Raw genomic sequence first — 60948 nt, 5'->3', positions numbered from 1 at the left:
GAGGCAGGTAACTTTTGGGGTGCTGGGTGTTTATGGTCACCATCTTCAGTGTGCTGACGTTTTCACAGGTGTACACACGCCACTTACACCTCTATGTAAGAGAGATGAGGAAGCCCTGACTTCCCAGCCTGGGTGTGTCCCGTGCTGTGAAGTCACAGAGTTGTGTCGGAGGCAACCAGTGGGCAACGCCACGGCAAATGCCCGAGAATGTCAGCTGTGGCTGCTTGCAGCAGACCGTCATGGCTCCGCACGTAATGGACATCAGAACCGTCTGGCTGATGACGGTGTTATAATGTATGTGAACTTCCCCTCCTCCATCTGAGAATAATTCTTTCATGCTAACAAAAACTTGCTCCTCATCAGGAACCAGAGATCAAACTTCTCCATCCAGCATCCCAGGCTTTCCTGCGTTGTGCTCCCAGGGACCCCACAACCATCCTGTAGGAACCCCTCTGCTCTTCCAGGGCTCCTGACCACACGCGGGCTCCCCCTCCTTCCCTCCGTTCTGCCCGAAGTCCCTTGACCTCTACCACCCTGATACTCACCCCTGCTCTGGCCTCAGGACCCCAGTCGTCACCTCTGCTACCTAGCAAGACACATAGTCAGCACCCCGGCGGAGGGCCGGCTGTGTCCCTCAGGCTGGGCAAAGGCGTGAAGGTCCTGAGCCGTTCCTGGGGAGTCGGAGAGTCGTCTGTGGCGGAGGCAATCCTGCCGCGCCTGTGATGCCCGAGCGCCAGCCAGAAGGGTGAAGGCAGAGCCGTCTTGTGTCCAGACCCACGCGGGGCTGCACGGGCCCACACCGGAGGGCGTGGGGGTGCTGCCATGTTGCCCCAAGATACAAAAGCAACTGGAGGGAAGACACAGCTGTGTTTCTCATGGTGCTGCTGTGCCTCTCTGCCCTTCCCGGTCTCCGAGTCACGGTGTCCCACCGGTCTCGGATGGCTTCCCTTGATTCCCAGGTGTGTTGCCCTCCAAGGTTTCTGCCTTACCCTCATGCAAACATAGTCTCTCGGCTCGCCCCCGAGTTCCACACTCAGAGTCTTTCCTGGTACCTTTAACCCAACTGCTATCTGCTCACTTTAAAGCACGAGAGGGCTCTGTTCAAGGCTAGCACCTTAGAGCCTCCTTATTTGTTTGCCCCTAAAGTAAATGAATTCAGTCAGGACATGTAACTCCCAGTTACATGGGGGCGGAGCCATGGCCTTTAAACAGCTCTTGCAAAGGGTCCAAGGTGTCAGAGAGCAAGTGGTCTGGCTTTTATTCCACACAGGAGAGAAAGTGACACTCATAATCACACTGCAGTGGAAATGTCATGAAGACAAGCAAAATTAGAGGACTGACAAAAAGATGCACTGCTATTTTAAATGTCATTTATCTGGGTAAGTGTTTGGGGACCCTGGAACCTTTCGGGTGCTCCAAAATCAGAGCACAAATGTCCAGCACCCTCTGCTGAAAACACCTGTACATCACCCCCTGTAGCCAGTCACCTTTAGGTATGGGTCCCACGAGAAAAGGAGTTCACGGGAGAAGTGAAGTTGGCTTGTCCGGCGGGGCAGATGGGAGGACACGACATGCTGTTCACTTATGAGAGCGATGGAGACGGACACGGGAGCCCATGGATCTGGTCTCTGTCTGGTTCCCCTCACGTGGTGGCTTTCGTCCCCATCTTGGCCAGGCCACGGTTGAACCGAATGAGAGTGGAGTCCACGTGCGTGGCCTCCTGCCTCTGTTCCTTGCTCTGCACGGGGACTGGTTTGCTAACTCCTTGCCTGCCTTCAAAGATCGTCTGTGCCTCAGGGAGACACATGCTTCCCAATGACCTGCCCATGGACTTCAAAGGCACTGTTGCTGATACTTCTTTTTCCCTTGGAGAACCTCAAGATGCAGATCCATTTGACCCCCTCAGATGGGGCTGGAGGTAAAGTGCTAAGGGGCCATATTCATTTCCCATGTTTCTGAAGTGCTAGCACACATGAATGTGACACAAAGACAACAAAGGACAAGGGGACACAGACCCAGTGAAGGGCTATGAGATAAAAGCAAGATATAAGAACTCTAGAACTTTCCATAAATAGTATCAAACTCTTTTTGATATAGCTAGATCAAACTTCTCTATGTCTTTGTTTCTGTCTACCTGTATCTCTCTTTTTTGGGGTCATCCTAGTGATCAGAGCTCCAAGATGCCTGCTCGGAAGGAATTCTGCATCTCCAGGTTTTTCCTCACTGTCCTGATGTCCAGTCGAACCTCTCCTGTGTGGCAGGGTAGGCGCCCAGGCTCCTCGGAGGCCCAGTGGGGACCTACCACTTGCCTGCCGGAGAGCCTGGCAGTGAAGAGGGCTGGAAGGAGGTGGCCAGCCAGTGAGGACACTGCCAGCCGCCCTGTCTCCGTGGGGCTGAGGAGGAGGGGGTGAGGAGGGGCCGGGTTTTCTCTCCCCTGAGGTGGGGGAGTCTTATTTAAGGAGTGATTTTCTAACTCTCTCATGAGGCAAATATCTCTATCTTTAACTTACATCACTCCTGAATGCGAAAATATTTAAAGCAGCTGAATCTCCAATATTATAAGAAATGTCATATGAAAGGCAGATCCAACGAGAGAGCCACTGCCGGCCGCTCTGTGCGAATCCGTAGCTTGTTGCCTTCCCGCAGGACCTTGCCTTGCCAGAGCGCAGCGCTGCGGGAAGCTCTAGGCACTGAGGGTGGGGAGGAGGGGCGGAGAGCCCAGGGTGGTCTTCGCTGGTGGGGTCTGGGGGAGCAGAAGGCAGTGAGCAGGGTGAGCCTGGTGGGCAGGGAAGACACGCCTTGCCTGGAGCCCCATCCCCTGAGAGATCAGAGTGTCTCCCAGACGCAGCCCCGCCCCAGGCCTCCGGGAAGATGCCAGCTGGACGCTGCGGCTCCTCGGAGAAGCAGCCGGCGGCACCCGTGGGCAGCTGTGGCTCTCAGGCACAAGGACAAGTGGCCCGGGAAAGAAAGGGGTCCCTGCTCAGCGTGCTAGCGGGGTGTCCTGTTCCTTCTCTCGAGCGGCAGGCTCAGAGACATCACTTCCTGTGGCGGGACAGGCCGGCTGGGGCAGGCCACGAACGTCTTTGCCCAAATCCATTTCCAGACAATTTCTGAACTGATGAGTCTGCGGTGACGTCACACAGTCCAGCCACAGTCCAGTCGCAGAGTTCCCTCAAGTCCCCTCCGCTGACAGGCGCTTAAACGATGAAAGTGCTCGGAGTGCTTCTACCCGGAAACACTAAGCAGTCTGGGGCTGAAGCCCACCGTCTCGCAATTGGAACCCAGGGCGCGGGGGCGGGCGGCGGGGACAGGGGCTCTCGTCACAGGGTGGCCCCCGCCCCCCCCCCCCCGCCGCCACAGGGGTCCTGAGGCCCGCGGGCCTGGGAGCACGCGTTGCAGCGCCCGCAGGCACCGTCGTCGGGCTGAGAGGAGCACCCGGCGCCCCGTTTCGAAGCCCGGCCGTGTCACACCGCGCGGGGGGCCGCCGCACAGCCCGCGTCGCCCGGGGCCGCCTCGCCCTCCGCCCCGCCGTCGCTCCTCCCCGCGGGCCTCCTCCCGCCGCGGGGCTTCTGGGGCCGGCCCGGCCGCCGCGGGGCCCGGAGGGCTTGGCCGCACTCGGCGCAACGGCCGTTCCCGGCGCGAGGCCGCCGCGGCTCGGCCCCCTGCGCGGCCCGGGGCTCCGGGGGGCGCCGCCCGCAGCGCGGACACGCGTAGGGCCGGTCGCGGCGGTGCAGCGCGCGGTGCTTGCCGAGGTTGGCTCGGCGGCTGAAGGCGCGGCCGCAGTCGGGGCACGCGTAGGGCCGCTCTCCGCTGTGCGCGCGCTGGTGCTGGCTGAGCCCCGAGCAGCCGCGGAAGGCCTTGCCGCACTGCTGGCACGTGAAAGGCCTGTCGCCGCTGTGGCTGCGCTGGTGGTGGATGAGCTGCGACACGCCCTTGAAGGCCTTGGCGCACTGGCCGCACGCGTACGGCTTGTCGCCGCGGTGCGTGCGCTGGTGCTCGATGAGGTTGGAGCTGCGGCGGAAGGCCTTGCCGCAGTCCCCGCACGCGTACGGCCGCTCGCCGCTGTGCGTGCGCCGGTGCTCCAGCAGCGCGAAGCGGCGCCGGAAGGGCTTCCCGCACTCGGGGCACGCGTACGGCTTCTCGCCGCTGTGGATGACCTGGTGCTTGATGAGGTTGGAGCTGCGCGTGAAAGCCTTGCCGCAGTCCCCGCACGCGTACGGCCGCTCGCCGCTGTGCGTGCGCCGGTGCTCCAGCAGCGCGAAGCTCCGCCGGAAGAGCTTCCCGCACTCGCCGCACGCGTACGGCTTCTCGCCGCTGTGGATGACCCGGTGCTTGATGAGGTTGGAGCTGCGGCTGAACGCGCGGCCGCACTGCTGGCACACGTAGCGCTTCTCGGCGCCGCGCGCTCCCTGCCGCCCGGGAACCCTCTCCTGCCCGACGCGGGGGCTGCTCCTCAGCCGCGTCTCTCCCGCCGCCCCAGACGGGCTGCTGGGACCTTTCTCCCGGGGAGGGTCACGCCTGCTGGACCCCGTCTGCGGAGAGGGAGCCCGTCTCACTCCCTGCTCCGGCGCGTCGCCTGGCGGCCAGGCCACCGGACGATAGTCACCAGCCCGACGATCGGGACCCGGGAGTTCTTCTGGATCACGCTTCTGTGCGGAAACCGACGTCGCAGTCTGTATCCCGCCTTCTGTAACGACACAGAGCGCCCACCAGGATCGCTCGCCCCGCAGCTCTATTTAGGGTTCGTTCTCCCGCCTCAGGCCCACACCAGAGCTGAGAAGGAACAGATCAGGACAGGAGGACGGGGCGCGGGAGGGAGCTGGAAGCAGTGGAGGGACAAGGCAAGAGGTGCTGTCTTCACCCAGGGTCTCAACGGGGACTCCCTGGGCGATTTAAGTGGGCCACAAAAGGGAATTTCCCACCCAAAGTGGTCACAATACCCTGCTTGGGCGGCTGCTCCCTGCGACTGGCTCAGGGCAGCCAGCCCGGCGCCCCACAATCACCTGTCTGCGTCTTTGCGGTGGCCGGTGTTCTCCAGATGTCTGTTGTCCAGGGCCCCTCCCCTTGTTCCAGCCAGGAGACCAGGTGAGGCTTGGTGGATAAAAATCCTGTCCATGGAAATGAAGCAGATCAGTGACATTCCTGTACTCAGCCCAGCCTTCCTATCGTCCGGAACAGAGAACAGAGAAGCCTCTAAGAGAGTGCCACTGCAAAGGTCCAGAGCAAGGACAGATTCTCTTGATGGAAGCAAAGGAATTTGAACGTATGGGAGCCCGCAGTGGCCATGGGCAGTCCAAAGTCCATGGGACTGGGGTCAAGAGCATAACCATGTTACTATTTGGCCCCAGAGGAGGGCAGCCGGCATGTGGGAAATGGGGGAATCTGTTTGAAGATCCCCCGGGGCTAAGGGCAGGGGTTTGTGGGAGGCCCTGGGGACGGTCAGGAATGGACACAGCTGAGGCACGCCTGCGCCTTGAGCGCTGAAGCCCCATTTCCATCATTGAACAGAACAGATGGCTCAGTCCCTTTATGCCGAACTCAACAGACGAATCCTGAACTCCCCTTTGAGCCCTGGATCTGCATGGTGAGGGTCAGAAAGAACCAAGGGGAAGAAACTAGTCTCCCTCTGTGTGGTTAGATTAGGGAGATGAAATCTGTAGGAAAGAAATGGAGCAAACAGACCCCTGCAAGCCGGCGGCAGTGGTGTGTGTGTGTGTGTGTGCGGGGGGTCCTGCCCAGCTCCTTTCCGGATTTCTATAGGCTGGAGAGCCGAGTGCACGTCTTAGCCTTGATACAAGGAAAAAGAGCAGCTGAACTCCATAATATGAAATGAATGTACAATTCCACCTTGATAATGAAAAAAGTCTATAGGAGCATATAAATATTCAAGGATAATGTGCATCTATCTTTTACTTAACATGTGATTTTAGATGCAAAATAAGTTCGATGGGGGCCCATGCATTTACCACTTGCAGGTCAAAACCATTAGCTAAAAACTGTCCTACTGAGACAAAAGCCGGGCTCCAGGAGATTACTGCCCTGATGGGAAAAGGCATTTATTCTTGGGCTCACAGTAACCAACAAACAAAGAAACTTAAAAATAAACAGAAACAGAGTAGGGGAATTAGATATGTGTATCCAATCCTTACCCAGAGACACCAAATGATGATAGTTTTCCAGCATCACTGTCTTGTAGAGGATCCTTTGTTGGACATCCAGAAGCTTCCATTCTGTCTTGGTGAAGTACACGGACACATCTTCAAAAGACACTGGCACCTAAAACAAGTCATTCCTGTGGCTGCAGGGGACTTCATCCCCATGAATCCCAGAATGGGCGGGCAGCAACTAAACCGGAGGCAGGGAGACCCAGAGAACTCATCAGTTAAGGGGAGACACGAAGAGGTGGCAAATGGGGAAAGTCAGGGAGCTCCACTCACCTTGGGTCTGGCCTTCAAGAGAACGGCTGCCATCGCAGGGGTGCGAAGGAGCTAATGGGGTTGGAAAAAGCCAAGTATGAGATGAGGTCCACCCTACTCCAACATGACCTCAGCCCAGTGAGGTCCCGTTCACAGCCACTGGGGGGCAGGACTTCCGCACGTCTCTGTGGGCTCCTCTCCTCTCTCCTCATCGGGGTGGTGGGCCGCCAGACAGGGCGTAGGAAACCTTCCTCCCATGGAAGCAGCGCCCCTTCCCCAACTTCCCAGCCGTTCCTGGAAGCTCCAGTGCCAACTCCTTTTCCTCTCAGCTTGGGGTCCTTACAGAAAAACTCCAGAACACACACACACACACACACACACACACACACACACACACCACTCCGCCTGAAGCAGTCCTACTCTCGAAGAATAGAGAAAGATCAGAATAGTGAGATGCCCTTTGGAGGGACCCACATTAGCTGGGAGAGGGGTGCTCTCTGAAGGAGGGACCTTCAGGCCGAGAGCTGAAGGCTGGGGGTGAGTGGAGAGAGCAGCAGGCTAAGGGCATGGCCCATATCCGGCCCTCAGATGGGACCGAGCTCAGCGGTCATGGTGTTGAAACGGGGGGCGGAGAGGGGTGTCCAGAAGGTGAGGCCGTGTGGGCACTCTGGGGACAGACAGGAGCTGGGGCTCACCCTAAGGGCAGGAAGAGCATGTCATTGCCAAAGCGGACAGAATCAGATTTCGCCACATCAACTTTCAATACCGGAAAACAGGGCGGCAAAGGAAGGTTTGCTCCAAGGCTGTTGTCCCCACCAACGGGAGGCCACAAGGTGGAGTGCCCCATGGGGAAGCAGAGGAACCAGGTGGTGGCTGGCCAGGGAGTGGGCTGCGAATGCTTATGCTGTCTGGGCGACTGCAGCTTATTTCTGCTACAGGAGAGAGGTGGCGCAGCATTTAAAGTGCAGCCGAGTCCCTTATCACCAGTGATGAGCTTCAATCGGCACTGGCTGAGAATAAACTCATGTATCTGGTGAAGATGGAAAGAATCCCTTAAAGCAGAATGAACACTAAAACCACTGGGTGAAAGACCTAGGGAAAGCAGATGGCCACGTGATGTCAAAATGTCTTCCCCTGTTTGCTGCTGGTCACAAGGCAGAAAGCTAACCTGGGCAGAGCTGGGACATGCCTGCTGTGGGGATGGCACCGTGGGGAGTGCACAAGGCTCTTCCAAAGCTTGGCTGGATTCTAATGCAGCTTTGAGAACCCACACCCAGTTTATAAAGGATCCTGGGGACAGAGGGAAGACCACAAGGAAGCAACAAGCCTGGTGTAGACGGTGGACTATACTCGGTCTCCTCTTCATACCAGTGTCATGGAGAAAAGAGGAGGCTGGCAAGAGAGACTGTTCTAGAGGAAAAGAGATGTACATGGCCAACAGTCAAGTGCAATGGGAGTCCTTGGTGAGATGCTGGTGTGCAGGACAGAGGACTCAAAGGCACTGGGGGCCTGGAGGGGTGACTGTGGGGCCAGTGCTGCTCATGTGTTGGCTGGATAATGGCAGCAGGTCATGGAATGAAATGTCCTTTGTGAAGCACTTACGGAGAAAATGGCATGTAAACTTACTTTAAAATATTTCTGTAAAAACAAAGGCAAGAGAGACGGGGAGAGAGAGAGAGACCCAGAGAAGGAGGGAGGGGCAGGGGAAAGGAGGAACAGAAAGAAAGAGAAACATGCCAAGAAGGCAAGCTGGAGGCCTCCGGCAACCCCGGGGAGGTGGGCGCCTGCGCTCTGTTTGTCCATCTCCTAGGCGGCGCACGCGATTAAAAGGGAGAATCGTCCCGTGGTCCCTCTATCACGTGACCGAGCAATTGCCCTCCCGAGGACTGACCACAGGTGTTCACATCAAAACAAACGCGCAGGGTTTAACTGCAGCCTGACCGGCAGCAGCCAGAGGGCGGAAGAACCCAAGACAGGGACCCAGCAAACCGGAGTCTGTGCCCATGGTGGGATGCTGTTTGGCTATAAAAAGGAGGGAAGTACTGCTCCGTGCTGCGGTGTAGATGAACCCTGGAGACCTCATGCTCCATGGAAGAAGCCAGGCATGGACATGAGAGGCCACATGCTGCGCAATTCCGCCTATGTGATGTCATCTAGTAGTTCACAAGAGCCGTCTTGACCTAGTTTCCAAGTTACGTCAAAAAGTTCTCTTTTCTCGGCCTTTCTTGGCCAGTTGGCTAAGCCCCCACCCTAAGTATCTCCCCCATTGGGGCTCCTCTCTCTGGGACCACTAAACACACTCCCTCAACCCTCCCCCACTTTATCAGGCTCCCACGCTCTGGGGCTAGGCACCCGACAACTAAGGAGCCCCCATGCCCCAGTGCCTGAGAAATCATCTAGATTAGCCAACGCACAGGGACCCTGCAGAAACTACCTACCCCTCCTCCAGTACTCACCCCCTGTCCCCGCCCCATTAAGGCCCCATGTGGCTGCCTCCTCTCCTTCAGAGCTGTAACAAAGAGGTCTGCCTTTGATCACTCCGAATGTCACTGACCTGTGATTTCCCATCAAAAAAGCTTGAAGTCTTACAAACTGTGTGACATCTCCAGCACAGGTAAATCCGGAGGGTCAGAGAGCAGATCAGTGAGGGCCAGCGGTTGAGGGGGAGAGCGCTGGGAGCAATGGCTTCCTGGAAAGGGTTTCTCTCTGGGGGATAAAAAGGTTCTAGAACTGAGGCGCTTGGGTGGCTCAATGGGTTAAAGCCTCTGCCTTCAGCTCAGGTTATGATCCCAGGGTCTTGGGATCGAGCCCCATATCCAGCTCTCTGCTCAGCGGGGAGCCTGCTTCCTCCTCTCTCTCTGCCTGCCTCTCTGCCCACTTGTGATCTCTCTGTCAAATGAATAAATAAAATCTTAAAAAAATGTTCTGGAACTAGAAAGAGGGGATGGTTGCTTCATGTGCTTCATGCCGCTGATCACTGGCTCTAAAGTGGCTAGTTTTATGTTATGTGAATCCCATCTCAACAAAAAAAGGGGGGAGTGGCAAAAGGTGTCACTGTCAAATAATCTTGATGTCCACAGGTCACGTGTGTCTCATGATGACACACTGTCAGCCACCAGGGGACTGGCACAAGCTATAGGTGTGTGTGCGGGCGAAGAACACTGATAGCAGCAAGGCTTCTCAGGCCACTAGCAGAACGTTCTGAAGGACAGCATCAACTTCTTTTTTCCTTACCATGACTGTCCTGCTGGGTCATGAGCCATTTTGGAAAATACGCAAATCGAAAGCCACCTCCCACAACTTGCTGGGGTCCCTTCGAAGCTCCCAAGAGAGAAGAGATTGTTGAGCTGTGACTTCCTGAGGAAAACACACTATGGACAGGGTTAGCCTGCAGACAGAGCCTGACACTGAAATTCGACGCCACAAGGTGCATCCAGGGGGCCAGTCATGTGCAGTGGTCACACCCAAGTGTCCATCCGTGAGACCTAGTCTCCCATACCCTCAAGCCTGCAAAGAGAGATATGGCAAGTTCTTCTCACAGACCCTGATCCTGAGTAACGCCCAGGCAGGAATAGGGCATATGCCTAAGGAAGAATCGGAGACTGTGGAACTGGAGAGGGGCCTCTCCTAAGACCCAGGTGGGCGACCGGGGCAAAGGAGAGGCTGAAGGATGATTCCAGGCCCCGAAGCTCAGGTGTCCCGGCAACCGGACACTAGGCAGACAGGTGACGGTCCATCAGACAGCAGTGCCCCGACGCCAGGAAGGCCCAGTCAGCCTGGGTTAGGAGGGTAGCAGAATCCCACCGTGCTTGCTGACTGGGCCAAGTAAAGCCGAGGATGTGGGGCTGACCCCCTGGGGGAGGAAAGGCTCTGGGCTGCCAACTGAAACGCATCATGGCTCAGAAAGGGGAGAGGCGGCCAGTGGACTTCAGTGCTGATGCTTACAGAAGACCACGAGATGGGGCTGTTTCCCCAGAAAAAGAAAACAGCAAACAAACAAACAACGGGAAAGGCGGTCAGCAATCCCATGCAGGCAGGGTCAAGAATTGGGGCTGTTTCACCGGCAAGGAGTGACGCAGAGTCTCTGCAGTCAGGCTTCTCCCTCCCCGCCCCCGCCGCCCCGGTGAAACTTCCTCTGAGGTCTGGCAATTTAAGACCCCAACCGCCGCCTCCGTGCTCCAGCGGTCTTCCCCTGGGACTGCATCATTTGCCACCCACCTGGTGGAAAGGCCTGAGGACCCGGGGCCCTAGGGAGGCCACAGGTCAGCCCAGGGCCTCCACGGTGCCTGACCCAGCAAAGCCCTCTGAGCCTCACCCTCGCAACGGATGTCTCCCTTGCCCTGGGGTGTGGGGGACATAGGCTGAACTGGTCCTAGGGATGGCTACCTCCTAGTGGGATTCTGTCCTTCTCTGCTCACGGCCCTCCCTGGGGTGTCCGTTTTACCCACATGGCTCTTTCTGACCTGGCCTTCCCCTCCTCCCACCCGTTTGCTCCCTACTCCTGCCACACTGTCTTCTGAGCGGTCCCTCCCACACACCATGCCGCCACTCATACCTCAGGGCCTTTGCACTGGTTGTTTCCTCTCTGTGGAATACTCTGTCATTTCCTTCAAGTTTTTCAGAAACCTCACCACCTAACTACATAAACTCGCAACCCAACTCCTCACCTTCTTTCCTCTGCTCTGTTTTCCCCATGGCACTTACCACCATTTAACACACTCTATACTTCCGAATTTAAAATGTTTGCTGTTTATTGTTGGTGTGGTGCCACTAGAACTGGACCCATCGTGGGGGGAGTTTGGCTGTTTTGTTCCCTAACAGACCTGCAGCACCCTGGCCGACACTGGTGGCTCAGTGAGGAGCTGGTGGACTGGCGGACCCCTCGAGCTAGTTCCCCTGCTCAGCTCAGCCCACTCCCTCTCCTGCTCTTGGGGGCCTTCCATGCCACCGCGGGCTTCCTCTCCTTAGGCCTTTTTGCTGCTGTGCACCTCACTACCAAGGGTTCACACCACCGAGGGGGCACAAACCCCCACCCTTTATAGCCACGGGAATACGTCTGGGACGCTCCAGGCCTGTGCCTGCTGAGGTCGCCAGGTGCCCCTAGGCGGGAGCGCCGCGACCTCACAGCGCCAGCCTGCCCAGCGCTCCCAAACACAGAGCGCAAAAACCCAAACTTACCGCCGGGTGGCCGGTGCTCTCTGGCCAGCTCCAGGGGCAGAGGCGAACCGCAGTCAAAGGCGTGAAACTAGGAAACACTGGCTGCCTTTCCCGGGACCCTCTCCCTCGCCCCCTCGCCCCCTGCCCAAACGGAGCCCCGCTCTGGGCTGCCACAGTCCTGCCAGGCCGGCGTACTGGGGCTCCGCGGGCCGCTGCGCTGCTCGCTCCTCTTCGCCGCCCCCCCCCCCACCCCACCCCCCGCCCCACCGCCCCGGCCCCCTCCCCCACACCCGGCCTCTGGCAGGCCCGAGGCCAAGGCTGCCGCCTCCGAGAAGCCCTCCGGGACAGCGGCCCCAGGAGATGGCGGGATTCCCTGCCGGGTTTCGACCTGGTCCGTGGGCGCTGCTCTCGGGGGGCGCGTTCTGCGAGGCCGTCCGTCGTCTGTCCTGAGCCGACGAGCTGGACCAGGACGCGGGCGGGGAGCGGGCGGGGCCGGGGCGGCGGCGGCGTGGGAACCCGGCGCGGGGGGTGGGGGGCATGGAGCATGCGCGTCGCAGCGGGAGGGCGGTGGGGCCCCGCGCGGGTCCCCGCGCGTCCCACTGGGGTTCTGGGCTGACTCCCCGAGCGCCCTAGGGCACTTCTGCTTCCCATCTGGGCTGCTTCCAGGACTTGGGTGGCGGTGGTCAGCGCGCCGCCGTCCGCCGCTGGGACGGGGAGGGGCAGCTTTGGCCGAGCGCCTCCCGTGGGTCAGACCCCGGGGCTTTACGTCCGTCCCGTCCTCTGTTCAGCCATTTGGGATCCATGGGACGCTGCAGGGCACCCAGTAAGCCAACAGGACGAAGATGAGAAAATGGGGTGCGCCGAGGGGGGCCTTAGGAAGGGCCATGTGCAGATGGAGGGAAAGAGAATAGCAAGAAGGGAAAAAGCCAAGAGCCCTGATGTCCTGATGATTGCGGTTCTTGCTCTGGCCCCTGGATTTCCCAGAGGGGAGCCACCACTGTCCCTTTGCTGTCCCTCCTCAGTGTGGCCACCACTGTCCTTCAACTCTCCCTTCCAGTGTGGCCACCCTCTCCCTTCACTGGCCCTCCCGGTGTGGATGCTCCCTCCACCATGTGTCCCCGTGGGCCACGCTGCCCCAAGACCCAGCCTCTTTCTAGTGTCAAGTCTTGGCTGTGGCATCAGGCTGCTCTGTGCGTGCTGGGGAAGGTCCCTCAGCAGCAATCGGGACCACAGGCTTCCCTGATCCTGCCCAAAGACAGAGAGGCCCTCCTCAGAACGTGAAGCCTTCCCTTCCACCCTGCTGGGCCATTTGGGGGATGGTCTGCCCAGGTCGCTAACAGTTGCCCTAGGAATGCCACGCACAGCTGGCCTTAGACCAATCAGATCTGCCTCTGGGCTTGAGGACGGGGGCGGGGGGTGGTGGTGGCTACCATGCCTTGAGCTGCACAGGGGAGGGACAGACACTTAATCCAAAAGGGGGTCCTCCCGGAAAAAGAAGAAAGGGGAAATGGCTGCGGGGAGGGCGGCCAGCTGTGTCCAGTCTCTAGGCATTCCTTTAGGTGACAGGAATTGTGGCCAGAAGGATCACCGGCTTTTCTGAGACGGGGGAGGGGGAGGGTCAACTTCCAGCAGCCCAGGACAGCAGCTCAGCCTCAGGTTGGCCTGCAGCCAGCTGCACCCCGCTGCACCCTGCTGCCCAGGGTCTGTTCCTCCCAGTGGCCCATCCCCTGGCCCATGCCCACACTTGGGAGGGGGAGCAGGTGAGGTATAGCTATATGCGGGTTCATCCATGATGCCCCACTTCTGTCCCTAGTCCAGACCTCTCCTCCCTACCCCTTATGTCCAGGTGGATTCTAGACCTTTCCACTTGGGTGCTTCCAACTCATATGCCCTAAACGGAACTTAGGATTTTCTACCCAGTCCCCAGTCACAGTGAGTAGAATCCCCACACACCCATGTTAAAGGCCAGAATTCGAGGATGTGTCCCTTGTTCACCTTCCTCTTCCGGTTATTCCTGGTGTTTGATTAGTTCTCCGCGTGTTTTAGGTCTGTTAAATCTCTGCCCTATCAGTTCCATGACACTGCCACTACTATGGTTCAGACCACCATCATCTCTCATGGGACAGCCCCAGCTGCTGCTCAGTAGGCTTTCTGCATCCACTTTGTCCCCTCCCCTCCTAATTCTTGCAAAAGAAAGCCAGAAAAAGCATCTGGAAATACAATGTGAACGTGTCATACACACATGTGAGTGCACTTGCACCTCTGACTTCGAACCTTTCAATGTTCCCAGCTCTTTTAGGTAAAGACCAACCATAAAGACCACATGGTATTTTCTCTCCAGCCTTAGTGCGTGGTGCTCACCTCACCCTGCATCTCTCTGTTTGTCTCTGCTCCAGCCACACTGGTCTGCTCTCAGTCCGATACTCACCATGTTTCTTTCAACCCCAGCACCTTTACGCATGCAGTTCCCCCAACTGATGTGAACCCCACCTCCCTCCCAGAAGAAGAGTGGAAAATGCCAGGTCCCCATTCTCTCAGCTTCCCTTGCAGCTAGTGCGTGGGCTCGTGACCTGGTCCCACCAATCAGATGCACCTGCTGCCAACTAACTCTGGGGCCAGAGATAGGAAGAAGCAGGGGCCACACATACTCCATAAGGGTGGGTGGGCAGCAGCAGAGGCAGTACGACCCGCTTCCCAAGGAGCAGGGGTGTCTGTGGTTCTCGCGACAACACGTGCATCTTTCATTGCTGCGAACCAGTGCAAACCAGTGTCTGCGCCCAGCCGGGGGAGGCAGCCTTGGAGATGCCTTCACTAGCCCAGCCCTGAAGTGTGATTGAGACCCTTGCTCCACTCTGCAAAGCCTCCAAACCTGGCTCAGCAGTCATCCTCAAATGCCTGCGGGACATCCATCATCCTTCAGCTAATTCCATTTGCACTTCCAACAGCCAGTCTGCTTCTGTTGTGTGCAGCTAAGAACTACAACGGACTGGTTTTCTGCAGAGGCTGCGTGATCTCCCACTGCGTTAGGTACTCCCTGCCCTGGGTTCAGGGTCAGCACGTGCTCTTAGAGCTTTGCAGGTCTTTACTCAATCCATTATTGACTCTTCTTTCTCCATCCTTCTTTTAACATTAGTGTTTGTTAATAGTTATGAGTATCTAGAAGCTTCATATTACTTGTTGGAAAACAGATTGAAAAAAATGAGCCATTTTGAGAAACTGAGAAGAAAAAATATTTTAAAAAAGAAAGAAAACAACAGAACAGAACCTCAGTGATCTGTGGAACAACATGATAAGGTTTAACATGTGTATTTGGGATCTGAGGAGAAAAGAGAGAGAAGGGGGAAGAGAAACTACTTAAAGAAAAAGTGACTGACATTTTCAGTTTGGAAATAGACACAATATTCAGATTCAAGAAGTTCTGTGGAGCCCAAGGAGGACAAACACAAAGAAAAGACATATGTCGGAGTACTGAAAACAGGGACGCCTGGATGGCTCAGTGGGTTAAAGCTTCTCCCAGGGTCCTGGGATCGAGTCCCTCATCAGGCTGCCTGCTCAGCAGGGAGCCTGCTTCCTCCTCTCTCTCTGCCTGCCTCCCTGCCTACTTGTGATCTCTATCTGTCACATGAATAAATAAATATCTTAAAAAAATACTGAAAACAAAGGATAAAAAGAAAATCTTGAAAGCAGTCAGAATTAGCTGAAGCACTACCTTCAGGAGATTCTCCACCGAGTTCTCATCAGAACATCAGGAGGCAGTGGGACAACATTTTAAAGTGCTGAACAACAACAAAAAACAACTTTCAACTCAGAACTCTCTATCTCTGGGGAAAAGATTCTTCAAATATAAAGGTGAAATAAGGACTTTTTCAGATAAATGAAAGCCAGGAGAAGTTATCAGTAGACCTGGGCTGACAGAAATGATAAAGGAGGTCTTTCAATCTAAAGAAACACAATAGTAGAGGGAAAATGTGATTTTTGGGTAGAGCTGAAGAACACCAGAAATGGTAAACATGTAGGCAAACATTAAAGAGTACTTGTTTGCTCTTGATTTCTTTATAACAGATATGAATATATAAAGTAAAAATTATAATAGCCTATTGTAGAGTTTATAATATATGTAGATGTAATACATATGGCAACTACATCATAAGGGAAGAGATAGAGGGCGAATGAATCTATCTGGTGGAAATCTTTTCAAATTTATGTGAAGTAGTACAGTATTTACTGCAAGCAGACAAGTGAACAGTTAAGGTTATATATTATGGTCTCTAGAACAACCACAGCGAACCAATGCAAAATGATAATTACTTAAAAAAGTATTAGACAAGGGGTGCGTGGGTGGCTCAGTCAGTGAGACATCTGCTTCAGTTCAGGTCATGATCTTGGGGTCCTGGGATCAAGCTCCACATTGGGGGTTCCCGCTCAGCGGGGAACCTGCTTCTCCCTTTCACTCCGCTGCTCTCCCTCTCTTTCAAATAAATAAATAAATAAATAAATAAGATCTTAAAAAAGGCAACAGACAAGTTAAAATGGAATTTAAAATAATTGATTATCTCTGTCAGGAAAAAGGGAGCATAGTGCTACAGACTGAGAGTTTGTGTCCTTTCCAAAATTAACATGCTGGACCTTCATGCCCAATATTTTAGGAGGTAGAGACTTTGGGAGGTGATTAGGTCATGGGGAGGAGTCTATGAATGGGATTAATGCCCTTATAAGGGAGACTTCACAAAGGTTCCTCACCCCCTTCTGCCATGTGAGGACATGATGAGAAGGTGGCTGTCTGTTAACTGGGAAGTGGGTTCTCACCAGATGTAAAATGTGACAGTACCTTCACCTTGGACTTCCTAGCCTCCAGAACTGTGAGGAATAAACGTTTGTTGTTCATAAGCACCCCAGTCTATGGTATTTTGTTAAGGGGCCTGATGAGCCCCTTAAGACAGATAGTAAAAGCATACACTTAAATCCTACCATTCAAAAATTATACTCAATGTTAATGGGTTAAACACTCCGATTGAAAGGCAGAGATTTGTCAGAATGAAGAAAGAGCAAGGATTTTGTTGTCTACAAAAGACACAATTTAAAAAAATAATGACTCAGATATGCTAATAGTAAGAGAATCCCAAATTATATACCATGCAAAGAGTAAGCCTGAGAGAGTGGGAAGGGCTATATTAATATTAGACATAATATATTTAAGGCCTAAACATATTACCTGACCTGAAAGGTAATTATGATATCAGGGTCAATTAGTCAGGAACAAATAGAATTTATAAATGTACTAGTATCCAATCACAGGGCTTCAAAATGTATAAAACAAAAATTGACAGAATGAAGAGAGAAACAGACTTTCTCATAATTATAGGTAGATATTTTAACACTTCTGCCTTAGGGACTGATACAGCTAGATAAGAAATCAATAAAAATATAGAATGCCTGCATGACATTACCAAGAATAGAAAATAAACTTTCCGAAAAAAATTCGAGCATTTTTGCGCAAAGAGCTGTCTCCATCTGCAAGTTTCCGCCATCCCCGCTGCCTTGTTGGTAAGGCGTGTCATTGGCGGAAGGTCGTTCGGCGCCGGCTCGGCTTTTGCTTCGGGAGGCTCGAGAGCCTCGGAGCATCGGTCTCGGAACACGGATCTCGGAACATCAGTCTCGTGAGACTCTGAGGCAGGTCGCTTCAGTAACATGGTGCCTCGTCACGTGCCCTCCTCAGCCAATCGTTTGCCTGGTCGAGAGACGCCCCGAGAACATTCTGCCTCCAGCGCCTGGGGGCTTCTGGGAGTGGCCGGAAGCGCTTGCGGGCTTCACGCCGCGTGCTCGGAAGGCTGCGCCACTCGGCTCCTGGCTGTGCGGCTGGCGAGAGCGCTTCAGGCCTTTCGGAGTGGGCGTGTGGAGCTGTTCTGAGTGGGACGAAGTAAGTAGATGGGCCCGGGCTCGGCAGTTACCGGGAAGGAGGGATGTGGGCCGAGGGGCTGTCCGCGGTCAGGGAGCTGAGGTGGAAGAGAGGGCGCCTGTTGGGGGGCGGGGGGGGGGTTGCCCGAATGGTTCCTAGCGATGGGGTCTGGCGGGGAGGGCTCCGGGGTGAGGGGAGGTGGGGGGCAGGGTAATGTCGCCGCGTGTGGCGCTGTGGGAGCGGGGTGGGGGGGGGGCGGTTCTGGGCCGAAGGAGCGGCCGCTGAGGGCATCCCAGTGTTGGGGGCCCGACGGGGGGACTGCTGGCTGTGAGGGGAACGGTCGCGGGGGGGGCCGCTCTGGTGGGGGCGGGCTTCAGGAGTCCTGATGGCTGAGCCTGTGTGAGGCGTGGGAAGGGGGGGCTCAGGGCGGCTGGAGGCGACGGCGGTGTCGGCTCCCTGGCGGGGTGCTGAGAGGGCAGGGATACGTCCCCATCGCGGGTGGGGGGGCTCGGCTGCGGGTGCGGAGCGTGGGAGGCGAGGGCCTCGCGGGGCTCGGGTTGCCGCGGGAGGGCTAACGGCTGCTCTGTGGGGGAGGGGGAGCCCCCCTCGCGGAGAGTGGGCGTGCCGGAGAGTCCGGAGGGAGCGACGGGGCTGGGGGGAGCCGGGAGGCGAGCACGCCAACTGCCCCTGACAGGAACCGGGCGGCGGGGGGGGGGGGGGTACTGGGAAGGCGCCCCCACCGCTGCCGGCGCTGCTGGGGGAGGGAACTGCGTCGTGTGCGGGGAGGCCAGAGGCTAGCGGGCGGGCCGCTGCCGGCGCGGATGCGCCCCTCGGGAGGGCGCTTCGCTTGGGTGGGAGCCCAGGAACGGTGACGGGCTGTGGCTGTGGAGAGTGTGGGAGGGGAGTCTTCCTAGGAGAAGGCAGAGCTCGCGGGCGTGGCGAGGTCGTGGAGCCGGAGGCTGCCGTCTCAGCCCGTGCGGGCGCCCTGCTTGCCTTAGGCTCTGCGGGCTCTACCAGTCGGTTCGGGCGTGGCCCCGAGGACGCTCTGCGCCTGCGCAAACAGCACGGCGCGCCTCGCCGAGGGGAGGTGGATGCGCGGGCACGTGGGGCCGGCAGCTGAGCACGTGCGGGGCTCAGGAAGAGGCTTTGCCCGCTTCTGCGCGAAATGGCGGACGGATTCCAGCAGGGGGAGTTGCAAAACCTTGTCCTCCACAGAACGTAAAGTCTCGTTCCCTTCCACCCACATACAGTGTATGCTGGGCCATAAAAAAGTCTCCAGAAATTTTAAAGGATTGTGCTTTTGCATAATAAGTTCTTTGGTCTTACGGAATTTTATTTAAAATTAAGAATTATAGGGGCGCCTGGGTGGCTCGGTTGGCTAAGCGTGCACCCTGTGCTGGGAGTTGGCTTCTCTCTCTGCCCTCCCCCTCTTGCTGCTCACTCGTGCGCGTGCTGCCTCTCTCAGATAGAATCTTTTATAAAATAACATTAATAATAATAACAACAAATATTTGGAAACCCATGGCTCAAAGAAGGAAACCGAAGAAACTTAGAAAATATTTCAAACTGATTAATTTAAAAAATACAACTTACCCAAGTTAGTGAGGCAGCTAAAGAAACAATCAGCAGAAAATGTTTTACTCCTAAGTAGGTGCATTAGAAAAGAAAGGCATAAAATCAGTGACCCAATGGTCCATTTAAAGAAACTTAAAAAAAAAAAAAGAGTGAACTAAATGCAAAATGAATTGGCTGAAAAAATGTTACAGCTAAAAGAAGAAATCAGTAGTAGAAAGCAAATTGTAGATATTTAACAGAGCCATACATTTTTTTAAAGGAGAAACAAAACTGATAAAGCCTTAGTGAGACTAATCAAGAAAAAAGGGAAGGAATACTTATTACCAACATCAGGAATGGAAGAGTGTTATTGCTACAGATGAGACAGACATTAAAAAGAGAATGCAAGGGGGCGCCTGGGTGGCTCAGTGGGTTAAAGCCTCTGCCTTTGGCTCAGGTCGTGATCCCAGGGTCCTGGGATCGAGCCCCGCATCGGGCTCTCTGCTCGGCGGGGAACCTGCTTCCTTCTCTCTCTGCCTGCCTTTCTGCCTGGTTGTGATTTCTCTCTGTCAAATAAATAAAATATATATATTAAAAAAAAAAGAGAATGCAGGGATTATTTTGGAAAAAATAATGCCAAAAATTTGAATACTTGACTTATTTCTGGGGGAGAGGAACTTCCTTATTTTTTTAAGATTTTATTTATTTGTGATGCACGCATGCACACACACACAAGTAGGGAGAGGGGACAGCAGAGGGAGAAGCAGCCTCCCTGTTGAGCAAGGAGCACGATGCGGGACTTGATCCCAGCACTGTGGGATCATGACCTGAGCCGAACGCAAACCCTTCACTGACTGAGGCCCCCAGGCGTCCTTAAAAACCAACTTTCTTAAAGTGATATCAGAAAGAATAGAAAATTGGACTAGGCCTATGTCTGGTAAATAAACTAATGTATCATCACAAAAATTTTCTAAACTCAAACAAAATGCGGAGTGGAAGCACTCGAGGGCACCACTGCAAAGGACGTGAGGCTTTGACTATGTAGTAGGGTAGCCTATGGTATGGTAGGTATGAACATATCTCTCACCCCTTGAAACCCACGGCTGAGGCTCACATTGTGACCGTCTGTGTGCCCCTATCTAGTCATTTCTCTCCACCCTCAGGTTCTCAGCAATGGCGATGCCACTGGCAATGCTGCTTGACTGGTGCAGGTGGATGGGTGTGAACGCACACCGTTCCCTGCTCATCCTGGGCATCCCTGATGACTGCGGGGACCAGGAATTCCAGGAGGCCGTGCATGCTGCCCTGTGGCCCCTGGGCAGGTACCGACTGCTGGGCAAAGTGTTCAGAAAGGAGCTTGGATGCAAGGTCGCCTTGGTCGAGTTTCCTCAGTATTTAAACCGAAGTTTGATCCCTCGACAGATACCAGGCGAAGGAGGACCCTGGCCTGTGGTCTTTCTGCCCCAGGCCCCTGATTCAGAGTCACAGGATAGACCAGATTTCCCTGCACAGCCCCAGAGTCAAGCAGTGGCTTGCCAGGCAGGTGGCGCAGGAGCTGCAGGGGAGGAAGCTGCGAGTGAGGCAGGAGCTGCAGGGGAGGAAGCTGCGAGTGAGGCAGGAGCTGCAGGGGAGGAAGCTGCGAGTGAGGCAGGAGCTGCAGGGGAGGAAGCTGCGAGTGAGGCAGGAGCTGCAGGGGAGGAAGCTGCGAGTGAGGCAGGAGCTGCAGGGGAGGAAGCTGCGAGTGAGGCAGGAGCTGCAGGGGAGGAAGCTGCGAGTGAGGCAGGAGCTGCAGGGGAGGAAGCTGCGAGTGAGGCAGGAGCTGCAGGGGAGGAAGCTGCGAGTGAGGCAGGAGCTGCAGGGGAGGAAGCTGCGAGTGAGGCAGGAGCTGCAGGGGAGGAAGCTGCGAGTGAGGCAGGACCTGCAGGGGAGGAAGTTGCAGGTGTGGCAGGAGCTGCAGGGGAGGCAGGAGCTGAAGATGGAGGAGAGTCATATGAAGAAGAAGCTGCAGGGGAGGCAGGAGTTGCAGATGAGGAAGAAGCTGTGAGTGAGGCAGGAGCTGTAGGGGAGGCAGGAGCTGAAGATGGAGGAGAGTCAGATGAGGCACGAGCTGCAGGGGAGGCAGGAGCAGAAGATGAAGGAGGAGTGTCCCATGAGGGAGCCGCAGGTGCAGCAGCAGCTGGGGGTGTGGCAGAAGTAGCAGGTGAGGAAGGAGCTGCCGGTGTGGCAGGAGTGGCAGGAGCTGCACGGGAGGCAGGAGCCCAAGATGAAGGGGGGGTGTCCGATGAGGAAGGAGCGGCAGGTGACACAGGAATTGCTGGCATGGCAGGATCTGTGAGCATGGCAGGAGCTGCTGGGGAGGCAGGCACTGCCGGGGAGGAAGGAGCTGTGGGGGTTTCAGGAGTCATAGATGCGGGAGGATCCTGGACCCAGCAGTGGAACCAGGCCCAGCAGCTTGTGCTGGAAAATATAGCCTTTGGGGAATTGAGAGCCTTTTCTGGGTTGGAAGAGCCAGACCAAGAGCAAGAGTCCTTTGAGAGTTGGCTGGACCATGCCAATGACATGCTGTACACGTGGCGCTACGTGTCGGAAAGGGAGAGGAGGCGACGGCTGCTGGAAAGCTTGGGTGGCCCCGCACTGGAGCTCCTGGGCAGCCTCCTGGCAGAAGATCCCGACATGCCTGCTCAGGATTGCCTAGCTGCGTTGGTACAGGTGTTTGGGGACAAGGACTCCTGCGTGACAGCCCGGCTCAAGTTCCTCACTTGTGCTCAGCGGCCTCAGGAGACTTTGTTTGCCTATGTGATGCGCCTGGAGGGCCTGCTGCAGTCGGCTGTGGAGAAGGGGGCCTTCCACCCTGTCGTCGCAGACCAGGTTCGCGCCAGGCAGGTGCTGATGCGGGCCCGGCCGAACGAGCTGCTCCAAAACAAGCTGAGGAGGATGCGACTGGAGAGGAGACCACCTGGCTTCCTGGGGATGTTGCGGCTGATTCGGGAGACTGAAGCATGGGAGGCCATCCCAGTTAGCGGTGAGCAGTTCCAACCGGAAGTAGGGGCCTGTGTGGATAGTGGAGGGCTGGCCACTGCCCAGGCTGCCCCTGCCTGTGAAGAGGTTGCTGAAGCCTCTGCAGCCAACAGAGGTGCTTTCCGGGCTGATCCGGCTCTTGAAGTCATGACCGAGGGCACCCCTGCGGGTGCAGATGAAACTGGGGTCCTCCCAGCTAACGAAGATGCTTTCTGGGCTGCCCTGGTTCTTGAAGTCGTCACCGAGGGCACCCCTGCGGGTGCAGATGAAACCGGAGATCCCCCAGCTAACGAAGATGCTTTCCGGGCTGACCTGGCTCTCCAAGTCGTCACCAAGGACACCCCTGTGGGTGCAGATGAAACCAGGGATCCCTCAGCCAACGAAGATGCTTTGCGGGCTGACCCGACTCTCGAAGTCGTCACCGAGGGCACCCCTGCGGGTGCAGATGAAACCGGGGCCCGCCCAGCCAACGAAGATGCTTTATGGGCTGCACTGGTTCTTGAGGTCGTCACTGAGGGCACCCCTGTGGGTACAGATGAAACCGGGGATCCCCCAGCCAACGAAGATGCTTTCCGGGTTGACCCAGCTCTTGAGGTCATCACCGAGGGCACCCCTGCGGGTGCAGATGAAACCGAGGCCCCCACAGGCAACGAAGATATTTTCTGGGCTGACCGAGCTCTTGAAGTCATCACCAAGGGCACCCCTGCGAGTGCAGATGAAACTGGGCCCCCCCCAGCTAACGAAGATGCTTTCCAGGCTGACCCAGCTCTTGAGGTCGTCACTGAGGGCACCCCCGTGAGTGCAGATGAAACTGGGCCCCCCCCAGCCAACGAAGATGCTTTCCAGGCTGACCCGGCTCTTGAGGTCGTCACTGAGGGCACCCCCGTGGGTGCAGATGAAACTGGGGCCCCCCCAGCCAACGAAGATGCTTTCCGGGCTGACCCGGCTCTTGAGGTGGTCACCGAGGGCACCCCTGCGGGTGCAGATGAAACTGGGGATCCCCCAGCCAACAAAGATGCTTTCCGGGCTGACCTGGCTCTTGAGGTCGTCACCGAGGGCACCCCTGCGGGTGCAGATGAAACCGAGGCCCCCCCAGGCAACAAAGATATTTTCTGGGTTGACCCGGCTCTTGAAGTCGTCCCTGAGGGCACCCCCGCGGGTGCAGATGAAACTGGGGCCCCCCCAACCAACGAAGATGCTTTCCAGGCTGACCCGGCTCTTGAGGTCGTCACTGAGGGCACCCCCGTGGGTGCAGATGAAACCGGGGATCCCCCAGCCAACGAAGATGCTTTCCGGGCTGACCCAGCTCTTGAGGTCATCACCGAGGGCACCCCTGCGGGTGCAGATGAAACCGAGGCCCCCCCAGGCAACGAAGATATTTTCTGGGCTGACCCAGCTCTTGAAGTCATCACCAAGGGCACCCCTGCGGGTGCAGATGAAACTGGGGCCCCCCCAGCCAACGAAGATGCTTTCCGGGCTGACCCGGCTCTTGAGGTGGTCACCGAGGGCACCCCTGCGGGTGCAGATGAAACTGGGGATCCCCCAGCCAACAAAGATGCTTTCCGGGCTGACCCGGCTCTTGAGGTCGTCACCGAGGGCACCCCTGCGGGTGCAGATGAAACCGAGGCCCCCCCAGGCAACAAAGATATTTTCTGGGTTGACCCGGCTCTTGAAGTCGTCCCTGAGGGCACCCCCGCGGGTGCAGATGAAACTGGGGCCCCCCCAACCAACGAAGATGCTTTCCAGGCTGACCCGGCTCTTGAGGTCGTCACTGAGGGCACCCCCGTGGGTGCAGATGAAACCGGGGATCCCCCAGCCAACGAAGATGCTTTCCGGGCTGACCCAGCTCTTGAGGTCATCACCGAGGGCACCCCTGCGGGTGCAGATGAAACCGAGGCCCCCCCAGGCAACGAAGATATTTTCTGGGCTGACCCAGCTCTTGAAGTCATCACCAAGGGCACCCCTGCGGGTGCAGATGAAACTGGGGCCCCCCCAGCCAACGAAGATGCTTTCCGGGCTGACCCGGCTCTTGAGGTGGTCACCGAGGGCACCCCTGCGGGTGCAGATGAAACTGGGGATCCCCCAGCCAACAAAGATGCTTTCCGGGCTGACCCGGCTCTTGAGGTCGTCACCGAGGGCACCCCTGCGGGTGCAGATGAAACCGAGGCCCCCCCAGGCAACAAAGATATTTTCTGGGTTGACCCGGCTCTTGAAGTCGTCCCTGAGGGCACCCCCGCGGGTGCAGATGAAACTGGGGCCCCCCCAACCAACGAAGATGCTTTCCAGGCTGACCCGGCTCTTGAGGTCGTCACTGAGGGCACCCCCGTGGGTGCAGATGAAACCGGGGATCCCCCAGCCAACGAAGATGCTTTCCGGGCTGACCCAGCTCTTGAGGTCATCACCGAGGGCACCCCTGCGGGTGCAGATGAAACCGAGGCCCCCCCAGGCAACGAAGATATTTTCTGGGCTGACCCAGCTCTTGAAGTCATCACCAAGGGCACCCCTGCGGGTGCAGATGAAACTGGGGCCCCCCCAGCCAACGAAGATGCTTTCCGGGCTGACCCGGCTCTTGAGGTGGTCACCGAGGGCACCCCTGCGGGTGCAGATGAAACTGGGGATCCCCCAGCCAACAAAGATGCTTTCCGGGCTGACCCGGCTCTTGAGGTCGTCACCGAGGGCACCCCTGCGGGTGCAGATGAAACCGAGGCCCCCCCAGGCAACAAAGATATTTTCTGGGTTGACCCGGCTCTTGAAGTCGTCCCTGAGGGCACCCCCGCGGGTGCAGATGAAACTGGGGCCCCCCCAACCAACGAAGATGCTTTCCAGGCTGACCCGGCTCTTGAGGTCGTCACTGAGGGCACCCCCGTGGGTGCAGATGAAACCGGGGATCCCCCAGCCAACGAAGATGCTTTCCGGGCTGACCCAGCTCTTGAGGTCATCACCGAGGGCACCCCTGCGGGTGCAGATGAAACCGAGGCCCCCCCAGGCAACGAAGATATTTTCTGGGCTGACCCAGCTCTTGAAGTCATCACCAAGGGCACCCCTGCGGGTGCAGATGAAACTGGGGCCCCCCCAGCTAACGAAGATGCTTTCCAGGCTGACCCGGCTCTTGAGGTTGTCACTGAGGGCACCCCCGTGGGTGCAGATGAAACTGGGGCCCCCCAAGCCAACGAAGATGCTTTCCGGGCTGACCCGGCTCTTGAGGTCGTCACTGAGGGCACCCCCGTGGGTGCAGATGAAACTGGGGCCCCCCCAGCCAACGAAGATGCTTTCCGGGCTGACCCGGCTCTTGAGGTGGTCACCGAGGGCACCCCTGCGGGTGCAGATGAAACTGGGGATCCCCCAGCCAACAAAGATGCTTTCCGGGCTGACCTGGCTCTTGAGGTCGTCACCGAGGGCACCCCTGTGGGTGCAGATGAAACCGAGGCCCCCCCAGGCAACAAAGATATTTTCTGGGTTGACCCGGCTCTTGAAGTCATCACTGAGGGCACCCCCGCGGGTGCAGATGAAACTGGGGCCCCCCGAACCAACGAAGATGCTTTCCAGGCTGACCCGGCTCTTGAGGTCGTCACTGAGGGCACCCCCGTGGGTGCAGATGAAACCGGGGATCCCCCAGCCAACGAAGATGCTTTCCGGGCTGACCCAGCTCTTGAGGTCATCACCGAGGGCACCCCTGCGGGTGCAGATGAAACCGAGGCCCCCCCAGGCAACGAAGATATTTTCTGGGCTGACCCAGCTCTTGAAGTCATCACCAAGGGCACCCCTGCGGGTGCAGATGAAACTGGGGCCCCCCCAGCTAACGAAGATGCTTTCCAGGCTGACCCGGTTCTTGAGGTTGTCACTGAGGGCACCCCCGTGGGTGCAGATGAAACTGGGGCCCCCCCAGCCAACGAAGATGCTTTCCAGGCTGACCTGGCTCTTGAGGTCGTCACCGAGGGCACCCCTGTGGGTGCAGATGAAACCGAGGCCCCCCCAGGCAACAAAGATATTTTCTGGGTTGACCCGGCTCTTGAAGTCGTCACCGAGGGCACCCCCGCGGGTGCAGATGAAACTGGGGCCCCCCCAGCCAACGAAGATGCTTTCCGGGCTGACCCGGCTCTTGAGGTCATCACTGAGGGCACCCCCGTGGGTGCAGATGAAACTGGGCCCCCCCCAGCCAACGAATATGCTTTCCGGGCTGACCCGGCTCTTGAGGTGGTCACCGAGGGCACCCCTGCGGGTGCAGATGAAACTGGGGATCCCCCAGCCAAGGAAGATGCTTTCCGGGCTGACCTGGCTCTTGAGGTCGTCACCGAGGGCACCCCTGTGGGTGCAGATGAAACCGAGGCCCCCCCAGGCAACAAAGATATTTTCTGGGTTGACCCGGCTCTTGAAGTCGTCACCGAGGGCACCCCCGCGGGTGCAGATGAAACTGGGGCCCCCCCAGCCAACGAAGATGCTTTCCAGGCTGACCCGGCTCTTGAGGTCGTCACTGAGGGCACCCCTGTGGGTGCAGATGAAACCGGGGATCCCCCAGCCAACGAAGATGCTTTCCGGGCTGACCTGGCACTTGAGGTTGTCACCGAGGGCACCCCTGCGGGTGCAGATGAAACCGGGGATCCCCCAGCCAACGAAGATGCTTTCCGGGCTGACCCGGCTCTTGAGGTCGTAACCGAGGGCATCTCTGTGGGTGTAGGTCAAACCCAGGCCTTCCCAGCCAATGAAGATCCTGCTGAATCTGTCCCAGCCAACATGGAGGCCAGTGAGGCAGTTCCTGGCACTGTGGAAGCTGATAGGGCTGCTCTTGAAGCCCATGATGCTGCCAGGGCTGCCCCTGACCCCCAGGAGAGCTCCAAGTTCTTCCCTGCCACTCAGGAAGATAAAAATGCTCCCATCTCTGTGAGCCTAGGTCAGGCAAGACCCTCAGAGGCCCCTGGGGGTCCCATTCCTCCCCAGATGGGTGGAGTTCCCAGGGTGGGCCCAAGAGGTCCTGGCTATGAGCCAGAGGGCCTAGCCCAGGCCGGAGACCAGGAGGCCAGAGGGTCCCCTGAGGAGGGGCTGGAGCCTATCCCAGAGGAGTCAGGAAATGAGGATGGAGCTTGGGAGACGATCCCCCCCAAGTCCTCCTCAGGCAAATAGGCTCAGAAGGCCCAGAGTCCCCCTCTCCTCTCAGGTATCAGAGCTCTGGAGGCAGAGGGAGGCCATGCCGGGGCAGAAGCCTCACCCTATGTTGGGGGGCAGGGCCGAGGGAGCAGCCCACTCAGCCCAAACAAATTCCTTGGACCCCACCTCCCCAAGGCACCCTAGCCACCCACCACCATGAGCCCTTCCAAGTGACCAGGATGACCACACTTGACACCACATGGGGCGGGGAAAGGTGCCCCCCCCGCAACCCATGGCAGCACCCTACCTGGCCCCTGCCCCAGTCCCAATCCATGCCAACTCAGGCAGCCAGTCTGGGAAGCACCCCTGAGTGGCTGACCCTAGCCTAGGTGATGGGCACCCGGAGCCATCTGCCACCTACACTAGACTGGGAGATGTTAGGGGCCGCCTCAAGGGTGCCAGCCTCTTGGGTCTCCCAAGAGGGAGATCCTCATGCGCATCCCCCAGGGCACGTCACTCCATGTTCTGGGAAACCTGCTTGTGTCTCTGTGGGGCCCTTATGACCCACGTGTCACGTTACTCCTCCACCCCACTAGGTCCCGTTCCTGTGCAGAGCCTTGAGGTGTGCAAGAGCCCGTGGTGGGTGACCTGGCCTACTGGGGCAGCCACCCCCCAGCCCAGGGACCTGCCGTGAGCCTCAGTGGCGACCGGGGCTCCGCTCGCTCTCTCTCCCAGTGTTGTGAGCTCCACCGCTGCTTTCTCGGTGTAGATTTAAGCCGGCCGCTGCTTGTTCTCGTGGAGATGTGTGTGTGTTTCTCTGAGCAGCTGTTTCCAGCCCCATCTCCGAGATCCCCAGCCCAGTTCCAGGAGACGGCGGGAAGGATGCCCGAGGGCACGGCTGCTGCTCGCCCAGTGACCTCGGGAAGGAGGAACCAACCAAGGACCGAGGTGGCCAGCGGGAGTCTCCACGGGAACCGTGCTCTGATGTGCCACGTTGTTTCTTGTGACTCCGTGTCCCCGGCTTGGCCGAGTGTCCCCTGCTGCGTTTTCCACCTTCCTGGGACTGTCCTGTGCAGGCCTTAGGGTGGTACCAGGCCCCAGCATGTCAGCCAGAGGGGAGGGTGCCCTGGGGTGAGGGGATGTGGCCAGTTTCTATCATCCTGGCCAGAGGTTGATGGTGGGGCCGCCAGGGAGCAGGAGGGCCACAGTGTTGGAGGAAGCAGAGACACCTCATTTGGGACCCGGTGTGGGGGGCATAACCTATGGGCTCTAGTGGCTGTTAGATGTTCCTTTCTCTGTTGTCATTCCTTCTTTGATGGTTTCAGTAAATGTTTTCTTCAATAAAGTTCATTGCATGTTTCAGCTGAGTCTTGCCTCTGCTGTGGGCCGATATAAGGAAGGGTTTGCTGGTTTGCTGGGGTTGGGGGAGGGAGCCAGGGAGACGATTTTTATCCAGTACATATGGGAGACTTTTCCAGGGAGAGGTTATATGAGGCACTTGGACGGGAAGACTAGGATATGATCAGGAGCTTTCTTCTATTTTATAGGTGGATTGTAAAATTTTGGGGTTCCATTGGCCCTTGTCTTGGGATGGCCCTGTCCTCTTTCCCTTTTGAAACTAAGTGGGAGTAATGATGGTTTTCTCCTTTACTAAGTTAAAGGGATCTCTGACATCCAGTTCCTGGGATTGTACATTGCTTAAGGTGTGCAGTGAATGGAGTGAGGCCATGCATCAAAGAGCTGTCATAGCTCCAACGCCCTTAGCATCCTCGTTGAGAAAGTCAGTATTAAAAAAGTGATAGGTTTTTGAAGAACCCCGAATGTATTTTATTATTCTAAGCATGAAACTCATCATGGAACAACATTAACACTTACTGAGCAACTGAAAAAATCTAGACACTTGGGTTTCTGGGAGAATGGGCGTATTTTCCTATCGCTTCCACTTGCTAACAGGCTTGGTGTCAAGGAAAAAAAAGACGAGGCTACTTAATGGACAATGAAAGGGGGATGCACGATAGCTGGGGGAGGGGAGGGGTCTGCTCTCCGAAGGGGTCATGTTTTGGGATGGGGGTAGTGGGGTTCACACTAAGGGAAATAAGCAGTTGCACCACTTAGGTGGGTCCAGTGGACACTGCTCATTTCCTCTGTCCTGGGAAGCTGCCACTTGAGGCTGAGGCTGGAAGGAGCAGAAAATGCCTGGTTGGCATTTTCCCAGCTTCCCCTGAAGCTTCCCTAAGCTAGGGCCTGGGCACATGACCAGCACCCATCGGTCAGATGAATCTGGGGCCAGAGATGGGAACTAGCAGGGGCCACATAGATTGCACTTGGGTGTGCTGGTGACAGCAGGGACATCGAGACTTGTTTCCTGAGGAGCAGTGGGGCTGTGGTTCTCATGGCAACACCTGTGTCCTGTATTACTGCTGTAAGTCAGAGCGTCTGTGCCTAGTTGTGGGAGAGAGTTGTAGGAGCTCTTGGCACCTGCCCAGGGCAGTGTGATTCAGACCCTTGCTCCTCTCTGCAAGGCCTCCAAGCCTGGCTCTCCAGCCCTCCCCAAATACCCATGAGACACCTGTCACTCTTCAGGTAATTTCCTTTGAGCTTCCATCGGTGGTGGGATGTGATTGTTAAGGACACGTGGTGCAGGAGCCTGCAAATGACACTTGCTGAAAGAGCTCCCACCCTCTGCACAGGAGAGGACATTGCTGCTGCTGCTCCTGCTGGGCGGCTGGGAGTTGGGAAGGCCATGTCCGTGCCCTCCAGGGCAGGTTGGGGGAAAGCAGACCAGGGGAGCTTAAGGTTTTGGCCCCGGGGTATGTGGCACTGTAGGTGGGCCTTTGCCTCTTGTATCTTGGAACTGGGTGCTATAGCTGAAGTCTGAGGGGGCATCAGTCTGGTGGAGAGAGGGGAGCCCCCAATCTGGGGTCGGCAGCAGGGCGCATGCCTGAGAACCCTTCCCAGGCCCAAGTGAAGTCTGCGTGTGAATTGGAAGAACACACTGGTTCACTCCATCCAGCCAAGTGAGCAGGCTCCTGGGGGAGCCCTTGTTCCCAGTTCCCCAGAGCTTCCGGTCTTTACTCGTGTCTCAGATGGGGTGGGTCAGAGACACCCTCGCAGGCAGACCTCCATAACACTGTTCACATTTCCTTCTTAGTCTTCTTCCTGTGCCCTCTGCCTGGCCACGGTGCAAGTCCACGTACATCCAGCCCCTTTCTGTCCTTGCCTGTACCCGGGGGCAGCTGGTGGACCCCTGAGGAGTGGAGAGCTGCTCCACCCCAGCAGTCACACGGTTTCCAGTGCATGGGGTCGGATCCAGGCCTGATGGCTAAGGGGTGGAGGTTGAGAGTGAGGACCGCCTTCCCCGAAGCCCAGTGCAGATGCGACTGCTACCCACATCTGGCCCCATGCCTATCTCGGTCCCAGCCTGTCTCCTATCTGTAGAGGAGGTGACCGTATTCAACAAAAGACAACTAGTACCCCAGTATGGAGTGCCCTGAACGATGAAAAAGAGAGAAGCCTGCTGGCTGCCTGGGGGGGGGGCACTTTTTGCCTGCCCCTTGGAGGGCACTCAGGAACTGGCCTTGAGCGGCTCACCAATAGGGGCTTCATGTGGGGGCCCGAGTCTTGCTCTGCCAACACATTCTGATGGCCTCATAGGGCTTCAGGGGACAAGTCCCCTGGAGAAGGGCTCCAGAGACTCTTCTAGAAGCTAGGTCCCCAAGGAGCCAACTTACTTCTTCTGGGTAAGAGGGCATCCAGGCTCAGGTGGCCTCGAGGGAGCGTTTGGTGAACCCATGCCCCAGTGACCACCTTCTAGGACCCAGAACTCGATCTTCTCCAAGGTTTAGGGCTGGGGAGGCAGTGCAAGTCTGTTCCCATTAGGACCCACTTCCGTCATCTGGAGCATTCTGGTGCATTCCAAATGTGCTGGGATGGTGGTGGACTGGGGAAACTGGCCAAGGGGGTCGCATCAGGAACTTGTGCTTGAGCGGGCTCCAGCACTGCTGCAGGGGCAGCACTTCCGGGAAGTTCCCTCCACGTGGCTGGGCCCCGGGGCTGTTTCCCCTCGGTGATCCTCTCTTCCAGTCCTGCCCACCAGCACGCACAGAGACAAGTGCCCACAGGGCTATGGGGGGCTGAGTGAGCCAAAGGCATGTGTGTTTCTGAAACACAAAGTGGATGACCCCCCCACCATGTAGACAGGTGGTGGAGAGGGGTGGAGGAAGCAGGGAGACACCCCCAGATGTGGGTTAAGCTACAACTAGTTCTTCCAGAATTCCTTGCCCTTTATGGTCCCAAGTTAGGATTGGCTACAGGAGGAATTTGCACAAAAATTGGAAGAGAGAAATGAAGCAAGGGTCATTTACAAACATGCTCAGAACGTCAGGCTAGCACGGTGGTGTTGACCTGCTGCTGCCTCCGGATCGCCTCCTACCACTTCTCCAAGTGCTGGGCCAGGTGTGAGGGTGGCGCCATGGGGCGCGGCACTCACCTTCTGCAGGTCATCTGCCTAGTTCGGGTGTGACGTGGTGGGACACAGATGCGGCTTCCACTTCGATCTTACACCACCCCCACCCCGCTTCTCACCATCTTCACTTCCTTTGTGCCAGCTCTGCTGAGATCAGGCCCCAAAGGAACAGATCCCCTCACTGAGGGGGGTGTTGTACCCCACGGAACAACATCTGTATCTCTTAGGAAGTGAGTTCTGATTTCGAAGGCACCTTAGCCGGCAGGCACACCACAGCCTGGGCTCCCACCAGGCCCTCCTCCACCCTGCCGCAGAGATCTCCCTGCCTGGAGCTGTCCTGCCCTAGCTGCCACCCCCCACCCCCTGCCCATGGCCGCAGGCTCCTTGTTGCTCTTTGCTCCAGTCTGCGAGCGGCTGGCAGCCAGGGCCCCCTGCCATGCAGTCCCTATTGCTGTTGCCTCTCCGGGGTTACTTCAGGCCACATTCTCTTTAGCTTCTTCCCAAGTGAGTGAGAAGTTCTACGAACTAAGGCCCTGCTGGGTTACGGTTTAAGAACAGCTCAGACTCGGGACTGCCCAAGAAGCCTTATCTTGCCCATCAAAGGGGCCAGAGCCAGTCCAGGACTCCCTCGTGACTTGCTCAGCCAGAGGGCGGGTGGAGCTCTGTGCTCAGGCTGGAGTCTCCGCTGCCTCTAAAAGAGGCCGACTCAAGAAAGGAAATTCCTTCAAGGCCTTGGGCTCCTTTCCTCTGTAGTCTTACAGAGGAATGAGGGGCTGGCTTTCCTTCAAAGGCAGCTTCAAAGAAACGGCATTGGGAACTGCAACACCCCCTAGCCACACATTAGGACACTCTCCAGCCAAACACTGTCTGGACGAGGTTGGGGAGCCGACTGGGTCCGCGATGGCCCCGCGTGGATGGAACAAGAGTCAGACTGCTCCAAGGTCAAGGATCACAGGCAGGCAAGTCGTAGCCAAATAGAAAACAAATCTCTGGTTAGACTAATGAAACTTAGGGACAGGCCACAGGAGCAGTGGCACATCAGTGTGCAGACGCGGTCAGACCACGCGGAAGCCGGAGACAATGTGGACATGTTGGCAAAATCGTGCACATTCCCAGTGCATCATGGGTCCTACACGCAAACTGGCAACGGCAACAATTACACAAATAGTAAGAGGAGGAAAGGAATGGAAGCAAACAGACGAAAGCACATCACAAGGGAAAATTACACAAAAACTACAGGGAGACTCGAAAAAACAAAAAGCAAAACAACCAACCAACCAAACAAACAAAAACAAAGCCAAAAAACCCTCCAGTGATGTAAAGCAATTCCAGAAAACATGATTTCGCAAAAGAAAAGACAGTTTAATGAAGAGATGATGAGAAAACAGAAGGAAATGAAAGAAAGGCAGAAGTCAGAAAAGAATTGAGAGAAATACAAATATTACTGAGATGAAAGCTCCACTAAAAGCAATTCACTCTGAGTAAACATGATCAAAGAGAACACGTGTGCCATGGCCACGTGGGGACATGTTTGTAAGGTTTGTACAAAATGCAAGAGAGCAGAGGGTTGGAGAGAAGGCAGGAAAGGGCATTGTACATATGTATACAAAGTCGGTATTCCTGAAAAAGAGAACAAGAGGAGAACCAGTTCCATTCAACTTCTCTGTCAAGTCAAAATGACCCCTGGATAATAAGGAGAAATTTCAGCAAAGAATAGAGGAGTGGAAGAACGAACACCAATTCTGCGTATGTGCAGAATTAATATGAGGCAAGTGTGAGATTATGCAGTCACACCTGTCCTGTTCCAGGGCACAGTGCAAATCTTAGAAACTTTGACAACGTACAAGTCCTAATGTAACACAAAGCAGAGGTGGAAAAGTGAGGGGCGGGAGGAGGAGCATGGGCTGATTTCCTCAGCTGTTAGAGTAGTCATTGGATACTGTGTTGGAGCATGAAATTAAGCATAATGTTTCAGGTATTTCAAAAAGCATAGCATTTTTCCTGGTTTCTTTCCTTAACCTCCGTGGGATCTCTTAGGAACTAGGACTTCTTGTAAAGAAACACTTATTACAATTTCAACAGTATTTTCATTTTGTTTTTTTTTCTTTGTTCACAAATGAGATGAGTGAGGGTAACACTTTAGATGAAATGCGGTGCATATGTCATGACTCCATTTTTACTGAGACATAATCCATGTACCTTTTTAGTGTACCGTTCTGTATCTTTAGTGCATACTCACAATGTGTACCATACATTCTGTGTATACTCACAAAGTCGTATGGCTGTTATGACTGTCGGCTCCCAGGACATTTCCATTGCTCCAAAAGGAAATCCCATGCCCATTAGCAGGCATACCCCATTCCCTGCTCCCGAAGCCCCTGACATCTACTGATCTGTTTCTGTTGCTAAGGATTTGCCTGTTCTGGACATTTCATATCAATGGAATCATATGCTATGTGGCTTTTTTTTTCATTTATTTTTTATTTTCAGCATAACAGTATTCATTATTTTTGCACCCCACCCAGTGCTCCATGCAATCCGTGCCCTCTCTAATACCCACCACCTGGTTCCCCGACCTCCACCCCCCGCCCCTTCAAAACCCTCAGATTGCTTTTCAGAGTCCATAGTCTCTCATGGCTACGTGGCTTTTTGATTCTGGCTCCTCTTAACTGGGGATGCTGGATGATCCTTTGGGGGAAATAGTTTTGTCTCACCTACGTATTGCTACATCTGTCCATCTTTCTATCAGTGCACACCGGGGCAATGTAAATGAGGGGGCTTTCTGGGTGACGGGATTTGGGCTGGATTCGAGCTCATCTCTGGACTTTTCTGGAACACTTAACTTTTTCTGCTGTGTGTGTATCCTCTTGTGTCCTCTCCTTGGTACTTGTCTCATGGTGATCTCTGTCTCTTGCTTATTTATTTGGGAAGTAGTGACGGTATCCCTTTTACATGCAGTTGGCAATGGAGTGAGGACAGGGCCTGGGACACAGTAGGCATCAGGGAGAGCAGAGAAGGGTAGACGGCGGGGCTGTAAGTCTACCCTGGTGTCGAGACAACAGCAGTCACTGGTAACTGGTGAGGGATTTGAGCTTGTGGCTGAGGAACAGAGAGGAGTCAAGGGTGTACTCCTAATCTGGGCTGTTCTCAGGTTGGGAGACGGAAGGGCCCTGGGCTAGTGGGCCAGGAAGCCATTAGACTGGAAGTCAGACAATGCCTTACTCAGTGTGCCCTGCTGGAAGTGACCTCTGCCACAACACGGGCATCTATGGCCACAGGCTCATAGGATCCCTCCTTGTAGGCGCCTTTCTAGGTCAAGGTGGCTTTTGTGGCTGGCCTGGGAAACCAGCTCTGAGGGCACACATGGTTTATGTGGGGGAAAGGAACAGGCTGGAGTGTCAACAAGCTACTCTTGTGTCAGTCTGCCCTTGGTGTGAGTGTGTGTGTGCATGTGTGTGTGTGCGTGAGAGAGAGAGAGAAAGAGAGAGAGAGAGAGAGAGAGAGAACGAACACTTCAGGCGCTTTCGATGGGAAAACAAATCCAGAGGCCAGTGGGGCCCTGCCACGGTAGCACACGTCCTCAGCTCCAGAGCTGCACCAGGTAACAGGGAACAGGCGGAAGGTCAGAGTTACTGCTCGCTTCTCCAGCAGCCTCTTAACAAGAGACGGGAGAGAGCACTGCAAGCCCCTCTGCTTCCAAACAGCAGCAGCAGAAGCTTGTCTGGGCTTAAAGCTTCCCAGCGTGTGCAGAGTGAAGTTAGGGCCTCTCTCTTTCTGCTGCTGCCTTTGTCTGTAACACACACACACACACACACACACAGCCTAGAGGCCCCCGAGGAAAGTTGAGACCCCACTGGGTACAAGATAAGTCTGTGTGGCTTCCAGTCAAAGCCAAGAATGATCTAGCCCTTCCTGTTCTGTTTCCTAGACAACGTGTTTTGTGTAATCATGGTCAAGGCAACGTACGCTTCTGCTCAGAATCAAGGTCACAGTGTAACACAAATTCACCACGGCAACGGCAGACTACTCATATGACATGATGGGATTTTCAAGTGATCTCGCCTTCTGGCATGACAATTCAGGCTTTACTCCGGTGGAACCTGGAATCCACATCCTTAAAAGGCACAGAATCCCTTGTAAGTTCAACATAAGTAATCTGCCGATGGTGACCAACACATCACCACAGGAGCCATTCCACCTGACCTGGCTTTAGGGTTTAGTTCCATCTGCAAACTCACATGTCACCTTGCCCTCGTAAACAGCCATGAGCTGTTCCGTGCCAAGTTAAGCATCTGAGGAACTCTGCCACCAGCTCGCGGCGGGACTAAAGGCACCTGCCCTTCGTGGGTTTTAGGCAAATGAGTTCTGACAGACCATGGTTGTAGAACAAAACCGTGTGGTTTAAGATTTAATCCTGCTCCTAATTTCGGGGCCCAAGGCCAGTTGTTAGTCGCCTCCTAGCTCACACTTCCCCTCTTTGGTAGCAGCCTCTCTGTTCGGGTAAGTGGGAGTCTGAGGCTCTTAGGCAGCGTGTGGGCCATGTGCTTGAAGGAGGGGGACGAGGAGGACCCGGGGAAGGCCGACAGGCCTGTGGGGTCACCTGGAATGGTCTTTGGTGAGCCAGTCCCCACCCCAATGAGGGGGCCCCCCTACCAGCCTGGAAAGAGAATGTGGGCAGAACGGAGGGCTGCCTGGGCACGAGGCTGGCCATGCTGGGCACGGGTGATGTGTGTGAGCCCGCGGCAGGCTGGGCATCTGCTGGAGGAGGGGGTGGGATTTATGCACTCCCTCGGCCAAGTGATTAGAGGCGCCCTGCTGGGAAAAGTTCTCGGCTCTACTGCTTTGGTTCCCAGCTTTCCGAAAGCTACATTCCGTTCCGATCTCACAGTTCAAGGAAATACCAGCAGCGTTTTGTAACCCTTTTCCATAATTTACCTCATTTTGTCTTTACAAGCCTCGTGTGGTACATGTGACCAAAGTGTGCCCGTGTTAGGAAACTGAGGCCCACGCTGCTGCATGGTGTGCCCGAGATGGTGCTGCCAGGGAGTGGCTCCGCTGCGTTGGGTTTTGTGACAGAGTCCTGCTCTGCCCAGAGCTTCTGTCACCAGCATCGGTACCTCGGGACCCCATGTCTTTCCTGCAGAGAGGCCCCTTTCCCCTTTGGGACTACAAACTCCGTGGGGGCAGGGAATGCCTGTCTCCCTAAGGCATCCCTAGTTCTGAGCCCTTTGCATCTGCAGGCCGGGTCACATAGGAGGGATCCTCCAAAGACCCTGACATTTGTGCAACACCCACTCTGGCTACCCTGGGCGAGGAGTGTGGGGCATAGACATGTTGCTCAGAGTTTGGTGAGGGAGAAGGGAAGCTGCCTACACCTGGACCCCAAGCAGGGGCTGCCAGTGACTGCAAAGGTCCATTGCAAAATCTTGGCCCCAGCTGACTGCACCAGACTCACCCCCTGACTCTTGCTGGAGGACACGAAATGCTGGGCACCCGTCTTCTTCCCCACTCCCTCTCTGCGCGGGCCCTGCATCATCTCCTTTGCTCTCATCGTTCCCAGGCCTTCTGCTGTGCCTGTTGCCCTTGCCCTTGCTCTTGCCTGTACCTCCTCCTCCTCTCCCTCCTGCCTCAACTGAGCAGCTACCACCTTGCATTCTTTCTCTTGCCCCACATACCACGGGGGCAAGACAGGGAGGGGGCCGGCACCCTCTTTGCCCTACAGTGTTACTTCCTTACCTGCATTCCTCTGGCCCTTTTAGGCTCACCTCATCTAGTCAAATCCATCTGGAACGTCCCTGTTTGTGTCTCCCCGCTCCTCCCACAGTGGCCTTGTTTCCAAGCTGCCAAGGGCATACCTTGGGCCTGCCGCCCTCTCTGCCTCCACCTCTTCTGCCCCCGAGGTGCTTCCTCTGGGCCCGCATCTCCTCCTTCCGTCTTCCCACCAGCCCAGCTCCTCTGCGGTCTCTTGACCTTGATGGGGGACAGTGCCAGTCCCTGTCTCTACTCACCTTTGCCCAGCCCCTTCCAGGCTCCCTTTCATTGCCACCTGGGATTCTGGAGCTGCCCTCTGACTACCTCCTCAGCATTCCTACCTCCCGAGTGCCCGCTCATTCATCCCATGTACTGAGCGCCAGCTGTGTGCCAGGGACTTGGTAGGTGCTGGGATACAGCTGGGACTGGGACCGATCAGCTCTTTGCCCTCATGGATGTCATAGTCCGGACCTTGAAAAGTAGCTCCACAGTTACCAATAGTGATAACTGTCACGGAGGCGAATCTAGCCCAGGAGGAGAGCAAAGAAGCGACTCTTGTGTTACAGTCTGTGGGAAGAGGAGGAGAAAAGCCCCCATCTTTAGCCATCTGGAGCCCTGTGCTCAGCTCTCTCTGGCCAGGGCCCAGATGATGACTGGCAAGTGTATAAGTTAGCTATTGCTGCATAACAAATCACCAGCACCCGTTTACTAGCTCGTAGTTCTGTTGATTGAAAGTTCCAGGCATGACGTGGGTGGGTCTCAGGCTGCCTCACTTGACTGTCTCACAGTCAAGCTATTGCCAGGCTGCCCTTTGGTCTGAAGGCTCCTGAAGGTCATGGGCCCTGTTTCCCTGTTTGTGGTTATAGAAATGAGGTTCCTGTTTCTTTCTGGCTGATAGTCAGGGGCTGCTCTTCGCTTCCAAACACCACCTGCTTTCATGGTCATGTGGTCCCCTCCATCTTCGAAGCCAGCAGGAGAATTTTCCTTGCCTTGAATCCCTTCATGATTTGAGTCTCTGACTTCCCTGTCTCTGGCTTCTAGATCCAGGTATAAAGGGCTCCTGGGACTGGGCCGTGGGCCTGGCTGCCTAGTAGATTTTCAAGCTGGAGCATCACACAGGGAGTATAAACCAGGTGGCGGGGAGTTGGGGAGGTCAAAGAAAATCAAAGTGGACCCTAGTTAAAGTGGCAAAGATAGATCTTCATTAGTAATATGCTACTGCACAGTGTAAACCCACACAATTTTGACTCATAGGAGGTGAGTGGGCATTTTCAAAGATGAAGGAAGGAGCAGGGAAGACGTTTCGGGGGCTCAGTAGAGTAAGGGGAGGGAAAAATCACAAAAAGCAGGAAGGGGTGGTGGGTCACATGAAACCTGTCTGAGTTTGCTGACTGGCGCTCCTCAAAGTTAGGCTCCTGTTCTCCCACAAAGGCTGACAGACTAGGGTCTTCTGGCATTGGCTGGAACAAACTGGAAATTCTTTTGGAAGGCAGCTATGCTCACCACTCTACCACCAATGCTGGAAATTCTTTTGGCAACCTTGAATTTTCTCAGGCATGTACTTTAAGGAGAGGGTAGGGTCATCCTAGGGATACAGAGTTGAGCTGTAGATACTACATTAGTGTTTTGTTTAAGTCTTTATAGGCCAAGGTTGAGGCCTAGTCAGGAAGAGGACTCTGAAGAGCCTGTGTAGAGTTTGATCCAGGAGAGTCTGTCAGGGCTGTTTTGGAATGTTGCTGACCCAGCGAACCACTCATGGGGGTCTCATTCTGTTGGCCAGTGGGAGGGTGGATCTATGGTTTGTGGGGCCTAAAGCTTATGCAATTTGGAGGGCCTTCTTTAATAAAGGGAATGTAGAATTATAACTACAAATTTATGATTACAAAGTTGCTAGGGCCCATCTCAGGACCAGAGAAGGAGCCTGTGTCAGTGAGGACCCTGGAGCTTATACAGCCAGGTATGGGGGTGGGAGTGGGGGCGTTCAGTCTCACTGGGCCAAGGTCAGTGTGTCCGCATGTCTGTGTTCCCTCTGCAGGCTCCAGGGGAGAACCCATTTTCTGGTATTTTCCAGCTTCTGGAGCAGCATTCCTTGGCTCATGGCTCCTTCCTCCACCATCAAAACTAGCAGCAGAGCACCTTCCAATCTCTCTCTGCTTCTTACTTCTTTCAGACCAACCTTTTCTAAGGTGATACACATAGTTGCAATTTGGGCCCACCCAGATGATCTAGGATCTCATCCCCATCTTAAGTCCTTAACTCAGTCCCATCTGTGGTGCCTTTGGCCATATAAGGTCACATTCACAGGTTCCAGGGATTAGAATGTGAACATTCTGGGGGGCCACCACATGTCTACTGGCCTTGGCTACCTGGGCCCTGAGAAGTACAGGGAGAGACAGAAGCCTGGGAGCACAGCCAGAGCAAAGCCTGCCCCCTCTGGAAAATTCTGCTCTCTGCCCAGATTTATAACACAATTCAAAAGGAATGTAAGAATTGGGGAACAGGTCTAAAATATTTAATCCCTGTCACAGCTGAGTCTCATGTACCTTGAAGTTGATAATGCTTATTTGTGAACAGGGAAAGATTGGGAAGGCCGTGGCCCAGCTGGAATCCAATGACCTCGGAATCACAGCCCATGGAGGGAATGGCCACTGCAGTCACGTAACAGGGATGGAGCTGGTGAACTGATCAGTCCACTGGGGAGTACCAGGGGCTCAGACAGGCTCGAGGCGTGGCCTCGCACAACTGTCTTGTTTCCCGTTGAGGTTGCTTTTCCTGCTTCTTTAGATGAGCAAGCATTAAGCAATGTTTACTTTGGCACAAAAATTGAGGCCCCTCTTTGGCGTCAGAAGGGCTCTTTGTGTTTTGTCCGTCCTGTTAGCTTCAGGTTCTCTGTACCCCAGCTCAAGGCCTAGGGCCCTTTTTCCCACCTCCTTTTTTCTTGCCATTTGGCGGATTCAACTTTCCCACGTGTCACCCTCTCCACTCACTTTGCTCACTTGTCTCCCCTCTGTCCTCCAGACCACTGATGGCTTCCTCTTGCTTGCCTGGCCTCCAGGTCAGTCTCCTCCAAGCCGTTTGCCACCCAGGAGCAGAGAGATCCTCGACTAGTGTGAGTCCCATCTTGCCCTGACCCATCCAGCTGCTCTGGAGGCTGGAAGTCTGAGATGGACACGTGGGCGGGGTTGGTTCCTTCTGAGAACTCTGAGGGACAGTCTGCTCCTCCGTTTTCGGATGGCCGCGGCAATCCTAAGCATTCTTTGATCTGTGGCCATTTCATTCCGCTCTCTGCCCCACTGATCACACAGTCTTCTCCTCTGTGTCTGTGTGTGTCTTTCTCGTCTTCTTTACCTTGTGTGGATGCCGGTCGTTGGGTTTGGGGCCCCCCCAATCCACGGTGATCACATACTGAGATCCTTCACTTAATTGTATCTGCAAAGACCCTTTTCGAAAACAAGCTCACATTCACAGCTTCCATGTGGCCATGTCTTTTGGGGGACCACCATTCAACTATCTACAACAGGTGTATTAGTTTTCTATTGCTGTATAACAAATTCTCAAAAACAGTGGCTTAAGACAGCACACATTTATTATCTCCCAGTCTCCCTGACGTAGGAGTGTGGGCTTAGCTGCTCCTCAGCTCAGGATCCTGCCAGCCTGTGACCCAGCTGCTGGCTGGCTGTGTTTGCATCTGAATGGGCAGGCTCCTAGCTCCTGGAAGCAGCCCTTAGGCAAGGATGGATGGGAGGAGGTCTCAGTTTAAAAAAATCACCATTTAAGAACTTGAAGCAGTATTCAGAAATTTCCCAGAAAAAATAGGCTCCAGACATTAAAACATTTTTTTTTCTACCAAGATTTCAAGGATTTCCTAAATTATACAAACTATTCTGGGTATAAGAAAATGAGGAAAATCTACCAAAATTTATTTTTATGAATTTAGTATAACGTAAAAATGGACAAGTATAGGAAGTTAGAGCTAAAAAAAAAATCCTGAAGAAAATATCCACAAATTGAATTCAGCAATGAAAACCTCCAGTTTGTATATTAAAAGGGTGACTTTTGCAGTGTATGAATTATATCTCAGAGTTGTTACAAAAACACTGAATCCAACAGTATATTAAATGCACGCGTGCGCACACACACACACACACACATTACAAGTAAGTAAGATATATCCCAGGAACATAAAGATGGTTGAACATCAAAAAAATATATCATTGTCATTTAATGTATATCAAAATAAAAAAGAAAAATTATATAACCATCTCAATAGATCCAGAAAAGGCATTAGATATAAATCAATACTTAACACCTGATGAAAATTCTTATCAAACTAAGATTACAGACAACTTCCTTAACCTAATAAAGATAAGCTACCAAGGGATGCCTGGGTGGCTCAGTTGGTTGTGCATCTGCTTTCAACTCAGGTCATGATTGCAGGGTTCTGGAATTGAGCCCCATATGGGGCTCCCTGCTCAACGGGGAGTCTGCTTCTCCCCCTCCCTCTGCAACTCTCCCTGCTTGCACTCTTTCTATCTAAAAAAAAAAAAAAAGAAAAAAAAAAGATTAGCTACCCAAAAGCCTACACCAGGGATGCCTGGGTGGCTCAGTCAGTTAGGTGTCTGCCTTTGGCTCAGGTCATGATCTCGGGGTCCTGGCATTGAGCCCCCACATCTGGCTTCCTGCTCAGCAGGGAGTCTGCTTCTCCCACTGCACCTCTCTGTGCTTGTGCTCTCCCTGTCTCTGTCTCAAATAAATAAATAATTAAAAAAAAAACCCTACAGCCTACAGAAAAAATTGCCTCTGCCTGTTACCACCACTGTTTACCTTTGCACTGGAAGTACTAGCCAATGCAACGAGAGAAAGAAATGAGCAGGATGGGGATTTAAAAAAAAAGAAGACTTGTCAGCATTTGAGGATTATTGAATTATGGATTCTATATTACAAAAAGAAGGGAATCAATGAGCAACTTATTAAAATTTTAAAAACTGCACCAATGTAGCCAAATAGAAGATCAGCATATATAAATAATTAGTATTTTTTTTAAATTGTGTTATGTCAGTCACCACACAGTACATCATTAGTTTTTGATGCAGTGTTCCGTGATCCATCGTTTGTGTACGACACCCAGTGCTCCAGGCAGTCCCTGCCCTCCCTAATACCCATCACCAGGCTCATCCATCCCCCCCACCCTAAAACCCTCCATTTGTTTCCTGGAGTCCACAGTCTCTCATGGTTCATCTCCCGCTCTGATTTCCCCCCTTCATCTTTCTCTTCCTTTTCCTAATGTCCTCCATGCTATTCCTTCTGTTCCACAAGTAAGGGAAACCATATTATAATTGATTTTCTCTGCTCAACTTATTTCACTCAGCATAATCTCCTCTAGTCCCATCCATGTTGATGCAAAAGTTGGGTTTTCATCCTTTCTGATGGCTGAGTAATAGTCCATTGTAAATATGAATCCTTAGTTTTTTTTTAAAGATATTTATTTATTTATTGACAGAGATAGAGAGAGAGCACAAGTAGGCAGAGTAGCAGGCAGAGGAAGAGGGAGAAGCAGGCTCTCCATCGAGCAGGGAGCCTGATGAGGGGCTTGATCCCAGGACCTTGGGACCACAACCTGAGCCAAAGGCAGCCACCTAACCGACTGAGCCACCCAGGAACCCCATGAATCATTAATATTCTTTTTTAAAAAAAGATTTTATTGGAGGAGTCAAGATGGTGGAGAAGTAGCAGGCTGAGACTACTTCAGCTAGCAGGAGATCAGCTAGTTAGCTTATCTAAAGATTGCAAACACCTGCAAATCCATCAGCAGATCGAAGAGAAGAAGAACAGCAATTCTGGAAACAGAAAAACAACCACTTTCTGAAAGGTAGGACTGGCGGAGAAGTGAATCCAAAGTGACGGGAAGATAGGCCCCGGGGGGAGGGGCTGGCTCCCGGCAAGCGGCAGAGCAACAGAGCACAAAATCAGGACTTTTAAAAGTCTGTTCCGCTGAGGGACATCGCTCCAGAGGCTAAACCGGGGCGAAGCCCACGCGGGGTCAGCGTGGCCTCAGGTCCCGCAGGGTCACAGAAGGATCGGGGGTGTCTGAGTGTCGCAGAGCTTGCAGGTATTGGAACGGGAAAGCCGGCTACAACGACAGAGCCGACAGTAAGATCACAGCTCGGGGTTACCTTGAACTGGTCGCAGGTTCGGTGAGCTCAGAGCGCGGCCAGAGGTCAGGCAGACGGGAGTAACTGGGCGCTGTTCTCTGAGGGCGCACTGAGGAGTGGGGCCCCGGGCTCTCGGCTCCTCCAGGCCGGAGACCAGGAGGCCGCCATTTGTATTCCCGTCCTCTGGAACTCTATGGAAAGCGCTCAGGGAACAAAAGCCCCTGAAAGCAAAGCCGAACGGATTACTCAGCCCGGCCCCTGGTAAGGGCGGTGCCATTCCACCTGGGACAAAGACACTTGAGAAACACTACACCAGGCCCCTCCCCCAGAAGATCAACAAGAAATCCAGCGGAGACCAAGTTCACCTACCAAGGAGTGCGGTTTCAATACCAAGGAGAGCAGCAGAATTCCAGAGGAGGAGAAAGCAAAGCACGGAACTCATGGCTTTCTCCCTGTGATTTTTTTAGTCTGGCAGTTAATTTAATTTTTTTCTTTTTCATTTTTTTCTCTTCTTCTGCTAAATTTTTTTTAACTTTTACCCTTTTCTTTTTTAACGTTTTTTAACTAGTTTATCTAATATATATATTTTTTCTTTTTTATATTTTTCTTTATTCATTTTCTTTTTTTAAACTCTTTTCTTTCCTTTTTTTTTTCTTTCTTTCTTTTTGAACCTCTTTTTATCCCCTTTCTCCCCCCTCACGATTCGGGATCTCTTCTGATTTGGTTAAAGCATATTTTCCTGGGGTTGTTGCCACCCTTTTAGTATTTTACTTGCTCCTTCATATACTCTTATCGGGACAAAATGACAAGGTGGAAAAATTCACCACAAAAAAAGAACAAGAGGGAGTACCGAAGGCTAGGGACCTAATCAATACAGACGTTGTTAATATGTCAGATCTAGAGTTCAGAATGACAATTCTCAAGGTTTTAGCCGGGCTTGAAAAAGGCATGGAAGATATTAGAGAAACCCTCTCTGGAGATATAAAAGCCCTTTCTGGAGAAATAAAAGAACTAAAATCTAACCAAGTTGAAATCAAAAAAGCTATTAATGAGGTGCAATAAAAAATGGAGGCTCTCACTGCTAGGATAAATGAGGCAGAAGAAAGAATTAGTGATCTAGAAGACCAAATGACAGAGAATAAAGAAGCTGAGCAAAAGAGGGACAAACAGCTACTGGACCATGAGGGGAGAATTCGAGAGATAAGTGACACCATAAGACGAAACAACATTAGAATAATTGGGATTCCAGAAGAAGAAGAAAGAGAGAGGGGAGCACAAGGTATACTGGAGAGAATTATTGGGGAGAATTTCCCCAATATGGCAAAGGGAATGAGCATCAAAATTCAGGAGGTTCAGAGAACGCCCCTCAAAATCAATAAGAATAGGCCCACACCCCGTCACCTAATAGTAAAATTTACAAGCCTCAGTGACAAAGAGAAAATCCTGAAAGCAGCCCAGGAAAAGAAGTCTGTAACATACAATGGTAAAAATATTAGATTGGCAGCTTACTTATCCACAGAGACCTGGCAGGCCAGAAAGAGCTGGCATGATATTTTCAGAGCACTAAACGAGAAAAACATGCAGCCAAGAATACTATATCCAGCTAGGCTATCATAGAAAATAGAAGGAGAGATTAAAAGCTTCCAGGACAAACAAAAACTGAAAGAATTTGCAAACACCAAACCAGCTCTACAGGAAATATTGAAAGGGGTCCTCTAAGCAAAGAGAGAGCCTACAAGTGGTAGATCAGAAAGGAACAGAGACCATATACAGTAACAGTCACCTTACAGGCAATATAATGGCACTAAATTCATATCTCTCAATAGTTACCCTGAATGTTAATGGGGTAAATGCCCCAATCAAAAGACACAGGGTATCAGAATGGATAAAAAACCAAAACCCATCTATATGTTGCCTCCAAGAAACTCATTTTAAGCCCGAAGACACCTCCAGATTTAAAGTGAGGGGGGTGGAAAAGAATTTACCATGCTAATGGACATCTGAAGAAAGCAGGAGTGGCAATCCTTATATCAGATCAATTAGATTTTAAGCCAATGACTATAATAAGAGATGAGGAAGGACACTATATCATACTCAAAGGGTCTGTCCAACAAGAAGATCTAACAATTTTAAATATCTATGCCCCCAACGTGGGAGCAGCCAACTGTATAAACCAATTAATAACAAAATCAAAGAAACACATAAACAATAATACAATAATAGTAGGGGACTTTAACACTCCCCTCACTGAAATGGACAGATCATCCAAGCAAAAGATCAGCAAGGAAATAAAGGCCTTAAACGACACACTGGACCAGATGGACATCATCGATATATTCAGAACATTTCATCCCAAAGCAACAGAATACACATTCTACTCTAGTGCACATGGAACATTCTCCAGAATTGATCACATCATCGGTCCTAAATCAGGACTCAACCGGTATCAAAAGATTGGGATCTTTCCCTGCATATTTTCAGACCACAATGCTCTAAAGCTAGAACTCAAGCACAAAAGGAAGTTTGGAAAGAACCCAAATACATGGAGACTAAACAGCATCCTTCTAAAGAATGAATGGGTCAACCGGGAAATTAAAGAAGAATTGAAAAAAATCATGGAAACAAATGATAATGAAAATACAACGGTTCAAAATCTGTGGGACACAACAAAGGCAGTCCTGAGAGGAAAATATATAGCGGTACAAGCCTTTCTCAAGAAACAAGAAAGGTCTCAGGTACACAACCTAACCCTACACCTAAAGGGGCTGGAGAAAGAACAAGAAAGAAACCCTAAGCCCAGCAGGAGAAGAGAAATCATAAAGATCAGAGCAGAAATCAATGAAATAGAAACAAACAAACAAAAAAAAACAATAGAGCCAATCAACAAAACTAGGAGCTGGTTCTTTGAAAGAATTAATAAAATTGATAAACCCCTGGCCAGACTTATCAAAAGGAAAAGAGAAAGGACCCAAATAAATAAAATCATGAATGAAAGAGGAGAGATCACAACTAACACCAAAGAAATACAAACAATTATAAAAACATACTATGAGCCACTCTACGCCAACAAATTTGACAATCTGGAAGAAATGGATGCATTCCTAGAAACATATAAACTACCACAACTGAACCAGGAAGAAATAGAAAGCCTGAACAGACCCATAACCAGTAAGGAGATTGAAACAGTCATTAAAAATCTCCAAACAAACAAAAGCCCAGGGCCAGACGGCTTCCCGGGGGAATTCTACCAAACATTTAAAGAAGAACTAATTCCTATTCTCCTGAAACTGTTCCAAAAATAGAAATGGAAGGAAAACTTCCAAACTCATTTTATGAGGCCAGCATCACCTTGATCCCAAAACCAGACAAGGACCCCATCAAAAAAGAGGGCTATAGACCAATATCCTTGATGAACACAGATGCGAAAATTCTCACCAAAATACTAGCCAATAGGATTCAACAGTACATTAAAAGGATTATTCACCACGACCAAGTGAGGTTTATTCCAGGGCTGCAGGGTTGGTTCAACATCCGCAAATCAATCAATGTGATACAACACATCAATAAAAGAAAGAACAGGAACCATATGATACTCTCAATAGATGCTGAAAAAGCATTTGACAAAGTACAGCATCCCTTCCTGATCAAAACTCTTCAAAGTGTAGGGATAGAGGACACATACCTCAATATCATCAAAGCCATCTATGAAAAACCCACCGCAAATATCATTCTCAATGGAGAAAAACTGAAAGCTTTTCCGCTAAGGTCAGGAACACGGCAGGGATGTCCATTATCACCACTGCTATTCAACATAGTACTAGAGGTCCTAGCCTCAGCAATCAGACAACAAAAGGAAATTAAAGGCATCCAAATCGGCAAAGACGAAGTCAAATTATCACTCTTCGCAGATGACATGATACTATATGTGGAAAATCCAAAAGACTCCACTCCAAAACTGCTAGAACTTGTACAGCAATTCAGTAAAGTGTCAGGATATAACATCAATGCACAGAAATCAGTTGCATTTCTCTACACCAACAACAAGACAGAAGAAAGAGAAATTAAGGAGTCAATCCCATTTACAATTGCACCCAAAACCATAAGATACCTAGGAATAAACCTAACCAAAGAGGCACAGAATCTATACTCAGAAAACTATAAAGTACTCATGAAAGAAATTGAGGAAGACACAAAGAAATGGAAAAATGTTCCATGCTCCTGGATTGGAAGAACAAATATTGTGAAAATGTCTATGCTACCTAAAGCAATCTACACATTTAATGCAATTCCTATCAAAGTACCACCCATCTTATTCAAAGAAACGGAACAAATAATTCTAAAATTTATATGGAACCAGAAAAGACCTCGAATAGCCAAAGGGATATTGAAAAAGAAAGCCAATGTTGGTGGCATCACAATTCCGGACTTCAAGCTCTATTACAAAGCTGTCATCATCAAGACAGCATGGTACTGGCACAAAAACAGACACATAGATCAATGGAACAGAGTAGAGATCCCAGAAATAGATCCTCAACTCTATGGTCAACTCATTTTCGACAAAGCAGGAAAGAATGTCCAATGGAAAAAAGACAGCCTCTTCAATAAATGGTGTTGGGAAAATTGGACAGCCATATGCAGAAAAATGAAATTGGACCATTTCCTTACACCACACACAAAAATAGACTCAAAATGGGTGAAGGACCTCAATGTGTGAAAGGAATCCATCAAAATCCTTGAGGAGAACACAGGCAGCAACCTCTTCGACCTCAGCCGCAACAACATCTTCCTAGGAACATCGCCAAAGGCAAGGGAAGCAAGGGCAAAAATGAACTATTGGGATTTCATCAAGATCAAAAGCTTTTGCACAGCAAAGGAAACAGTTAACAAAATCAAAAGACAATTGACAGAATGGGAGAAGATATTTTCAAACGACATATCAGATAAAGGACTAGTGTCCAGAATCTATAAAGAACTTAGCAAACTCAACACCCAAAGAACAAATAATCCAATCAAGAAATGGGCAGAGGATATGAACAGACATTTCTGCAAAGAAGACATCCAGATGGCCAACAGACACATGAAAAAGTCCTCCATATCACTCGGTATCAGGGAAATACAAATCAAAACCACAATGAGATATCACCTCACACCAATCAGAATGGCTAAAATCAACAAGTCAGGAAATGAGAGATGCTGGTGAGGATGTGGAGAAAGGGGAACCCTCTTACACTGCTGGTGGGAATTCAAGCTGGTGCAACCACTCTGCAAAACAGCATGGAGGTTCCTCAAAATGTTGAAAATAGAACTACCCTGTGACCCAGCAATTGCACTACTGGGTATTTACCCTAAAGATACAAACGTAGTGATCCAAAGGGGCACGTGCACCCGAATGTTTATAGCAGCAATGTCCACACTAGCCAAACTATGGAAAGAACCTAGATGTCCATCAACAGATGAATGGATAAAGAAGATGTGGTATATATACACAATGGAATACTATGCAGCCATCAAAAGAAATGAAATCTTGCCATTTGCGACAACATGGATGGAACTAGAGCGTATCATGCTTAGCGAAATAAGTCAATCGGAGAAAGACAACTATCATATGATCTCCCTGATATGAGGAAGTGGTGATGCAACATGGGGGCTTACGTGGGTAGGAAAAGAATCAATGAAACAAGATGGGATTGGGAGGGAAACAAACCATAAGTAACTCTTAATCTCACAAAACAAACTTGTTGCTGGGGGGAGGGTTTTGGGCGAAGGGGGGTGGGGTTATGGACATTGGGGAGGGTATGTGCTTTGGTGAGTGCTGTGAAGTGTGTAAACCTGGTGATTCACAGACCTGTACCCCTGGGGATAAAAATATATGTTTATATTTATTTTTTTTGCTGCTTCTTTATTAGTGTATAGAAACGCAACAGATTTCTGTATACTGATTTTGTGTCCTGTGTACTGTCATGTTTTCTTTCTTTCTACCTTGTTTGTTTGAATCAGGAACCAATTGGTGTCCATATGTGGAATGATATATTTTTAAGTGTTTTTTAATATGAAGGTTCTTCCTCTAGCTCTATATTTTTTTTCTTGCAGTTTATTTGTTGAGAAAACTGTGTTGTTTCTACTGTAAAGCTCCCATGGCCTGGATGTTGATGACTGCTTCTGTGTGGGACAGTTCAACAAGTTCCTTTGAACTTGATATTTCCTATAAATTAGCAGCAGGAATCAGAAGGCTGATCAGATTTGGGTTCAGTTCTTTTTTTTATTTTTTTGCAAGACTAATTCATGTATGGAGTTGGGAGATTTTAACATACCTCTCTCAGTATTTGGCAGATCAAGCACACAAAATATCAATAAGGATATGAATTTGAACCATTGGCAGCTTAATCTAATGAACAAGCACAGAGCATTGCACCCAGTTGCAAGACAGCACATTCTTTTGGGCACACATGGAAGCCATACAAAACACTGACCATATACTGGAACCTAAAGCAAGTCTTAACATGTTTCAAAGGATCAAAATTATTCAGAACATGATCTCTGACCACAGTGTAATTAAGCTAGAAACCTGTGAGAAAGGGGGGAAAAAAGAACAAAACAGCAGCTTCTAACATTTGCATGTCGGCCTGGCACTCACAGCTGGGCCATGTTCTCTTAATGGACACAAACAGTCTTGCAGAATACCGAGCCTCAAACAAGGTTACTCGGAGACCATGATAAGAAGAGATAAAGCAAGGCTGCTAAATGAATTTTTGTAAGCACAGATAAAGCCAAGGCCAATGTGCAATGCACAAACACCAAACATCTCCCTCTTGCTTGGCTAGTATGGGTGTTCTGTTCTCTCGATCCCAGCTTTAGCCTTGCTGCAGTCTGCTCTCCCTATAGAAGAGATTTACTGATACCTTCAATTACAGGATTTCCCTTGATTTCTGACAGCATTTAGAGCAACCACGTACCTCCTTGGACTCTCCCCAAGACCAGAAAAAGTCTAGGTATTACAGTAAGTTCTTTTTGAGACACCTCATGGCTCCTCATGGTGTGACCTCCCTCAGTGCAAAGAGTAATAGGCCTAACTTGTTCACCTCCTGATGGATTTCTGGGTGTCTTTGGCAGCAGGGAATTGAGACTTATGACAAAAAGTTAACTAGAAAAATTCCCACATGTTTAGAAATGAAGAAATACACATTTAGGGGCACCTGGGTTACTCATTGGGTTAAGCACCCAACTGTTGATTTCAGCTCAGGTCATGATCTCAGGGTCCTGAGGTTGAGCCCTGTGTTGGGTTCTATGCTCCGTGGGGAGTCTGCCTCTGTCTCTCCTTCCCTCTCCCTCTGCCCCTATCCCTACTCGCACGCATGCAGGCGGTCTCTTTGAAATAAATAAATAAATCTTTAAAAAAAAAAGGAATACGCTTTTAAATAACTTCTGGTCAAAGACAATAACATGATGGAAATTAGGAAGTATTTTATTGAATGATCAAAAAAATACTACACATCTGAATCAGTGAGTGGTCTGACAGGAAGTAGATGGCATATGCAAGCTAAGTAATTTGAGGAGAGTTACATAAAGGGGTTGAGGTTGCTCTTTAATGTGTCAAGTTGGCTAGCCTGAGCTACATTTCCCAGAACTCCCCTTCTTTTCGGTTTCAGTTCAGGTGGGCCATTTGAGAGATTCTGCTGGAAGATTTAGAGAACAGAAGGGAAACACATGTAACTGAGAACGTTCTCATAAATAGAAGACAGAAGGAATAAAATAACAAAAAAATACAGATAATGCAATAGAGCAAATGGATCAAAGGCTTGGACAGACTTTTTTTTTTTTTTTAACAATAGAAGAAACCCAAATGGCCTATAAATATATGAACAGTGCTCAACCTCATTTGTCATTACAGAACTTGATATTACCAAGAGATAGTACGCACCCATTAGATTTGTGGAAACCAAAAAGTCTGATGATTCTAAGAGTGGGCAAGGCTGCGGAGCAATGGAAAGTTTCACATACTGCTGATGGGAGTGTGTGTTGGAAAACTGGTGGGCACTTTGTAGAAAAATTAAAAGCATGCTTCCTCTGTAAGCTAAAATTTCCTGCCAAGTATACAAATTCTGCAAAAACTTGGGTACATTGGCACCAGGAAACAGTGTAGATGGCTGTGATGGGTTCGACAGTGGTCCCCCAAAAGATATGTGCACATCTTAACTCCCACACCTTTGTTAATGTGACCTTACTTGAAAAAAAGGGTTTCTGCAGTCGTGATTAAGTTAAGGCTCTTGAGATGAGATTATCCCGGGACATCTGGGTGAGGCCTAAAACCAGTGGCAAATGTCTTCATAACAGAAAGGCAGAGGGATATTTGAGATAGACAGAAGAGGAGAAGGCCATGTGATCAGAGAAGCAGAGATTGGAGTAATGTGGCCACAAGCCCAGGACTGACGCCCTGCAGTCACCAGAAACTGGGAGAGGCAATGACAGAGTTTTCTCCTCAATCTTTCAGAGGAAGTAGAGCCCCACTGATACTTTGATCTTGGACTTCTGGCCTCCAGAACTGAGACAGTGAGTTTTTGTTGTTGTAAGCCACCAAATTTGTGGTGCTTTGTTATGGCAGCCACAGAAAACAATGGTTTGCCACAGCTGAGAACAATCCAAATATCTAGCTGGGATAGAATGGGTAAATACACTATGATAAAGTTATACCATGGAATACTTTACCAGAATAAAGTGGAAAAAATTCTTTATATACTACACCATGGATAAATTTTAAAGACACAGTGTTGGGTGAAAGAAGCAAGATACAGAATATATATATTAGAATTGCATGTATATAAAATTTAAAAACAGGAAAAATCCAACCGTATTATTTATGAATGGATGGATGTTTAGGTGGCAAAACTCTGATGATTACCATAGAAGTTAGGGAGTTGATGGTGGGGAGACATGCTGGGACTAGAGAGCGGGGCTCTGGCTCTTGAGCTCGGGATGGTTACAAGAGTATGTTCTTTTATAGAAAGTGCAGGAAATGCGTGTGAAACACATGATTTACACCTTTCTCTGCATCTGTGCTGTACTTCACAATTTGAAAAGTTAAAACGCTAAAAAACAGAATGAAAATGAGGGCTATTTCAATGATATACCTCTTATATCTGGAAAATTTAAGAGAAATCTACTCTTAAAAAATGTTACAAGGAGTAAAGGAACACAGTAATTGGGCTGGTACAAAATCATTTATACGAATGACAAATTAGAAGTCACAATGAAAGAAGAGCATCTATTTAACAAAAAAAGAAATAAAATATTTAGAAATAAATTTTAAGAACTATGGAAGATGTATGTAAAGAATTTTAAAAACATTTCTCAGGGATATTAAAAATACTTGAATGAATGCAAAGGTCTACTGTGTTCTCAGGAAAATGCGACTTCATAAAGGAGCAAAATCTCTCTACATCAATCTATAAATTGATATATGGTATGGTATATGGTATCAAACGCTCTATGACAATAGAATTTTTTGGAACTTTTCAAGATTATTGTAACATTAATATAGAAAACTAAAAGTGAAACTGGCCAGAGATATTCTTAAAGGAAGACTATGAGACAAGCACTAGTCCTATCAGATATTAAAACATAATAAAATGACAGTAATTAAAAAGCACTGTAGGGGCCCCCTGGGTGGCTCAGTGGGTTAAGCCGCTGCCTTCAGCTCGGGTCATGATCCCAAGGTTCTGGGATCGAGCCCCACATTGGGCTCTCTGCTCAGCGGGGAGCCTGCTTCCTCCTCTCTCTCTGCCCGCCTCTCTCTACTTGTGGTCTCTGTCTGCCAAATAAATAATAAATAAAATCTTAAAAAAAAAAAGCACTGTGGTACTGGTATATGAAGAGAATGATGGAACACTCTACAATACAGCTAAATCCAAACAGGAAATTAGCATATGATAAAAATGTTACTTAAGTTCACTGGGGAAAAATGGATTCTCAATAAATGGTGTTGGGACACATAAGTGGCCACTTGGGAAAAGTATAAAGCTGAATCCCTATTCACAGTATACAGCACATGAGATTTCAGATGGACCAGAATTAAAGATTTAAAAAAATGAAACTATAAAAATACTAGAAAAAAACGATGTTAGACTTAAAATATGTTGGAGGAGGAAAGACTTTTTAAAGTGTGATTTAGACCTCAGAAGACAAAAAAGCAAAGCTCAGTTTATTCAATACCTAAAAACAAAAAGTTTCTTTGATATAGAAATTACTGTTACAAAGTCCAAGGAAAATGATTAATCAGGAGAATTATTTGCAACTCATATCAGAGATAAGGAGGGCTAATTTGTCTATTATGTAAATAGTTCCTACAAAATAGTAAGAAAATGCCAACAACTCAATAGGAAAATGGGCAAAAGCTATGAATACAGTTCACGGAAAGAAATACAAATGATTTCTAAATAAGAGAAATCAAAATTAAAACATAATGAGTTACCTTTTTAAATTTTTTCATTGATCAGTTTGGCAAAAGTGGAACAGTTTGCCAGCACACATTATTGGCATAGGTTGGGCAAACATACACTCATTTGCATTGCTGATTGGAGTCGGAGTTTGCACACAGCTACTTTGGTGACATCTATCAAAATTACAAATCCATACACCTTTTGCCCCAGCTCCTCCACATCTAGGGGTTTATTCTACAGATACAGTTGTACACATGTGAAATGATAAAGGAATACTGATAGATGTTAAAGAAACTGCTGATATGGAACCATCTCCACTATACATTGGTAATTTTCCAAAGGCAGGCAGTGGAGAAAATGAATGGTATGCTGGCATTTGTGTCAAACAAGAGAGAAAGAGAGAGAGAGAATGTGTGCAACACACTTGTGTGTATGTTTATATGCACAGAATATTGATGGATAGTTGTTGAAGTTGGGTGATGGGTACACAGAAGTTAATTATACTATTTTCTGTTCTTGTGTATGTCTGAAAATTTCCATAATAGAAAGTAAAAAATATAATAAGAATAACAAAAATAAAAAGAATATCTCTGGAGGGGCTACACGAGAAACTGATAAACTGGTTACCTCTGAAGGCATTAAAACATGCGAAGAGTGTTTGAAGGAGTAACAGAGATGCAACGATGGTTGTTTAAGCACAAAGATGTTTGAAAGTAGACTGGTTTTGGTTAGTTGCTGAAAGGTGTCAAAAGAAAGGTCTTTATGATTTTCTTGGTATTTTCCTTACTATACCAAGATAATTGCTGAAGCTCCAGCCATCAAATATGTGTTACAGGCTGGGAGAAAGAAAAAGGGGCAGAAGAGGACCAAAAGGGGGGAGGCCCCCACTAACTCAGCTCTCTGTAAAGAACTTTCCAGAAGCCTCACCCAGTGACATCCACTCTCATTTCATTGGCCACTCCTATGTGCAAGGGAGGCTGGGAAATGTAGTTTTGAAACTGGCACATTGCTACCCCCCAAAAACTCAGAGCCTTGGTATAAGAGAAATCGTGAGACAGGTCAAAATGAATGGATAAGAAAAATGCTAGAAAAATACTAACAGATGGGGCGCCTGGGTGGCTCAGTGGGTTAGGCCACTGCCTTCGGCTCAGGTCATGATCTCAGGGTCCTGGGATCGAGTCCCGCATCCGGCTCTCTGCTCTGCAGGGACCCTGCTTCCTCCTCTCTCTCTCTGCCTGCCTCTCTGCCTACTTGTGATCTCTCTGTCAAATAAATAAATAAAATCTTAAAAAAAAAAAAAAGAAAAATACTAACAGAAAAAAGCAGGTAGAGCAATACTACTCTCATGTAAAATAGAACCCAAAGCAAAAAGCTTCCAGAGAAGTAAAAATATGGAGGATTTGAGTAACACAAGTCATGAGCTCCATGTAACTGCATCTTACGATCAGAAAATACAGCTTCTTCTCAGATGTGTGTGAAACATTATCCAGAAGTGATTATGTATTTGTTCACCCAAAGGAAAGCCCCTGACACTGAAAATCATGACTAATGAAATGAATAAAGAGCAAAAAGCCCAGAATAGTTGAATAACCAGGATGAAAAAGTTGTAAGAACTCATACTAATTTTGGTTAAGAGAAAAGAATGTGAAGAAATGAAAAAATATAAGAAACAAGGTGGGTTGTAATTTCAGATGCAGATACAGTTTTTCTAAAAATTGTAAGAGAACACAATATACATACAGCTTTGTATGAATTCATTGGAAAATGTAGATAAAATGGGTAACTTCCTAGGAAAATATAAATCACAATAATTGGCCAAGAGGTGTAAGATCAATAAAAACCAATATCCATAGAAGAAATGTAAAGATAGTCGAAGATCTATCCTTCAAAACTGCATCAGGCCCACATGGTCTTATGGATAAATTCTATAAACCTAAAAAGAAATAGTTAATCATACTGTCCAAACCCTTCTCTGCATTGGAAAATATGGAAAGCATCCAAATAAATTTTTGAGGCTATTATAATCCTGATTACCAAATTGGACTAAGATAGCATAGTAAAAGCCCTGTGTAGACCAATCTTTCTTATAGAAAGATACTAAATCATATTATCACGTCAAAATAGGGTTTTCCCCAGAATGCAATGATAAATTAATATTGATAGTTATTTTTTGATAGCTATTTTTAAAATTTATTTGATAGAAGACACAGTGAGAGAGGGAACACAAGCACGGAGAGTGGAAGAGGGAGAAGCAGGCACCCTGCTGAGCAGGGAGCCCGATGTGGGGCTCGATCCCGGGACCCTGGGATCATGACCTGAGCTGAAGGCAGACGCTTAATGACTGAGCCACCCAGAGGCCTCAATGTTGACAGTTATTAATGTAATTCACCTTATTACTGGTTAAAGAGGAAACATGAATGTATTGTCTCAATTGATGTAGGAACAGCACTTGATGAAATCCAACACCAATTAATGCTATCCTTCCCATTCTTTTGTAAAGGATTCATCCTGATCAACATGAAACAAGAGAGAAATATAAGATAAATATATTGGAAGAGGAAAAAACCCTAATTATTTAGAGACATTATGCTCATTTGTCTAGAGAATCTAAAAGAAGGACCTGACAAATCATTAGAGCTCATATGGGAGCTTTTCACAATCTCCACTTTCCCAGCAATTAACAATTAACTAACATGCTATATAAAATATTCCTGATCTGATGAGCAACACTATTGAATGCTTTGGACAGAAAATTATTAAAATGTGTAAGACTAATGTGAAGAACAATATAAAAACTCACTTTAGGACATAAAAGCAGGCCTGAATAAAAGATGACATATATCATCTTCTTGGAGAGAAAGACTCAACTTTGAGAGATGTCAGTTCCCCTGAAATTAATATATGCCTTTTATACAATCCCAATAAAAATACCAAGGAGATTTCAAAGGAGACTGACAAGTGAGTTTATAAATCCATTCTGAAGAGAAATGCACAAGATAGGCCAAACAAATTAAAAGACAGAGCCCACTAGATATCAGAATATATTATAATGTTATAGTAATTGAAACAGTACTGATGCCAGAATCAGCATACCAATTGGTGGAATAACAGAAATTCTAGAAACACACTGAAGAAAATTTGGCAATTTAGTAACCATCCATCCATCCACCCATCCACCCCTTCATTCATTTGACAAACAGTGATTGTCTACAATGCATCAGATACTGTTTCAGGGGTGAGTTAAAAAAAAAAGCCTCTGTTCTCATGGAAATGTGGAGTTTACATTCTACATAATGAATTTAGCATTTCAGTTAATAGGGGAAAGGATAGTGTTGGGACAACTGGCAATCCACAGAAGGAAAACAGAGCGATAGACTTGAAATAGATATCATAGATGAAAAGAGAGTCTTAACTGACTAGAAAAATCTAAACATGAAAAAAGCTATGAAAAATAAACTATAAAAACTAGTTTATGGAAAGGAAACTAGAGAAGTGTATCTTTCTACTGTTTAGATAAAGAAGATGCCATTAAGTAAGGCACAAAAAGCAGACACCATAGAAGAAAAACACAATACATTTTACAGCATAAAGAGGAAAGATGCAACTTTTGCATCACCATAATTAAGTTAAAAATACGTGGAAGAAAGCATATACAACATGTATTAAGCTGAAGGATTAATTTCAAGCATATAAAACACCCTACAAGTCAACAGGAAAAATGGCAAAGAATAAGAACAAGTAGTTTGCGGAAGTGTCGATGAAAAGGTACTCAACCTGACTACACCAGTAATCATGAAAAATACTAGTGATAACAAGGAGATACCATTTTTGCCCATCAGTTTTGCCTAGGGTGGGGGTCAACGGGAACTCTTGTACCTACTTGGTACAGACTCTCTTGGAGTGAATTTGGCAGTATTTTTTTAAATGCCCATACTCTTCCAAACCACTTCTGGGTATCTGTCAGGGAGACTGTTCTTTGTCTCGGCCCAGGGCTGTTCTTTTTGGGTGCTGAGGGGCTCAGCTAGACCATTTAGGAGCCTACCCTGGGAGGTAGGTGTGGCGGTCATGTGAGTAGGAGTTCACCAATGGGATGCAAGAGTGGTGATGGGTTCAACTTCTGCCTCACCTGTTCAAAACGCAAGTGCTCACCTCGGGTGTGCACCATTCTCCTCCTTGCACTCCACAGGACCCAGAGCACAGACATGCCTGTGTGGGAGCTTTCCCTGAAGTCAAGGCAACACCCTCGAGCTGAGCTCCTGGGCAGGGTTCCTGGACCACCGCTCAGCTGCATGCCGCCCTGAGTGGTCACCATGAGGCTAACGCAGAGAGCAAGAGGAAGAGCTGTGAAGCTTGTATAGCAATTCAACATCACCACGATACCTTTAAAGAAATGATTTATTTCTTCACTTTATATATAGAGAGGGCACGCATGGGGAGCCATGTGTGAGCGGGGAGAGGGGCAGAGGGCGAGGGAGAGAAGCAGACTCCACACCGAGCACACAGCCTGTCAGGGGTCTTGATCTCAAGAACCTGAGATCATGACCTGAGCTGAAATCAAGAGTCAGTTGCTCAACTGACCCAGCCACCCAGGCACCACTCATCTCTTTATTGCATTTCACAAAAGCCTTTGTCCGAGATGGATTGGGGCCGTGGATATCAACTGGTCTTTCACCACAAACAGTGTGCGAGGCACCGCACTAGGGGAGAGAGGAGAGCCAAGATGTGAGGAGCTGGGGTGTCGGAGTGAGTGTGCAATGGAGCTGCCCCTTCCACTCAGACGCTCGGCTCAGACTCCCGTGAGCGACCTTCAGTCTTCTCTAAGCCACGGCTGCATTATTGCTGGTCTCTTGATCGAAGCCAACTAGCCCTCCGTGACTCAGCGTCGTTCCACAGCAGGGCTCTGGCTCTGTGATGGGGCAAGAGTGTCCACGCAGCACTGTTTCCTCGAGTGAAACCTGCCGGATGCCTAGATGCGCACCAAGGAGGGGAAGCAGGGAGCAAATGTAGCTGTAATTAAAGCCTCTCCCCCAGGTGCGCTGACTGATGCGTGAAGCGAAGAATAAACATGGAGTAGGAGACACTCTCCAGTGTGTGTGAATCCAAACGTGCAGGAAGTGCCTGCGAGCTTCTCATTTTGCCAGGATGAAACAAAGCAGAACCTCCATGAGGGATAACCTCCCAAGCTGTTTACAACCATTTCTTTGGTCAGTCATCTCTGATCTTGAAATAATAAATGTGAGCACATGAAGAAAAGAACCAAGTTTTAGAGAAAAGCAAGGTTCTTAAAACATTCGATTTCAACCAAACAAACTTCAAACATGACTTTATAAAATGCTTTAGGGAAAGAACTGCTGAAAATTTTAAAAGAAATCTTTGTCACAAGGATGGCTATAGCAATATATATATTGTTTAGGTTTGACCAAGCTGTTAATCCTAGGTACAGTGTGGGAACCCAAGTAGCCAGCTGCCGGCAACGGAGACCATGGCTCCTGCAGCAGCGGGTGCGCCCTGGAAACTGCGGGGTGAGAGTGGATAAGGAAATTATAGTAACAAGTGCATCGGGAGAGAGACTTCAGAATTCTTACTGCACTTCAGAAGCTCATTCCCTGATAGTGAGAATTGGGCAAATACATCTTCCACATTTTTCCGTAGCCAGATTGGTGCTGTGGAACTTCTTGAAGTTCATCCTCTAGGCACCTGCCCTCTCCTGCCCTCTCCAACCAGGAGTCCCGCCACCACCACCCAAGTGACTGGAACACACAGAGGCCCGGAAGAACGTGGGTCTGGCTGGGTCTCCTGCTCTTGAACACACCAGAGCTGCCAGCCCCTTCCCTCCTGCCCTTGGCCCCCCTGGGCTCCCCTGGCCCTCCACCTTTCCCAGGGGTGTGGGCTTCTGGCCCCAAGCCGAGCTCCCCACCCTCACCCCCACCGGGTCTCCCCGCCTGTAAAGGGGCCACCAAGGCCCAGCTGGGGGTGTGCGTGTGTAGGCTATGGAGGTGCCTCAGGGCCTGGGGAGTGGGGCTCACCCTGACCCCCGGCTCCCAGGGCCCATCTGGCAGGTGAGGGTCAGCCTCCTGTCCCCTGGGCGTGCCATGCCCCCCAGCCCCCCACCTGGACGTGCCGCAGAATCCTCTGGACACACCAGTCCCCCAGCTCCGCGTAGTTGCCCGCCAGCTCCTCGTCCGCCTCCCCGAGCTGGTCCACGAGGTTGAGCAGCATCATGGGCACCGCCATGGACTCGGAGGCCGGGGCCCCGGGGAGGTGCGGACGGCCCAGCCCCGACGGGTCCTCCCGCACCCAGCACGCGATCTGCTCCATCATCTCCACCGCTTCCTTCTGGGTGGAGAGAAGGGAGGCGAGGGGAGGCCAGGGCCGAGGCGGCATCCCGTGCGGTCTGACCTGGGCGGGGAGAGCTTCGTCCTCCCGCCGGCTCCTAGGACCACTTCACCAAGGGCCGACTCTGGGCCCCAGGCTGGGTTGGGGGCTGGGGGCCAGTATAGATCTGTCCCACCCTGCCTCGGGGTGGGAGGGGTGTGTGTCTCCCAGTTTGTGGGTCGGGTCTGAGAGCCCAAGGGGCTCCAGGGAGGAGTGAGAACTCCCTTTCTGCAGGGGCAGGTGTGGAGGTTGAGGTGTGAAATCAACAGGACCTGCAGACAGGGGAGGGGGTTAATTTGCTAATATTGAGCTTGTGTGTTTAGTTTTGTCATTTTTCTAACTGAAGTGTAACCTGTGTCCCGAAAATATGCAGATCCTAGGAGCCTGGCTTGGTGAGTGTAGGTCCCACTTGTAACATTCTGACTATGTGTCTGTTCCTAAGGGTGAGGGGCATTTCAGTTGCCTTTGGAGCTTGGTACACAGCAGGTGGTCAATAAACGCTTATTGAATGAAGGTAAGAAAAGGGGTGAGGCAGTGCAAGGATTTTCTGTTCTGTCTTTCCTGAAAAGAAAAACTGGGGACCGTGTTTTTTATTATCTGTTTTACAGATCTTTTAATCTTTTAATCAAAGCAATGATAGTGCTCTATG

At 51.0% G+C, this 60948-nt stretch overlaps 2 protein-coding genes across 3 annotated transcripts; one reads left to right on the top strand and one right to left on the bottom strand.

Annotated features, from left to right (window-relative positions):
- Positions 1-3295: 3295 nt before the first annotated feature.
- Positions 3296-12114, bottom strand: ZFP92 (ZFP92 zinc finger protein). 2 transcript variants are annotated; one of them, XM_059158065.1, is made up of 5 exons: positions 11962-12114; positions 6438-6488; positions 6150-6276; positions 5004-5108; positions 3296-4687 (listed from the first exon to the last, which is right to left on the bottom strand). In XM_059158065.1, exons 2-5 carry the CDS (start codon positions 6468-6470, stop codon positions 3465-3467), a joined length of 1488 nt encoding a protein of 495 aa, XP_059014048.1. In that variant the 5' UTR covers positions 6471-6488; positions 11962-12114; the 3' UTR covers positions 3296-3464. The 2 variants fall into 2 exon arrangements, with proteins under 2 accessions (XP_059014048.1, XP_059014047.1); XM_059158064.1 differs by lacking the exon at positions 11962-12114 and adding an exon at positions 11595-11805.
- Positions 12115-17368: 5254 nt separating this feature from the next.
- Positions 17369-28464, top strand: PNMA6E (PNMA family member 6E). Its single transcript, XM_059156858.1, has 2 exons — positions 17369-17490; positions 20187-28464. The coding sequence occupies exon 2, from the start codon at positions 20197-20199 to the stop codon at positions 27157-27159; it is 6963 nt and encodes a 2320-aa protein (XP_059012841.1). The 5' UTR covers positions 17369-17490; positions 20187-20196; the 3' UTR covers positions 27160-28464.
- Positions 28465-60948: the final 32484 nt, after the last annotated feature.

This window comes from Mustela lutreola, chromosome X (genome assembly GCF_030435805.1).
Source record: "Mustela lutreola isolate mMusLut2 chromosome X, mMusLut2.pri, whole genome shotgun sequence".
NCBI lineage: Eukaryota > Metazoa > Chordata > Mammalia > Carnivora > Mustelidae > Mustela > Mustela lutreola.
This window is presented reverse-complemented; position numbering and strand designations above follow the sequence as displayed.

Bases quoted from the DNA above. Each gene is read 5' to 3' on its own strand.
- ZFP92 (XM_059158065.1), bottom strand. From the start codon at position 6,470: ATGGCAGCCGTTCTCTTGAAGGCCAGACCCAAG. The intron at 5,109-6,149 runs GTAAGGATTGGA...TTCCATGGACAG, and splicing joins TCATCATTTGGTGTCTCTGG to GATTTTTATCCACCAAGCCT. The intron at 4,688-5,003 runs GTGATTGTGGGG...GTGTCGTTACAG, and splicing joins CACCGCAAAGACGCAGACAG to AAGGCGGGATACAGACTGCG.
- PNMA6E (XM_059156858.1), top strand. From the start codon at position 20,197: ATGGCGATGCCACTGGCAATGCTGCTTGACTGGTGCAGGTGGATGGGT.